The sequence below is a fragment of the Zea mays genome, chromosome 4 (genome assembly GCF_902167145.1).
Source record: "Zea mays cultivar B73 chromosome 4, Zm-B73-REFERENCE-NAM-5.0, whole genome shotgun sequence".
Classification (NCBI taxonomy): Eukaryota; Viridiplantae; Streptophyta; class Magnoliopsida; order Poales; family Poaceae; genus Zea; species Zea mays.
The window spans coordinates 240,572,184-240,644,051 of NC_050099.1; the positions used below are offsets into that span (position 1 = coordinate 240,572,184).

The 71,868-nt window shown below is 46.9% G+C and overlaps 2 protein-coding genes across 2 annotated transcripts; both read right to left on the bottom strand.

Annotated features, from left to right (window-relative positions):
* Positions 1-25,747: 25,747 nt before the first annotated feature.
* On the bottom strand, positions 25,748-30,427 carry LOC100273218 (uncharacterized). The gene is made up of 10 exons (NM_001147660.1): positions 30,098-30,427; positions 28,921-28,962; positions 28,680-28,824; positions 28,273-28,502; positions 28,055-28,112; positions 27,814-27,891; positions 27,627-27,715; positions 26,625-26,706; positions 26,365-26,538; positions 25,748-26,149 (listed from the first exon to the last, which is right to left on the bottom strand). The coding sequence occupies exons 1-10, from the start codon at positions 30,268-30,270 to the stop codon at positions 26,012-26,014; spliced, it is 1,209 nt and encodes a 402-aa protein (NP_001141132.1). The 5' UTR covers positions 30,271-30,427; the 3' UTR covers positions 25,748-26,011.
* Positions 30,428-35,718: 5,291 nt separating this feature from the next.
* LOC100193863 (uncharacterized) lies at positions 35,719-53,807 on the bottom strand. Its single transcript, NM_001359307.1, has 9 exons — positions 53,332-53,807; positions 52,731-52,792; positions 52,323-52,374; positions 50,983-51,097; positions 50,658-50,752; positions 37,836-37,942; positions 37,639-37,753; positions 36,117-36,161; positions 35,719-36,034 (listed from the first exon to the last, which is right to left on the bottom strand). The coding sequence occupies exons 1-9, from the start codon at positions 53,545-53,547 to the stop codon at positions 35,966-35,968; spliced, it is 876 nt and encodes a 291-aa protein (NP_001346236.1). The 5' UTR covers positions 53,548-53,807; the 3' UTR covers positions 35,719-35,965.
* Positions 53,808-71,868: the final 18,061 nt, after the last annotated feature.

Below are 71,868 nucleotides of genomic sequence, written 5' to 3' on the forward strand. Positions count from 1 at the left end.
CAAGAGGATTTGTTGTATGAAGAACATGATAAATTTGTAGAAGCTCAGAAATCTCTTGCTCTAGAAATTAAGAGGAATGAAATGCTCTCTAGTGAATTATCTTCTTGTCATGAAACCATTGCTACTTTAAAGAGTGTTAATGATGACTTAAATGCTAAACTAGAAGTAGCTAGTAAATCTAATTCTTGTGTAGAACATGTTGAGATTTGCACTAGGTGTAAAGATTTCGATGTTGATGCTTGTAGTGATCATTTAGTTTCAATCTTCAAATTAACTGAGGAATTGGCTAGTCTTAATGCCCAACTTAAGACTAGCAAGAATGAATTTGATAAACTAAAATTTGCAAGGGATGCCTACACGATCGGTAGACACCCCTCAATTAAGGATGGACTTGGCTACAAGAGGGAAGCCAAGAACTTGACAAGCCATAAGGCTCCTATCTCCGCCAAGGAGAAAGGGAAGGCTCCTATGGTTAGTAGTGCTAAAAAGAACCATGCCTTTTTGTATCATGATAGGAGACAAACTAGAAATGCTTATAGGAGTTATAATGCTTACGATGATTTTTCTCATGCTATGTTTGCTTCTAGTTCTTCATATGTGCATGATAGAAATGTTGGTAGAAGGAATGTTGTTCATAATATGCCTAGAAGAGATGTTGTTAATATTCCTAGGAAAGTTAATGAGCCTTCTACAATATATCATGCTTTGAATGCTTCCTTTGCAATTTGTAGAAAGAATAGAAAGGTAATTGCTAGAAAGTTAGGGGCAAAATGCAAGGGTGATAAAACTTGCATTTGGGTCCCTAAGGAAATTGTGACTAACCTTGTAGGACCCAACAAGAGTTGGGTACCTAAGTCCCAAGCCTAAATTTGCCTTGCAGGTTTATGCATCCGGGGGTTCAAGCTGGATTATTGATAGCGGATGCACAAACCATATGACGGGGGAGAAGAAGATGTTCACCTCCTACGTCAAGAATAAGGATTCCCAAGATTCAATTATATTCGGTGATGGGAATCAAGGCAAGGTAAAAGGGTTAGGTAAAATTGCAATTTCTAATGAGCACTCCATATCTAATGTGTTTTTAGTAGAGTCTCTTGGATATAATTTGCTATCTGTTAGTCAATTATGCAACATGGGGTATAACTGTCTATTTACAAATGTAGATGTGTCTGTCTTTAGAAGAAGTGATGGTTCACTAGCTTTTAAGGGTGTATTAGACGGCAAACTTTATTTAGTTGATTTTGCAAAAGAAGAGGCCGGTCTAGATGCATGCTTAATAGCTAAGACTAGCATGGGCTGGCTGTGGCATCGCCGCTTAGCACATGTGGGGATGAAGAACCTTCACAAGCTTCTAAAGGGAGAACACGTGATAGGTTTGACTAACGTGCAATTCGAAAAAGATAGACCTTGTGCAGCTTGTCAAGCAGGTAAACAAGTGGGAGGAGCGCATCACAGCAAGAATGTGATGACCACTTCAAGACCCCTGGAGCTGCTGCATATGGACCTCTTCGGACCTGTCGCCTATCTGAGCATAGGAGGGAGTAAGTATGGTCTAGTTATTGTTGATGACTTTTCCCGCTTCACTTGGGTGTTCTTTTTGCAGGATAAGTCTGAAACCCAAGGGACCCTCAAGCGCTTCCTCAGGAGAGCTCAAAATGAGTTTGAGCTCAAGGTGAAGAAGATAAGGAGTGACAACGGGTCCGAGTTCAAGAACCTTCAAGTGGAGGAGTTCCTTGAGGAGGAAGGGATCAAGCACGAGTTCTCCGCTCCCTACACACCACAGCAAAATGGTGTGGTAGAGAGGAAGAACAGGACGCTAATCGATATGGCGAGGACGATGCTTGGAGAATTCAAGATCCCCGAGTGTTTCTGGTCGGAAGCCGTGAACACGGCTTGCCACGCCATCAACAGGGTCTACCTTCATCGCCTCCTCAAGAAGACTTCGTATGAGCTACTAACCGGTAACAAACCCAATGTATCTTACTTTCGTGTATTTGGAAGCAAGTGCTACATTCTAGTAAAGAAGGGTAGAAATTCTAAGTTTGCTCCCAAAGCTGTAGAAGGGTTTTTGTTAGGTTATGACTCAAATACAAAGGCGTATAGAGTCTTCAACAAATCATCGGGTTTGGTTGAAGTCTCTAGCGACGTTGTATTTGATGAGACTAATGGCTCTCCAAGAGAGCAAGTTGTTGATCTTGATGATGTAGATGAAGAAGACGTTCCAACGGCCGCTATGCGCACCATGGCGACTGGTGATGTGCGACCACAGGAACAATTGGAGCAAGATCAACCTTCTTCCTCAACAATGATGCATCCCCCAACTCAAAACGATGAACAGGTTCATCAAGAGGAGTGTGATCAAGGGGGAGCACAAGATGATCATGTGATGGAGGAAGAAGCACAACCGGCACCTCCAACCCAAGTTCGAGCGATGATTCAAAGGGATCATCCCGTCGACCAAATTCTGGGTGATATTAGCAAGGGAGTAACTACTCGATCTCGATTAGTTAATTTTTGTGAGCATTACTCCTTTGTCTCTTCTATTGAGCCTTTCAGGGTAGAAGAGGCCTTGCTAGATCCAGACTGGGTGTTAGCCATGCAGGAGGAACTCAACAACTTCAAGCGAAATGAAGTTTGGACACTGGTGCCTCGTCCCAAGCAAAACGTTGTGGGAACCAAGTGGGTATTCCGCAACAAACAGGACGAGCATGGGGTGGTGACGAGGAACAAGGCTCGACTTGTGGCAAAAGGTTATGCCCAAGTCGCAGGTTTGGACTTTGAGGAGACGTTTGCTCCTGTGGCTAGGCTAGAATCAATTCGTATCTTGCTAGCATATGCCGCTCACCATTCTTTCAGGTTGTTCCAAATGGATGTGAAGAGCGCTTTCCTCAACGGGCCAATCAAGGAGGAGGTGTACGTGGAGCAACCCCCTGGCTTCGAGGATGAACGGTACCCCGACCACGTGTGTAAGCTCTCTAAGGCGCTCTATGGACTTAAGCAAGCCCCAAGAGCATGGTATGAATGCCTTAGAGACTTTCTAATTGTTAATGCTTTCAAGGTTGGGAAAGCCGACCCAACTCTTTTTACTAAGACATGTGATGGTGATTTGTTTGTGTGCCAAATTTATGTCGATGACATAATATTTGGTTCTACTAACCAAAAGTCTTGTGAAGAGTTTAGCAGGGTGATGACGCAGAAATTCGAGATGTCGATGATGGGCGAGTTGAACTACTTCCTTGGGTTCCAAGTGAAGCAACTCAAAGACGGCACCTTCATCTCCCAAACGAAGTACACGCAAGATCTGCTAAAGCGGTTTGGGATGAAGGACGCCAAGCCCGCAAAGACTCCGATGGGGACCGACGGACACACCGACCTCAACAAAGGAGGTAAGTCCGTTGATCAAAAAGCATACCGGTCAATGATAGGGTCTCTACTTTATTTATGTGCTAGTAGACCGGATATTATGCTTAGCGTATGCATGTGTGCTAGATTTCAATCCGATCCTAAGGAGTGTCACTTAGTGGCGGTGAAGCGAATTCTTAGATATTTGGTTGCTACGCCTTGCTTCGGGCTCTGGTATCCAAAGGGGTCTACCTTTGACTTGGTTGGATACTCAGATTCCGACTATGCTGGATGTAAGGTTGATAGGAAGAGTACATCAGGGACGTGCCAATTCTTAGGAAGGTCCCTGGTGTCGTGGAACTCTAAGAAACAAACCTCCGTTGCCCTATCCACCGCTGAGGCCGAGTATGTTGCCGCAGGACAGTGTTGCGCGCAGCTACTTTGGATGAGGCAAACCCTTCGGGACTTTGGCTACAATCTGAGCAAAGTCCCACTCCTATGTGACAATGAGAGTGCTATCCGCATGGCGGAAAATCCTGTTGAACACAGCCGCACAAAGCACATTGACATCCGGCATCACTTTTTGAGAGACCACCAGCAAAAGGGGGATATCGAAGTGTTTCATGTTAGCACCGAGAACCAGCTAGCCGATATCTTTACCAAGCCTCTAGATGAGAAGACCTTTTGCAGGCTGCGTAGTGAGCTCAATATCTTAGATTCACGGAACCTGGATTGATTTATAGCATACATGTGTTTATGCTTTTGATCATGTTCATTCTGCATTTTGTTGCTTATTGTGGTGCTCAAGTTGTACAAACACTCCCTGGACCTCACAAGTCCTGTTTGCAAATGATGCACATATTTAGGGGGAGCTGTGCTACAACTTGACCCTTTGAGACTAACCATGTACTTGAGTTTGGTTGTTTTAGTCTCCAAGGAGAATTGAAAGGGAAAAAGGTGGACTTGGACCATGCAAGACTTCCACTGCACTCCGATGAAAAGAGTAACTTTTCCAAGTTCATCTTTAAACTCTTATTGCCTATTTGCTCTTAATTGAAGATTTTGGTGAGGCAATGGGGTTAAAGGGCCAAGATTGATCCCGTTTTGGTGCTTGATGCCAAAGGGGGAGAAAATAAAGGCCAAAGCGATAAATGGATCAGCTACCACCTGAGAGATTTTGAAAATAGTAGAATAGAGCTTTTTGTTTTGACAAAACTCTCTTATTGGCTCTCTTGTCAAAAGTTGGCTTCTTGTGGGGAGAAGTGTTGATTATGGGAAAAAGGGGGAGTTTTTGGAATATTGAATCAATTTTCTTTGGAAAACCTCTCTTTATGTCTCTACAAGTGGATTTGACTTAGAGATAGGATTTTGAGTTTGATTTGCAAAAACAAACCAAGTGGTGGCAAAGGATGATCCATATATGCCAAATTGAATCAAAATAAATTTGAGTTTTTATTTGAAGTGATATTGCACTTGTTCTAGTTGCTTTATGTTGTGTTGGCATAAATCACCAAAAAGGGGGAGATTGAAAGGGAAATGTGCCCTTGGGCCATTTCTAAGTATTTTGGTGATTGGGTGCCAACACAAGTGCTTAAATGTGAATCTATGCCCATGGATGAACAAAGTGCAAATCAAGAGTAAAGGTATGTTTCTAAGCCTTAGTACATTGGTTTTGTATACTAATATACTTGTCTAAGTGTTAGAAACAGAAAGAAGAAGAAAAGAAAAGAGGTGAAAAAGGCTTGGCTGTGTACAGCCAAGACTCAGCTCTGACTGGCACACCGGACTGTCCGGTGGTGCACCGGACAGTGTCCGGTGCGCCAGGCTGGCTCGAGCGAACTGGCCGCTCTCGGGAATTCGCCGACGACGTACGGCTAAAATTCACCGGACTGTCCGGTGTGCACCGGACTGTCCGGTGAGCCAACGGTCGGCCGGGCCAACGGTCGGCCGCGGAATCTGTGCGCGACACGTGGCCGGGCCAACGGTCGGAAGGGGGCACCGGACTGTCCGGTGTGCACCGGACATGTCCGGTGCGCCAACGGCTCCCAGATCTGCAACGGTCGGCTGCGCCATTTTGGGAAGGAGATCGGGCACCGGACAGTGTCCGGTGTGCACCGGACTGTCCGGTGCGCCCGATGACAGAAGGCAAGATCAGCCTTCCCGAATTGCTTTCAACGGCTCCTAGCTGCCTTGGGGCTATAAAAGGGACCCCTAGGCGCATGGAGGAGACCACCAAGCAACCTTAGAGCATCCTTGATCATCCACACTCAGTCTTTGCGCATTCGTTTGTCATTCTCAGTGATTCGAGCTCCGTTCTAGTGAGAACTTTGAGATAGTCTTTTGAGCTCGATTCTTGGCCGTGTGTGTGCGCATTTTGCTGTGGATTTGTGTGTGTTGCTCCCCTCCCTTACTCCGTGCTTCTTTGTGAACTTTAAGTGTAAGGGCGAGAGACTCCAATTTGTGGAGATTCCTCGCAGGTGGGATAAAGATAAGCAAAGCAAAATACCGTGGTATTCAAGTGGGTCTGTGGACCGCTTGAGAGGGGTTGATTGCAACCCTCGTCCGTTGGGACGCCACAACGTGGAGTAGGCAAGCGTTGGTCTTGGCCGAACCACGGGATAACCACCGTGTCATCTCTGTGATTGATCTTTGTTGGTTATTGTATTTTGTTGAGGATTCCTATCTAGCCACTTAGCAATTATTGTGCTAACGATTAACCAAGTTTTGTGGCTTAAGTTTTCAAGTTTCACAGGATCACCTATTCACCCCCCCCTCTAGGTGCTCTCACAATTAAGCAAGTGTTGAGTTCAGCTCTATCAAAATCTACTAAGTATAGCTGACCCTCCAACACTCCCTTAAATGCTATTGAATCATCACTTCTTCTAAAGACAGTAACACCTATATCTGTAAAAAGACAGTTGTAGCCCATTTTACATAATTGCGAAACTGAAAGCAAGTTATAATCTAAAGAATCTACAAGAAAAACATTGGAAATGGAGTGGTCAGGAGATATAGCAATTTTACCCAATCCATTGACCAAACCTTGATTTCCATTGAAAGTCGCCTAGAGGGGGGGTGAATAGGGCGAAACTGAAATTTACAAAGTTAATCACAACTACAAGCCGGGTTAGCGTTAGAAATATAATCAAGTCCGCGAGAGAGGGTTCGAAACAAATCGCAAGCGAATAAAGGAGTGAGACACAAGGATTTGTTTTGCTGAGGTTCGGTTCTCGCAAACCTACTCCCCGTTGAGGAGGCCACAAAGGCCGGGTCTTTTTCAACCCTTTCTCTCTCTCAAACGGTCCCTCGGACCGAGTGAGCTTTCTCTTCTCAAATCAACCAGGAACAAAACTTCCCCGCAAGGACCACCACACAATTGGTGTCTCTTGCCTTGGTTACAATTGAGTATTGATCACAAGAAAAGAATGAGAAAGAAGAACGCAATCCAAGCGCAAGAGCTCAAAAGAACACAACAAATCACTCTCACTTAACACTAAAGCTTTTGTGGAATTGGGAGAGGATTTGATCACTTGGGTGTGTCTTGTATTGAATGCCTAGCTCTTGTAAGTGGTTGGAAGGTGGAAAACTTGGATAACTTGAATGTGGGGTGGTTGGGGGTATTTATAACCCCAACCACCAAACTAGCCGTTTGGTGAAGGTTGTCTGTCGCATGGTGCACCGGACAGTCTGGTGCACACCGGACAGTGTCCAGTGCGCCAGCCACGTCACCAGGCCGTTGGGTTCCGACCGTTGGAGCTCTGACTGCTGGGCCCGCCTTGATGTCCGGTGGCACACCGGACATGTACTGTAGAGTGTCCGGTGCGCCACTTCGCGCGTGCCTGACTTCTGCGCGCTCTAGCGCGCATTTAATGCTTCTGCAGGTGATCGTTGGCGCGAGGTAGTCGTTGCTTCGCTGGCTCACCGGACAGTCCGGTGCACACCGGACATGTCCAGTGAATTATAGCGGAGCGAATTCCCGAAGCTGGCGAGTTCCTGAGACGCTCTTCCTTGGAGCACCGGACAGTCCGGTGTACACCGGACAGTCCGGTGAATTATAGCGGAGCGGCTCTGAGTTTTCCCGAAGGTGAAGAGTTTGACTTGGAGTCCCCTGGTGCACCGGACACTGTCCGGTGGCACACCGGACAGTCCGGTGCGCCAGACCAGGGCACACTTCGGTTATCCCTTGCTCTCTTTGTTGAACCCAATTCTTGGTCTTTTTATTGGCTAAGTGTGAACCTTTGGCACCTGTATAACTTATACACTAGAGCAAACTAGTTAGTCCAATTATTTGTGTTGGGCAATTCAACCACCAAAATTAATTAGGAAAATAGGTGTAAGCCTAATTCCCTTTCAATCTCCCCCTTTTTGGTGATTGATGCCAACACAAACCAAAGCAAATATGGAAGTGCATAATTGAACTAGTTTGTATAATGTAAGTGCAAAGGTTGCTTGGAATTGAGCCAATATAAATACGTATAAGATATGCATGGATTGTTTCTTCATTTTTAACATTTTGGACCACGCTTGCACCATATGTTTTGTTTTTGCAAATTCTTTTGTAAATCCTTTTCAAAGTTCTTTTGCAAATAGTCAAAGGTAAATGAATAAGATTTTGCGAAGCATTTTCAAGATTTGAAATTTTCTCCCCTGTTTCAAATGCTTTTCCTTTGACTTAAACAAAACTCCCCCTTGATAAATTCCTCCTTTTAGTGTTCAAGAGGGTTTTAAGATATTGATTTTGAAAATACTACTCTCCTCCTCTTTTGAACACAAAGAGATTCCAATTTGAAAAACATACCAATTGAAAAACTCTTTCTAAAATTAGTACCAATTGAAAACCAAAATTTTGAAATTGGTGGTGGTGGTGGTGCGGTCCTTTTGCTTTGGGCTCATGCTCTCTCCCCCTTTGGCATAAATCGCCAAAAACGGAATCATTAGAGCCTTTTTTTAAAAAAACATTCTCTCTCCTTTGGCAAATAAAACATATGAGTGAAGATTATACCAAAGACGGAGTCCTTTTGCTTTGTACTTAGGCTCTCTCCCCCAAAGATGGAGAGTTGCCCGGAGCGACGGCGATGGATGAGTTACGGAGTGGAAGCCTTTGTCTTCGCCGAAGACTCCAATTTCCTTTCAATACACCTATGACTTGGTTTGAAATAGTCTTGAAAACACATTAGTCATAGCATATGAAAGAGACATGATCAAAGGTATATGAATGAGCTATGTGTGCAAATTAACAAAAGAAGTTCCTAGAATCAAGAATATTTAGCTCATGCCTAAGTTTGTTAAAAGTTTGTTCATCAAGTGGCTTGGTAAAGATATCGGCTAATTGATCTTTAGTGTTAATATATGAAATCTCGATATCTCCCTTTTGTTGGTGATCCCTTAAGAAATGATACCGAATGGCTATGTGTTTAGTGCGGCTGTGCTCAACGGGATTATCCGCCATACGGATTGCACTCTCATTATCACATAGAAGAGGAACTTTGGTTAATTTGTAACCGTAGTCCCTAAGGGTTTGCCTCATCCAAAGTAGTTGCGCGCAACAATGGCCTGCGGCAATGTACTCGGCTTCGGCGGTAGAAAGAGCTACGGAATTCTGCTTCTTTGAAGCCTAAGACACCAAGGATCTTTCCAAGAACTGGCAAGTCCCCGATGTGCTCTTTCTATTAATCTTACACCCCGCCCAATCGGCATCCGAATAACCAATCAAATCAAATGTGGATCCCCTAGGATACCAAAGCCCAAACTTAGGAGTATAAACTAAATATCTCAAGATTCGTTTTACGGCCGTAAGGTGAGCTTCCTTAGGGTCGGCTTGGAATCTTGCACACATGCATACGGAAAGCATAATATCCGGTCGAGATGCACATAAATATAGCAAAGAGCCTATCATCGACCGGTATACCTTTTGATCCACGGACTTACCTTCCGTGTCGAGGTCGAGATGCCCATTGGTTCCCATGGGTGTCTTGATGGGTTTGGCATCCTTCATCCCAAACTTGCTTAGAATGTCTTGAGTATACTTCGTTTGGCTAAGGAAGGTGCCCTCTTGGAGTTGCTTCACTTGAAATCCCAGGAAATACTTCAACTCCCCCATCATAGACATCTCGAACTTTTGTGTCATGATCCTATATCTTCAAAGCCGGGAGGTTGCTCAACATAGACCTCTTCCTTGATTGGTCCATTGAGGAAGGCACTCTTCACGTCCATTTGATAAAGCTTGAAGCCATGGTAAGTAGCATAGGCTAATAATATACGAATTGATTCAAGCCTAGCTATGGGTGCATAGGTTTCACCGAAATCCAAACCTTCAACTTGAGAGTATCCTTTGGCCACAAGTCGAGCTTTGTTCCTTGTCACCACACCATGCTCATCTTGCTTGTTGCGGAACACCCATTTGGTTCCTACAACATTTTTATTAGGACGTGGAACCAAATGTCATACCTCATTTCTAGTGAAGTTGTTGAGTTCCTCTTGCATCGCCACCACCTAATCCGAATCTTGAAGTGCTTCCTCTACCCTGTGTGGCTCAATAGAGGAAACAAAAGAGTAATGTTCACAAAAATGAGCAACACGAGATCTAGTGGTTACCCCCTTATGAATGTCGCCGAGGATGGTGACGACGGGGTGATCTCGTTGGATTGCTTGGTGGACTCTTGGGTGTGGCGGCCTTGGTTCTTCATCCTCCTTGTCTTGATCATTTGCATCTCCCCCTTGATCATTGCCGTCATCTTGAGGTGGCTCATTTGCTTGATCTTCTCCTTCATCAACTTGAGCCTCATCCTCATTTTGAGTTGGTGGAGATGCTTGCGTGGAGGAGGATGGTTGATCTTATGCATTTGGAGGCTCTTCGAATTCCTTAGGACACACATCCCCAATGGACATGTTCCTTAGCGCGATGCATGGAGCCTCTTCAACACCTATCTCATCAAGATCAACTTGCTCTACTTGAGAGCCGTTAGTCTCATCAAACACAACGTCACAAGAAACTTCAACTTGTCCAGAGGACTTGTTAAAGACTCTATATGCCCTTGTGTTTGAATCATATCCTAGTAAAAAGCCTTCTACAGTCTTAGGAGCAAATTTAGATTTTCTACCTCTTTTAACAAGTATAAAGCATTTGCTACCAAAGACTCTAAAATATGAAATATTGGGCTTTTTACCGGTAAGGAGTTCGTATGATGTCTTCTTGAGGATTCGGTGTAGATATAATCGGTTGATGGCGTAGCAGGCGGTGTTGACCGCCTCGGCCCAAAACCGATCCGGTGTCTTGTACTCATCAAGCATGGTTCTTGCCATGTCCAATAGAGTTCTATTCTTCCTTTCCACTACACCATTTTGTTGTGGTGTGTAGGGAGAGGAGAACTCATGCTTGATGCCCTCCTCCTCAAGGAAACCTTCAATTTGTGAGTTCTTGAACTCCGTCCCGTTGTCGCTTCTAATTTTCTTGATCCTTAAGCCGAACTCATTTTGAGCCTGTCTCAAGAATCCTTTTAAGGTACCTTGGGTGTGAGATTTTCCTGCAAAAAGAACACCCAAGTGAAGCAAGAATAATCATCCACAATAACTAGACAGTACTTACTCCCGCCGATGCTTATGTAAGCGATCGGACCGAATAGATCCATGTGTAGGAGCTCCAGAGGCATGTCAGTCGTCATGATGTTCTTGTGTGGATGATGGGCACCAACTTGCTTCCCTGCTTGGCATGCGCTACAGATCCTGTCTTTCTCAAAATGAACATTTGTTAATCCTAAAATGTGCTCTCCCTTTAGAAGCTTATGAAGATTCTTCATCCCAACATGGGCAAGTCGACGATGCCAGAGCCAACCCATGTTAGTCTTAGCAATTAAGCATGTGTCGAGTTCAGCTCTATCAAAATCTACCAAGTATAGCTGACCCTCTAACACACCTTTAAATGCTATTGAATCATCACTTCTTCTAAAGACAGTGACACCTACATCAGTAAAAAGACAGTTGTAGCCCATTTGACATAATTGAGATACGGAAAGCAAATTGTAATCTAAAGAATCTACAAGAAAAACATTGGAAATGGAATGGTCAGGTGATATAGCAATTTTACCCAATCCTTTGACCAAACCTTGATTTCCATCCCCGAATGTGATCGCTCTTTGGGGATTTTGGTTTTTCTCGTAAGAGGAGAACATCTTCTTCTCCCCTGTCATGTGGTTTGTGCACCCGCTGTCGATGATCCAACTTGAGCCCCCGGATGCATAAACCTACAAAACATGTTTAGTTCTTGACTTTAGGTACCCAAATGGTTTTGGGTCCTTTGGCATTAGATACAAGAACTTTGGGTACCCAAACACAAGTTTTTGATCCCTTGTGCTTGCCCCCAACATATTTGGCAACTACCTTGCCGGATTTGTTAGTTAACACATATGATGCATCAAAAGTTTTAAATGAAATGTCATGATCATTTGATGCACTAGGAGTTTTCTTCTTAGGCAACTTAGCATGGGTTGGTTGCCTAGAACTAGATGTCTCACCCTTATACATAAAAGCATGATTAGGGCCAGAGTGAGACTTCCTAGAATGAATTCTCCTAATTTTGCTCTCAGGATAACCGACAGGGTACAAAATGTAACCCTCATTATCTTGAGGCATGGGAGCCTTCCCCTTAACAAAATTAGACAATTTCTTAGGAGGGGCATTAAGTTTGACATTGCCTCCCTGTTGGAAGCCAATGCCATCCTTAATGCCAGGGCGTCTCCCACTATAAAGCATACTACGAGCAAATTTAAAATTTTCATTTTCAATTTCATGCTCGGCAATTTTTGCATCTAGTTTAGCTATATGATCATTTTGTTGTTTAATTAAAGCCATGTGATCATGTATAGCATTAATATCTACATCTCTACATCTAGTGCAAATAGAAGTATGTTCAACGGTAGATGTAGAGGGTTTGCAAGATTTTAATTCTACAACCTTAGCATGCAATATATCATTTTTACTTCTAAGGTCGGAAATGGAAGCATTGCATACATCTAAATCTTTAGCCTTAGCAAGCAATTTTTCATTTTCATTCCTAAGACTAGCAAGAGATATGTTCAATTCTTCAATCTTAGCAAGCAAATCATCATTATCATTTCTAAGATTGGGAATTGAAACATTACAAGCAATAGAATCAACCTTAGCTAACAAATTAGCATTCTCATTTCTAAGGTTGTCTATAGTCTCATGGCAAGTACTTAGCTCACTAGATAATTTTTCACATTTTTCAACTTCTAGAGCATAAGCATTTTTAACTTTAACATGCTTTTTGTTTTCCTTGATTAGGAAGTCATCTTGGGAATCCAAGAGATCATCCTTCTCATGGATGGCACTAATTAATTCATTTAGTTTCTCTTTTTGTTGCATGTTTAAGTTGGCAAAAAGAGTATGCAAATTATCTTCATCACTAGCATTATCATCGCTAGAAGACTCATATCTAGTGGAGGATTTGGATTTAACCTTCTTCTTTTTGCTGTCCTTTGCCATGAGGCATTTGTGGCCGACGTTGGGGAAGAGGAGTCCCTTGGTGACGGCGATGTTGGCGGCGTCCTCGTCGGAGGAGGAGTCGCTAGAGCTTTCGTCGGAGTCCCACTCGCGACAAACATGGGCATCGCCGCCCTTCTTCTTGTAGTACCTCTTCTTCTCCTTTCTTCTTCCCTTCTTGTCGTCGCCCCTGTCACTGTCACTAAAAATAGGACATTTTGCTATAAAGTGACCGGGCTTACCACACTTGTAGCAAACCTTCTTGGAGCGGGGCTTGTAATCTTTCCCCCTCCTTTGCTTGAGGATTTGGCGGAAGCTTTTGATGACAAGTGTCATTTCCTCGTTGTCGAGCTTGGAGGCGTCGATGGGTGTTCTACTTGGTGTAGACTCCTCCTTCTTCTCTTCTGTCGCCTTGAATGCGACCGGTTGTGCTTCGGACGTGGAGGGACCGTCAAGCTCGTTGATCTTCCGTGAGCCCTTGATCATAAACTCAAAGCTCACAAAATTCCCGATTACTTCCTCGGGAGTCATTAGTGTATATCTAGTATTACCACAAATTAATTGTACTTGAGTAGGGTTAAGGAAAATAAGTGATCTTAGAATAACCTTAACCACCTCGTGGTCATCCCATTTCTTGCTCCCGAGGTTGCGCACTTGATTTACCAAGGTTTTGAGCCGGTTGTACATGTCTTGTGGCTCCTCCCCTTGGCGAAGACGGAAGCGACCGAGCTCCCCCTCGATCGTTTCCCGCTTGGTGATCTTGGTTAGTTCATCACCCTCGTGTGCGGTCTTGAGCACGTCCCAAACTTCCTTGGCGCTCTTTAATCCTTGCACCTTGTTGTACTCCTCCTTACTTAGAGAGGCGAGGAGTATGGTTGTGGCTTGGGAGTTGAAGTGCTCGATTTGGGCCACCTCATCCTCATCGTAATCCTCATCATAATCCTCATCCCCTATGGATGGTACCTCTGCTCCAAACTCAACAACATTCCATATACTTTTGTGGAGTGAGGTTAGATGAAATTTCATTAAATCACTCCACCTAGCATAATCTTCACCATCAAAGGTTGGCGGTTTGCCTAATGGAACGGAAAGTAATGGAATATGTCTAGAAGTACGAGGATAGTGTAAGGGGATCTTACTAAACTTCTTGCGCTCATGGCGCTTACAAGTTACGGAGGGCGCGTCGGAGCCGGAGGTAGATGGCGATGAGGTGTCAGTTTCGTAGTAGACCACCTTCCTCATCTTCTTTTTCTTGTCCCCACTCCGATGCGACTTGTGGGAAGAGTGTTTCTTCTCCTTCCCCTTTCCTTTGTTGCGGGACTCTCCCAATGAAGCTTTCCCGTGGCTTGTAGCGGACTTGTCGTCGGTCTCCATCTCCTTCTTGGCATGTTCTCCCGACATCACTTCGAGCGGTTAGGCTCTAATGAAGCACCGGGCTCTGATACCAATTGAAAGTTGCCTAGAGGGGGGGTGAATAGGGCGAAACTGAAATTTACAAAGTTAATCACAACTACAAGCCGGGTTAGCGTTAGAAATATAATCAAGTCCGCGAGAGAGGGTTCGAAACAAATCGCAAGCGAATAAAGGAGTGAGACACAAGGATTTGTTTTGCCGAGGTTCGGTTCTCGCAAACCTACTCCCCGTTGAGGAGGCCACAAAGGCCGGGTCTTTTTCAACCCTTTCCCTCTCTCAAACGGTCCCTCGGACCGAGTAAGCTTTCTCTTCTCAAATCAACCGGGAACAAAACTTCCCCACAAGGACCACCACACAATTGGTGTCTCTTGCCTTGGTTACAATTGAGTATTGATCACAAGAAAAGAATGAGAAAGAAGAAAGCAATCCAAGCGCAAGAGCTCAAAAGAACACAACAAATCACTCTCACTTAACACTAAAGCTTTTGTGGAATTGGGAGAGGATTTGATCACTTGGGTGTGTCTTGTATTGAATGCCTAGCTCTTGTAAGTGGTTGGAAGGTGGAAAACTTGGATAACTTGAATGTGGGGTGGTTGGGGGTATTTATAACCCCAACCACCAAACAAGTCGTTTGGTGAAGGTTGTCTGTCGCATGGGGCACCGGACAGTCCGGTGCACACCGGACAGTGTCCGGTGCGCCAGCCACGTCACCAGGCCGTTGGGTTCCGACCGTTGGAGCTCTGACTGCTGGGCCCGCCATGATGTCCGGTGGCACAACGGACATGTACTGTAGAGTGTCCGGTGCGCCACTTCGTGCGTGCCTGACTTCTGTGCGCTCTGGCGCGCATTTAATGCTTCTGCAGGTGACCGTTGGCGCGAGGTAGTCGTTGCTCCGCTGGCTCACCGGACAGTCCGGTGCACACCGGACATGTCCGGTGAATTATAGCGGAGCGAATTCCCGAAGCTGGCGAGTTCCTGAGACGCTCTTCCTTGGAGCACCAGACACTGTCCGGTGTACACCGGACAGTCCGGTGAATTATAGCGGAGCGGCTCTGAGTTTTCCCGAAGGTGAAGAGTTTGACTTGGAGTCCCCTGGTGCACCGGACACTGTCCGGTGGCACACCGGATAGTCCGGTGCGCCAGACCAGGGCACACTTCGGTTATCCCTTGCTCTCTTTGTTGAACCCAATTCTTGGTCTTTTATTGGCTAAGTGTGAACCTTTGGCACCTGTATAACTTATACACTAGAGCAAACTAGTTAGTCCAATTATTTGTGTTGGGCAATTCAACCACCAAAATTAATTAGGAAAATAGGTGTAAGCCTAATTCCCTTTCATCCATCCCCGAATGTGATAGCTCGTTGGGGATCTTGGTTTTTCTCGTAGGAGGAGAACATCCTCTTCTCCCCTGTCATATGGTTTGTGCACCCGCTATCGATGATCCAACTTGAGCCCCCGGATGCATAAACCTACAAAACAAGTTTAGTTCTTGATTTTAGGTACCCAAACGATTTTGGGTCCTTTGGCATTAGATATAAGAACTTTGGGTACCCAAACACAAGTCTTGGTGCCCTTGTGTTTGTCCCCAACATACTTGGTAACTACCTTGCCTGATTTGTTGGTTAGCACATAAGATGCATCAAAAGTTTTAAATGAAATGTTATGATCATTTGATGCAGCAGGAGTTTTCTTCTTAGGCAATCTAGCATGGGTTGATTGCCTAGAACTAGATGTCTCACCCTTATACATAAAAGCATGATTAGGGCCAGAGTGAGACTTCCTAGAATGAATTCTCCTAATTTTGCTCTCGGGATAACCGGCAGGGTACAAAATGTAACCCTCGTTATCCTGAGGCATGTGAGCCTTGCCCTTAACAAAGTTAGACAATCTTTCAGGAGGGGCATTAAGTTTGACATTGTCCCCCTTTTGGAAGTCAATGCCATCCTTGATGCCAGGGCGTCTCCCACTATAGAGCATGCTTCTAGCAAATTTAAATTTTTCATTTTCTAAGTCATGCTCATTAATCTTAGCATTAAGTTGAGCTATGTGATCATTTTGTTTCTTAATTAATGCTAGGTGATCATGAATAGCATCAACATTAATATCTCTACATCTAGTACAAATGGAAACATGCTCAGCAGTAGATGTAGAGGGTTTGCAAGATTTTAGTTCAACAATCTTAGCATGTAAAATGTCATTTTCACTTCTAAGATTGGAAATTGTAACATTGCAAACATCTAAATCTTTAGCCTTAGCAATTAATTTTTCATTATCATTTCTAAGGCTAGCAAGAGAGACATTCAATTCTTCAATCTTAGCAAGTAAGCTAACATTATTATCTCTAAGATCGGGAATTGAAACATCACTAACATTGGAATCAACCTTAGCAATTAATTTAGCATTTTAATTTCTAAGGTTGGCAATAATATCATGACAAGTGCTTAGCTCACTAGATAATTTTTCACATTTTTCTACTTCTAGAGCATAAGCATTTTTAACCTTAACATGCTTCTTATTTTCCTTAATTAGGAAGTCCTCTTGGGAGTCCAAGAGTTTATCCTTCTCATGAATAGCACTAATTAGTTCATTTAATTTTTCTTTTTGTTGCATGTTTAGGTTGGCAAAAAGGATGCGCAAATTATCCTCCTCATCACTAGCATTATCTTCATCACTAGAGGATGCATATTTAGTGGAGGATTTTGATTTTACCTTCTTCTTTTTGTCGTCCTTTGCCATGAGGCACTTGTGGCCGACGTTGGGGAAGAGGAGTCCCTTGGTGACGGCGATGTTGGTAGCGTCCTTGTCGGAGGAGGAGTCGGAGGGGCTCTCGTCGGAGTCCCACTCGCGACACACATGGGCATCGCCGCCCCTCTTCTTGTAGTATCTCTTCTTTTCTCTCCTCTTTCCCTTCTTGTCGTCGCCCCTGTCACTATCACAAGATAATGGACATTTAGCAATGAAATGACCGGGCTTACCACACTTGTAGCACACTTTCTTGGAGCGGGATTTGTAGTCCTTCCCCCTCCTTTGCTTGAGGATTTGGCGGAAGCTTTTGATGATGAGCGCCATATCCTCATTGTCGAGCTTAGAGGCGTCGATGGGTTGTCTACTTGATGTAGACTCCTCCTTTTTCTCCTCCGTTGCCTTGAATGCGATCGGTTGTGCTTCGGTCGTGGAGGGGCCATCTAGCTCGATGATTTTCTTTGAGCCTTTGATCATCAACTCAAAGCTCACAAAGTTTCCTATTACTTCCTCGGGAGACATTAGTGTATATCTAGGATTACCACGGATTAATTGAACTTGCGTAGGATTAAGAAAAACGAGGGATCTTAGAATAACCTTGACCATCTCATGGTCATCCCATTTGGTGCTCCCAAGGTTGCGCACTTTGTTCACCAAGGTTTTCAAGCGGTTGTACATGTCTTGTGGCTCCTCCCCTTGGCGAAGCCGAAAGCGACCGAGCTCCCCCTCGATCGTCTCCCGCTTGGTGATTTTGGTCACCTCATCTCCTTCGTGCGCGGTCTTGAGCACGTCCCAAATCTCCTTGGTGCTTTTTAACCATTGCACCTTGTTATACTCCTCTCGACTTAGAGAGGCAAGGAGTATAGTGGTGGCTTGGGAGTTGAAGTGCCGGATTTGGGCGACCTCGTCCGAATCATAGTCTTCATCCCCGGGTGATAGTACCTGTACTCCAATCTCAACAACATCCCAAATGCTAGTGTGGAGTGAGGTTAGATGATGTCTCATTTTATCACTCCACATATTATAATCTTCACCATCAAACATAGGTGGTTTGCCTAATGGGACGGAAAATAATGGAGTACGTTTGGAAATGCGAGGGTAGCGTAGGGGAATCTTACTAAACTTCTTGTGCTCATGGCGCTTAGAAGTTACGGACGGCGTGTCGGAGCCCGAGGTGGATGGTGACGAAGAATCGGTCTCGTAGTAGACCACCTTCCTCATCTTCTTCTTCTTGTCACCGCTCCGACACGACTTGTCGTGTGAAGGGGATCCCTTCACCTTGTTGGCGGACTCCCCGGATGGAGCCTTCCCATGGCTTGTGGCGGGCTTCTCGCCGGTCCCGAACTCCCTCTTGGCGGATGCTCCTGACATCACTTCGAGCAGTTAAGCTCTAATGAAGCACCGGGCTCTGATACCAATTGAAAGTCGCCTAAAGGGGGGTGAATAGGGCGAATCTGAAATTTATAAACTTAAGCACAACTACAAGCCAGGTTAGCTTTAGAAATATAAACAAGTCCGAGAGAGAGGGCGCAAAACAAATCGTGAGCAAATAAAGAGCGAGACACGATGATTTGTTTTACCGAGGTTCGGTTCTTGCAAACCTACTCCCCGTTGAGGTGGTCACAAAGACCGGGTCTCTTTCAATCCTTTCCCTCTCTCAAACGATCACTTAGACCGAGTGAGCTTCTCTTCTCAATCAAACGGAACACAAAGTTCCAGCAAGGACCACCACACAATTGGTGTCTCTTGCCTTGGTTACAATTGAGTTTGATCACAAGAAGAATGAGAAAGAAAAGAAGCAATCCAAGCGCAAGAGCTCAAATGAACACAAATGTCGCTCTCTCTAGTCACTATTTGATTTGGAGTGATTCCGGACTTGGGAGAGGATTTGATCTCTTTGGTTGTGTCTAGAATTGAATGCAATAGCTCTTGTAATGTGTTGAAGGTGGAAAACTTGGATGCCATTGAATGTGGGGTGGTTGGGGTATTTATAGCCCCAACCACCAAAATGTGGTCGTTGGAAGGCTGCTGTCGCATGGCGCACTGGACAGTCCGGTGCGCCACCGGACACTGTCCGGTGCGCCAGCCACGTCAGCCGGCCATTGGGTTCTGACCGTTGGAGCTCTGACTGGTGGGGCCTCTGGGCTGTCCGGTGGCGCACCGGACAGGTCATGTAGACTGTCCGGTGCGCCAACTGCGCGTGCTCTGACTCTGGCGCGCACTGTAGCGCATTGAATGCGGTTGCAGTCGACCGTTGGCACGAAGTAGCCGTTGCTCCGCTGGCACACCGGACAGTCCTGTGTGACACCGGACACTGTCCGGTGCTTCACCGGACAGTCCGGTGAATTATAGCGGAGTGGCCTCCCATTTTCCCGAAGGTAGCGAGTTCAGCATCAAGTTCCCTGGTGCACCGGACACTGTCCGGTGCGCCAGACCAGGGTGCCTTTGGGTTGTCTTTTGCTCTCTTTGTTTGAACCCTTTCTTGGTCTTTTTATTGGCTTATTGTGAACCTTTGGCACCTGTAAAACTTATAGACTAGAGCAAACTAGTTAGTCCAATTATTTGTGTTGAGCAGTTCAACCACCAAAATTAATTTAGGAAAAGGTGTAAGCCTATTTCCCTTTCACAACTCCCTACTCCGGCGACTCCTTTCCCCCTCTCCCTCTCTCCTACTGGGCAGCCCTCACCGCGCCCGGCTCTGTGCGCGCCCCTGCCCCTCTCCTTGTCACCGCTACCGCGCCGCCCCCTCCTCCGGCCGCTGCGGTCGTGCCCCAACAGGATCCGGCCAAGCCGGCCTCTCCCCCCGCGTCGGCACCAACCTCATCCACCTCCCGGTAGGCCCCTACCCGGTGGCCACAGCCCTCTACCCCGGCTTCCCTTCCAGCACCCTATCCCTGCCTGACGCGGCCCTCTTTTGTTCTCAGCTGCTGGCACCGGGTTTTCCCCATGTCCGGCTCGACATGTCTGTTGCCCCCCCCCCCCCCCCCCCGTGCATGACCGTCCACCACCGCTGACTATCTACAGCCAGCCCTCGGCCATCACATCATCCCTGTGTGCTTCTTCGGATGACATCGTCGCCCTCCTCGTCACCACCCGGGTCGCCGTTACGGCGGCTCGCCAGCGTGCCCAGGATGCCGCCCGTGCTCTTGAGCAGGAGCAGGCGGTTGTTGACGCCATCGAGCGCTAGTACGCCGAGACCTACCGCCGTCTCGCCGGCAAGGGCGTTTCGGATGGCTCTCCCACATCCGCTCAACACTACGCCGACACCTTCAAGCTCGCGCCCACCCTGACCTCGACTCTTTGCGCCTCTCTTCATGCTCAGGCGGCGGCCCTCACCAGCATCCGGGCCACCGTCACCGACGTTCTCGTGCCGGACTCCACTTAGTACCCTCGGTGGAGTGACCAGGTCCTGCAGACCCTGCGCCGCTACGCCCTCGCCGACCACGTCCGCTCTCCAGTCTCTAACCTGGTGGAGGACTGGCTCCTGATGCATGAGGTGGTCCTTTCTTCGATCCATGGCATCCTCACCACCGAACTCTAAGACATCGTTCGTGTGCCGGACGATACGGCTCATCGGATCTGGGGTGCCCTTAAGGCTCAGTTCCTCAGCAACTGCTAGACTCGGATTCTATACCTCGAGTCCACCTTCCGCCAGCTTGCTCAGGGCGATCTCTCTGTGGACGAGTACTGTCGTTAGATGAAGACCATGGCGGACACTCTTTGCACCCTTAGAGCCCCCATCACTGATGGGAGCCTCATCCTCAACCTCCTACGCGGCTTGAGCCCTTGCTTCGATCGTGTGACTCCCATCCTCACCCGTATGAAGTCGTTTCCCACCTTTGCGGAGGTCAAGAACGACCTGCTTCTCGAGGAGCTTTGCCTCTCTGCCACTTCGACCTCCACTCCCGCCACGGCGCTCTACAGCGCCCCTCGGACTGCCCCCTCTCACTTCGGGGGGGTTCCTTTTCATCGCACCTCGGCACCACTACCCCTGGAGATTTTCGACAGCCTCCTGGCTCTAGGGGGGTCGCGGTCGTGGCCGCGGTTGCAAGGGTGGTCGCGGTGGCACGTTAGGTGGCCGAGGCAGCACTCCGGGTGGCTCTCAGTGGCCATCCCTCTACAACCTGTGCACTGGCACCATCCACATGTGGCCTGGGCCATCCGTGGGTGCCTCGACTCCTCGCCCCACCACCCCTCTGTTGGTCTTCTTTGCCGCTCCACTGCCTGCTGCGCCTTCGGCCCCTCCCCCGCCTCAGCAGGGGCTCCTTCCCCTCTCGGGGCCTTCGGCCCAGCCCGTGTGGGGGTCCTAGACTAGTGGGTGGGACACCCAGTCTCTCGCTAGCTCCTTCTTCATGATGACGTTGGCCCCACCCACCATGGTGTCTGACTGGGTGGCTGACTCGGGCGCCTCCTGTCACATCACCCCGGACGCAGGTATACTGTCTTCCACCTCTCCCCCCACCCCTCTCTTCCTTCTTCCATCATTGTGGGAAACGGCTCTTCCCTACCCGTCACCTACATAGGTGTCGCGGTTCTTCCTAGTCTCTTTCATTTAACCAACGTCCTTGTTGCCCCCAATATCATTCAAAATCTTCTTTCCGTTCGTTAGTTCACTACTGACAATTCTTGGTCTATGGAATTTGACCTGTTTGGTCTGTCTGTGAAGGATCTTGCCACCAGGACCCTTCTCGCTCGGTGTGACAGCCACGGGTCCCTCTACACGCTCCGCCTGTCTGCTTCCCCTACATCGACTTATGCCCCGCCTGTCCTTGCAACGGTCGCCTCCTCTGTGACCTGCCATCGTCGTCTCGGTCACCCCGGGCGTGATGTGATGTCCAAGCTCTCCAATAGTACCTCTGTTTCTGGTTGTAGGGGATCTTTTGAGCACCTCTATCATGCTTGTCAGTTACGTCACCATGTTAGGCTCCTATTCCCCACCTCCTCCTCTAGGTCTGTAAGCACTTTTGATTTGATACATTGTGATGTATGGACATCCCCTGTAATCAGCATTTCTGGCTATAAGTATTATTTACTCGTTCTCGATGACTTCTCGCACTATTTGTGGACTTTTCCCTTATGTCAGAAGTCGGACACCTTTCCCACCCTGTCTCACTTCTTCGATTGGGTCTCCACTCGGTTCGGTCACACCATCCGGAGTATCCAGTGTGACAACGGGCGGGAGTTTTATAACAATACATCCCGTGACTTTTTTTCTCTCTCACGGTGTCCACCTCCGTGTGTCGTGTCCCTACATGTCTCCTCAGAACGGTAGGGTTGAGCGCATGATTCACATAGCGAACGATGTCATGCGCTCTCTGCTCTTTCAGGCCTCCCTTCCTGCTCACTATTGGGCTGAGGCCCTCACCACTGCCACCTACCTCTTCAATCGTCTGCCCACCAAGCCGGTTGCTCACCCCCACTCCTTACTTCGCTCTCTTCGGCACCCACCCCTCCTACGATCATCTCCATGTCTTCGGGTGTGCTTGCTATCCTAATCTTTCCTCCACCACTCCTCATAAGTTAGCGCCTCGTTCCACTCATTGTGTCTTCCTCGGGTACTCCTCCGACCATAAGGGGTACCGGTGCCTCGACCTCACCTCACATAGAGTCCTCATCTCTCGTCATGTCGTCTTCGACAAGCTGAATTTCCCCTTTCCTCTTCCTCTTCCACTGCCTCTCTCACCGAGCTCGGCGTGTTCCTCGATCCTGCCCCTGTGTCCCCCACTGTCGACCCCTCCCTGCAGGTTCGTTCACCGCGCCTCCCCGCGCGGCCTCAGCGTCCCCTGTGTCGCCTTGCGCGACCCCACAGGTGCCACCCTCCCCCGCACAGCCATGTGCAGCCTCATCGGCGTCTCCTCCGTCGCCATGTGTGGCCACGACGTCCCCTGCGTCGCCTCGCTCGACCCCACCGGTGCCACCCCTCGGCATAGCCACGTGCAGCCTCAGCGTCTCCCGCACGCCTCGACCGGCCCTGTCATCTCACTACACCAACCCCATCTAGACATACCAGCGTCGTGGATGTCGTGGTGCACCGGCTCGCCCTCACGCCGACCCCTCCGGCCTATCACCTCGTCATCGCCCACCAGGATCCTCGCCACATCCACCCGATGGTCACCCGGCGCGCGGCAGGTGTCCTCTAGGCCCCTGATCGTGTGACTCTCATCGCGACCTCCTCTCCGACCCTATCGCCGATTCCTATGACTGTCTGTGGTGTGCTTGCCGATCCGCAGTCGCTGTGTGCCATGGAAGAGGAATTCGATGCCCTTTAGGCCAACCACACCTGGGACCTAGTGCCGCGTTCCCATGGCGCCAACGTGGTCACCGGGAAATGGATCTTCAAGCTGAAGCTGCATGCCAACGGGTCCCTGGAGCGGTACAAGGCCTGCTATGTGCTCTGGGGCTTTACCCAGCGCCCCAATGTTGACTATGACGAGACCTTCAGTCCGGTGGTCAAGCCTGCCACCGTCCGGACTGTCCTAACTCTCGCTCTGTCCCGGGACTGGCTGGTCCACCAGCTCTACGTGAAGAATGCTTTTCTCCATGGCACCCTGATGGAGACAGTCTACTGCACTCATCCTGTTGGGTTCGTTGACCCTGCTCACCCTGACATGGTACAGTCGCTCTACGGCCTCAAGCAGACCCCCCTCGGGCTTGGTACAGTCGCTTCACCACTTTCTTGTGTTCGCGGGGCTTCGTCGAAGCCAAGTCGGACACGTCCTTGTTCCTCCTCCGTCGCGGCCCGGACACTATGTACCTCCTCCTCTACGTCGACGATATTATGCTCACCGCCTCCTCCACTGGGCTCCTGCGTTGCATCATCTCCTGCCTTCAGCAGGAGCTTGTGATGAAGGACCTGGGGGTGCTCCATCACTTCCTGGGGATCACCATCGAGCATCGTCCCTAGGGCATGTTCCTTCACCAGCGACAGTACATTGTCGACCTCCTCGAGCACGCTGGCATGGCTGAGTGCAAGCCCTGCGCGACCCCGGTGGACACGTAGGGCAAGGTCTCCGCCGCCGGCCCACCGGTCGCTGATCTGATCGGCTACCGGAGCATCGTCAGGGCACTTCAGTACCTCGTCTTTACCCGGCCCGACATCGCCTACGCCGTCCAACAGATATGCCTCCACATGCATGATCCTCGGGAGCCACACCTCACCGCGATGAAGCGGATCTTATGGCTCCTCCGCCGGTTCTCGACCACGGAGCTTCACGTCTACACCGATGCCGACTGGGCAGGCTGTCCCGACACACGCCGGTCCACCTCGGGCTATGTCGTGTTCCTCGGGGACAACCTCGTCTCCTGGTCGTCCAAGCGCCAGCCGGTCGTCTCCCGATCCAGCGCCGAGGCCGAGTACCGCGTCGTGGTCAACGATGTGGCTGAGGCGGCCTGGCTACGCCAGCTTCTTCAAGAGCTCCACAGTTCGCTGGCCACGAGCACTCTGGTTTTCTGCGACAACGTCAGCGCCGTCTACCTCTCCACCAAGCATGTCCAGCACCAGTGCACGAAGCATGTTGAGATCGACCTTCACTTCGTCCGCGAACGAGTTGCCTATGGAGTTGTTCGCGTCCTTCACGTCCCGACCACCTCCCAATTCGTCGACGTCTTCACCAAAAGGCTTCCGTCCGTGGTGTTTGCGGAGTTTTGGTCCAGTCTCAACATCTGCAGTGGCTAGAGTTTCCACTGCGGGGGAGTGTTACAGTGATAGGTATATGGACCTGGCCCCATTAGGGTTGGGTGTGCACTGTAGCGCACTGTAGCCATATGTGTGTGCACTGTTGCTAGGTTTTGGGACAGCAGACACTCTCTCAACATTGATGATTGTAGTCATGTTTCTCAGGGCAACTATTGTTGTGCAAACAAACCTTAGGTGTTGAGTTTAAGTGCTAAACATGCAACTCCGATTGGATCACGAATGCTTGCTCGCACAACGGCCAACACATTTCAAAATAGTTATTGATAGGGACACTACAAATTTGAAGGACCTCACGTAGGATATAGCAATTAAACTTGTTTATGGGCTGAATCAAGACATGTATTTGTAAGGACACCCTTGTTCGGTTATTGATATTACATGTGTATTGGAGTGTATTGGGTGAGATTAGGATGTATTTTAACTTGTTATGAATTTAAACCGGCTCAATCCCACCCAATACATGTGGATTATCACCAAAACGAACAAGCCCAATATAGATCTAGTACGTGTATTAATTATACTGCTATATAAGCATTTTGATGATGGGGCAAGTCGTTTATTGAAGAGATAGAAAATCATAGAAACGGTTTACGGTATGTATAGCGCTGACACCGTGGTGCGGTTTTTTTAATTAAAAGACAGTTAAGACATACATAAGGTGTAGTTATAATGGGGAGTACCTAAATTTATATCTTATTCAATAAAATTTATAGGGGTTTCTAAGACATGATCTTGCTAGATTATATTGATATGTATTAGAATCTAAGGAGGCTTCTTCACAAGTCTTAAACGAATATAAAACCTGACCCAATATTGCTGTATGTTATTGACATGTGTTAGGATCTAAGGCTTCTTTTGGTTGTGAGCATATATAACACAGTTGCAGTGGCCTATATTCCTTAGATTATTGACGTGATATTTGACATGTTCACCTTTATTTTTGTTTACAGAACGTATATGAACTAATGTGCATGCAAATAGGTCTTCCTGCTAGAAAACCTCATCATGCAACAAGCTACCAGAAAGTTATATATCAAAAGTTGCACGGAGACAAGATACTCAAATGGCTATCAAGATAACCAAACTTCCATATGCACAAGTCTTTCCCAAAAGATCATGTTAAATAAATAAAACGATAACACAGTAATCCCTAAAGAACTACATACAGCATTTTCTAAAGAACTCTAATCATCGTTAATGAATTTAAAAACCAAGAGAAAAAATCTAAAAGACCTCCCAAACATATTATCTCTTTTCTCTCTCTCGCACGCGGACCAGAGATGGATAGCGTAAGAGACTACGAACCACACTTTTTTGGTGCCTACATTGATAACCAGGTTGAAAGTGCCAACAGTATACCCATAGCTCCCAGACCATACATCACAACAGTATCAGTATTCTTTCCCTCCAGCTGTTCAGCCAGAACTTCAGTCCATCCATGCGGTGTTAATTGTGCCTCCTGCATGTTGCAATTTGTAAAGCATTAGCATCTCAAAACTTTCTTATTTCGAGACAAAGCTTGACACAGTCATCAGAATTATAGAGAGGAGAACAGTAACAGCATAAGAGAATGAGAACAAGACCATCTAGGATACTCAATGATTCAACCAAGTAGGCCTTGACGCTAGCACCACTGTTTTAGCTATCTCAAAGCTTACTCAAACTAACATTCACCTTTTCTATGGTTGATCTTCGTGCGATAGCCCTGCCCTTTAACATGAAATGATCATCAAGGTTATCTCCCGTGGACATTGGAGTTTCATTGTCATGCGCAGCCAAGAAACCTGTGTAGGCTGAATCAGTGTGGAGAGTCTTCATGACTGATCCAAAAAAATTTGTCACAGGCACCTGATCAATGACAGAAAATAAAGATAAAAATATTATGTGTGAACAAGTGCGGTTAGTTAGAATCCAGAAATATGCTGTCTCATTACCTCATTTAAGGGACGTTCATAAAGATCCATTCGATAATATGCAGTAGACAACAGCATGGAAGGATTGTATGAGGTGAAAAGGCTGCAGCGTATGAAATGAGAAGAGTATCAAAATACAATATGAACAAAGTGTGTTACTATGTAGACTTTTTCGGCTACATTGTTTCTAAGAACATAGTTGAATGCCCCCCTCCCCCAAAAAAAAATACCAGCAGAATTTCACAATAGATTCCCAAAGTAAGTAAAATCAACATAAATAACATTCGAACATGCAATAAGAATAATTGGTGGTCTCGTCTTTACTATTACTACAGAGTACACGATTCATTGACAAAATAACTGTAATTTGTTTGACAGTTTATGGTGGCTTCTTTCAGCAGTTACTCTAAAGAGTTGCATACTCTCTATGACCTCTAGTGCCAATTTACATCTTTGCCGTGCTTGATGTAAAAAACTAGATGTTATGCTTATGTCCCACAATACAGGCTCCAATGTAACCACAGAATAACAGAAAATTTGTCAGTTGCCAAGTTGCAGTAAAAGGAGACTTGAAAGAATGAAATTTACCCAAAGATTTAGCCTTAAATAGGAAATGCATGGAAAATAGCTATCCATGTGTCCGAACCTTGAGTTCTTGACTTCTGGGTTTTGTTGGGTTTTAACTCTAGCCTACCCTACCTTGTTTAGGACTAAAAGGCTTTGTTGTTGTTGTATGTGGTACCAAAGATAGTGTGCTGATATATACGTTCTACTAACATCATATCACATGCAAATCTTCAAATGGCAAAGTAGACTCAACATCTTAATGCAAAATGAGCCAAGCGTTTGGATTCAATGCACATCCCGATAAGACCTAAAAGAGACACAACACATTACTCATAGAAAAGTTTTAGCTTACAAAAAATAACAGAACATTAAGTTTGGAATACAGCAGTTAAAAAACTTATGTATAAATATGCATAAGATCAGCAACACTGTTTAAAGTTAGTTTTACACTTGTACCTGTTCAGTGAGGCATTGCTATACATGTTCAGTTTCTCAAAGAAAGCAAGTGTATAATAGGTAAACCTATCCACAACAGAAACACCTACCTGCCACAAAAATAGATCAGCTTGATGAAAAGTAATTAAGCCAAAATGCAGTTACAAATAATATCTACCAAAACTGTAAATGGAAAGAATGTTCTCACATCTGAATCAAGATGGTGAGAATAAGAGTTTTCACCCTTCATGCTACTACCAATCGCCAAAACACCAGGTGACTGAAGCTGCAGATATCAAATATGTCAGGTATGGCTACATGAGAATAGCATTTACATACAGAAAATGTGTATCTCTGCCACATCTTGTCTAAGCCTAGTAGCCTACAATAATGTGATATAAATTTTCATGGTCCATATATCAATATGCATTTCTACTAGTGAAACGAACCTGTGAAAAGAGAGTAGCAGCTTGGCAGGTATCTACCATTATCAGCAGCTCTTTAAATCTGAATGACAGATAAAAGAGAATAGGTCAGAATCGACTATTGCAAACTGAAGACAGTGAGGAAGAATTTAATTCTTGAAAATTCGTTGCTTTTACCAACGGGGATCTTGTATATTAAAATGTGAACAAAAAATAGAATAAACTGACAGAGAATAAACCACCTATGCTTCTCCTTCATTTGCTTCACAGCATCTGCTAAGTCATGGCTCTGAAGCTCTTCAGAATCTTGGAACTTCAAAAATTCATCACCACCATGTCCAGTCATGTACAAAAGTATATGACTTCCTTCATCACTAAGAAGACGCTTCGATCTTGGTACAGCACTTTCATGTCGGCCAGTCAAAACTCTCAAGAAATTTTCAACTGTCACCTCATACCCTCGATAATCGACCTGTCATAGAAAGTAAAAAAAGGAGAAAAAATTAAAGTATTATGATTGCTAATGTTTTCTAACACTAAGGAACTATGTACACTTAAGTGAACATTGTGAGGTGCGCTGTGTAGTGTTCTTAGGCACAAAATACATGTTATGGTTCAGCAACAATAGTTAGAGAATGCAGAGGTTCACCTCAACATTGTCACCATAGAGATTTAGCTGGTGGTTCTCATTATTGAAAACTTGGGCAGGATAGCTGTTCCTTGGGTTACAGGCCATATCGTCCGCCAACATAAGTATGATTCGCTCATCAGGTATTCCTAATCTCTTAACAGTCCTGAAAGGAAACAAAAGGCAACAAAATGGAATAAGCTGTAGACACAAAATAGAGAATGAATCAATAATTACACATGAAACTAAATTAATACTATACCTGTATAGGGACAATGTATTCGCCATGTGTCGATAATTAAACCTGCGAACATTAACAATAATCATGAGTAAGAGTCGTGCGCAAATAATGTAAAGCATTATCCACCTAGGCCCTAGCTGAACGCTACTGTCTGATTAGACTATGGGAACATGACATGCATCTGAAATGGAGACATCTCTAACATAATTAAGTCACTTACAACTGAACAGACATGTAAAACTGTGCCAATCTAGATGAATACTCTGTTTAAGGACTTTTGACCTTGTTAGGTTGGTTAGTGATAGTCACAACTGAACTCACATAGTTACTCAAAGCACTTGACTTTTGAAGCATGATTATTCTTAACCTGCGACAAAATGACAAATCTGTTGCTGGATTATCTTCATTGAGAAGAGAACTCAACTGCCAAATCATTCTAGAATTTTGTAATAAACCTCAGGTATTGCAGCAAAAATAGTAACCAATACTATTACGACCCGTTTGGATCCCCTGAATTGGAATGCTTTTTCCAGTATCTTTGAGCAGCCAAGCAGGCATGCTCGATAGTGCTCCTTTAATGTTGTTGTGAACCCATGGTTGTCTAACAGTTACAAGGAACAGGTCAGATGCTTCCAATGACAGGGGCAGCAGCCAGCAGGCGAGTAAATAGTAGAATAAAATGGAATTGAACTTTCCACGTATCAAGCCATGAATTTTATCTTGCTCTGGTGGGCTTCACTGAATTGATTGGAATTGTCGTTTTAGTTCTGAACAGAGCCAAACAGACTGGCCAAACAATACGATTCTGTTTCAACCAAATTCCAGAGATGGAAGTTTGAGAAGCTCAGTTTCTCACTCCCTGTTGTGTGTTTTCTTACTGTCAATTCCACCTCAACTTCCAGTGATCATCCATGCAAGCAATTACCGGTACATGCAAGTGCGAACTTCGATTCATTATCAATGGGATAGAGATCCAAAAACCATACACTACTTAATACAGTCATTTGTGTGATCCGCCGCCACCAATTAGATGTCACATGAGCGCGCAACAAGCTCTATGGACAGCGCAGTGAATTCAATACAAGTACAACTTCACTAGACTGCGCCCTATTTAGTATTCTACTAGTTCCTCACACGAAACCCGCTGAAGTTATGCCTATCCAGGCATGGGCAGACGAGGAGGATGAAGAGGGCTCACCAGAAGCGGGAGGTACACACGAGCACGGCCCAGTTGTTGTTGTGCATCGCGTCGGTGGGCGATAGAGCCGCCGCCGCGGCGGCGAAGTAGAGGGAGGCGAGGAGTAGCGCCGTGACGATGGTGAGCGCGGGAGGGTGCCGCGAGGATCCGGGGCTCCGTCGGCCGAACGCCATGACAGCACCGGCGAAGGGCACGTCCGGGGCTGGGGAGTGGGCAGTGGGGAAGCTGCTGGTCGGAGATCAAGGAGGCGGGGCTCGCCAGGACCGGCGACGAGAGGCGAAACTGGAACCGCGCGGCGGACCGGCCGGGAGGTGGGCAGGCCCAACTCCAAGAGGACCGGAGCAGGCTGGTAGAAGGAGAGCGAGCGGCCCGTGTTGATAAGGAAGCGCGGAGCATCTCGTCCTCGGCGAGCAGGCCTGGGCCGGCTCGGACGACCACACGGAATGCGACGGGGAAAAAGACTACATAAACTTTTGACCATATATAATTCACCAGTTTAAACTTTACAAAATTCATCTAATCAAATCACTCTCACACACATAACCTCCATTAAATCAATAAAACAAACTGTAATCGGACTTAACACACTATCAAAATCAACGGTTTAGATCGGTGGATAACTCTCTCTCCCTTAAATTAAATGGACAATATTATTTAGATTATCAATTATCCTTCCCCCTCTCCTGTGTCCCCGCTGCCCCAGCCTTCCATCCCCCCTCCCCTGTCCCTGCCGCACCCTTCCCCTCACTCGCATCGTCGCTGCCACTGTTAACCCCTCCCCTCGCGCTGTCGTCATCGACCCCTCCCCTGGGATCGTAGTGTTAGCACAGGTTATATGCTAGTCCTTAAAACAGATGTTCAACTATTATCCTTACAATAGCATACACCCAACACTTTCTAGTGGTTTAATAGACCTATTCTGGTGACGTGGAGCACGACATGGAGTGGTTTTATCCGGCTGTAAGTGTGGCACCTTGGCCCACGCTTTCCACATCCTACAACACGCAATTATACGATAGACAGGAGATGAAGTGGTTCGTCTTCTCAACTTCTCATTTCCTCCTCTTTTGTCCTTGTTCCTCTATAGCCTTCGATGAAGCAAATTGGGAGTGGATGATCAGCGATGAGGTTGCTTGAGCAGAGTGCAACATGGCGTGGAGGTTGTAAGGAAAATGGACCCCGAGCCATTTGGTTCAATAGGTTTTGTTGTTTGATAATCAACATAACATGTGGACTAATGTGTTTGTTTTTGTAGTTCACATGATGTTAAAGTTACTTGGACTAAGGCATTGAGGAAAGCAACACCTTAAAAGAAGACATTATGAAGATCAAGTGAAGTCTAAGAAACAAAGGAAGTGTTGCCACGATGGACTATCTGGTCTGGCACACCGGACTGTCCGGTGCATCAGGGAACTGTAGCCCAACGACTAGTTCCTAGTGGCACTGGTGAAGAGAAGCCATCGGACTGTCCGGTGTGAACCCCGGACTGTCCTGTGTGAAAAGCCTACGCGCCAACGGTCACCTGCGGTGTCAGATCCAATGGCTAGGTGCACCGGACAGAGGCACCGGACTGTCCAGTGTGCCGCAAAGATTAGCAGCTTTTCTCCAACGACTATTTTGATGTTGGGGGCTATAAATACACCCCCAACCGGCCATTTCAAGGTGTATGAACCCAAGCAACATTCCAAGTCATAGTATAGACATTTCCAAGTGCTCATACATCGAAGTGCTTAATAGAATCACTCGGTGATTAGCGTAGGTGATTTGCGAAGTGCTTAGATTAATTAGACCGCTCTAGCGCTTGCTCTAGGTGAATCCTAGTTAGTTGAGTGAGTTTAGAAAAACCACACAACCCCTCGGCTCTTACGTGTGCCGTTGTAATTGTACCGAGTGGGGCAAGAGTCTTGCGAGATCGTGACAACCGAGTTTGTGTCACGGCCGCCACCGTGTACCGGAGGAAACGAGGCCCGTGGCGTTTTCGGCTGGAAGCTCGACAGTGGAGACGACGGGGAGCGTCCGAGAGGAGATGGAAGCGGAGCACCACTTGTGCATGGAGAAGGCATGCGGCTCTCTACGGAGTTAGTCGAACGTGGTGATTGGCCCTCGCGTGGGCTTCCCTTTGCGTTGGGCAACAACGAGGATTAGTCGGAACCTTGCGTGGTTTCGGATACCTCGATAAAAATACTAGTGTCATCCACGAGAGTTTACATCTCTACCTTGCTCTTTAGCTTTCGCATTTTTACATTAAGTATTTAAGTTTCAATCTTGTCTTTCTAGTTAGATTGTTTAGATTGAAACTTAGCTTTTGCGGTAGAGATAGCAACACTTAGACAAAACCTAGTTTACACATTCTAGTTTGCTTATTTGCATAGGTTTTTCTCTAGGGAATTATTAGTGGCCTAGTTTAGAGAAAGTTTTAGAAGTCCTAATTCACCCCCTCTGTGTCACACGTTTCCTTCAGAGGTGAGTCCCCACCGACTGGATGTGTAGTTTTTCCCCAAACATGTTGCGATTAAGAAGGTTAGAGAACATAGGGGTTTGGTGGGGTTTATTTGAATCAATACATGTACGACATTTGTTTTTCAGTAGAGATGTATTTGTTTGCTATAGGTTGCAAATTCAATGATTTTATGCATCAGTGTTGTAATTGAAGTAGTTAGGAATTGAACAGGACTAGGTTTTCCCATGTTTATGTAAGAAAGGTGGGTGTTCATTCTAGTCAAATCAAATATCTTATTTCAGTTGAGATTGTGCCTAAAGTACCCATATGATGAGAACAATGTTGGAGAATCAGAGATGTGGAAAACATTAGAGTAGATATGATAGTAAATTTGAGGTTCCAACCTTTGCTCTTGGTATGGCCTTTAGATGTAGTAGATATTTCAATAAGGCCCTTTTGAAGTATGGACTTAAGACCCACAAGCAACTTATCTTTGTAAGGGATGAGAAGAAAATAGTTAGAGCACCTTGTTCTTGGCCAAGGTTGAAGTGGTTGATTTGTGGTTCCAAGACTAGTTGGTCTGAATGGTTCAAGGTAGTCACATTTTTCTATGAGCATTGTTGCCCGCCTAGGAGAGACAACAAAGTGGTAACCTCTCAAAGAATTGCCAAGTTTTATTTCAATGAAATTGAGACAATCCCACATGGAAGGTAGCACTGATCAAGAAGGCAGTATTTTGGAAAAAAAATCCATATGTGCCATCGGAATTTATATTTATTCCTTGTGTACCATTGAGTGGCACATAGGGATTTTTTATGTGTATGACATGTGGGGCCAGTGACACACATGGGATAAGTATAATTTTCGATGAAAAGATATGCTAGCAGATGTGTATATGTCAAAATGCAAGAGAGCTAAGTCTTTGGTTCTAAACGCGACACTTGACTCCATGAGGGTTGATTTGGTGAATAATAAGGGGATTCCTCCCCCATGAATCCTCTCGGGATTCCTGATCACCAAATCAGCCCTGAAGGGAGAATATACGAGGGTTTATGACTACCAGCTGGAGCTATTGAGAAGTAACCCTAGAAGCACATTTGTTGTCAGCTTGAATCCAAAATTTGAGAACAAAGTATTTGAGAGATTTTACGTCTGCTATGATGCTTGCAAGAAGGGCTTTATTACTAGTTGTAGAAGGGTCATAGGTTTAGATGGTTAATAATTCAAGGGTGGGAACAATGGTAATTTATTGTGCATTATAGGTAGATATGCCAATAATCAAATGTACCTAGTAGCCCGGGTGGCAGTAGCTACTGAAACATTTGTCAACTAGTACTAGTTTATTGGCTTGCTACAAAAAGATTTGAATATCAGCAATGAGGTGAAAGTTTGGTTGTCATCAAAAGGTACAAAACAATTGAAATTGGATTTCATAATGTATTTGTGCTTATTATCAAACTTGGATTTTCATATTTCATCTATTAACATCAGGGATTACTAAAAGTTGTTGGGGAGCTAGTTCCAAATGCAAAACTAGAGATGTCAATGAGGACCCAATACCTGTTAATCCATGGGAAATTCCTCTATTAGGGTTTAAGGTATAGGTAGAATTTTAATTCCCATGGTACAGATTGGAGGAAATTATGTATCCATTGGTTATGGTGGGTATGAGTAAGAAAAAACAGAATCCAAACCTGATTACTCTTGCATAATATTCACCCATCAAAATTAATTGTACAACCTAATAGGAAATAAGTTCAATAAGGTAGTGTTTGGTTCCGGAGTTTATTTGGATGGAGCGGCTCTATTTCAGATCCTAAGGATAGAACGACTTTGTTCTGTGTTTGGTAGTCAGAATAGAGTCACCCTGTTTTTTGTTTGGTTCTAAGGTGAAGTAAAACAGAACGACTCCATCTTATGTTTGGTTTTAGAGTTCAACAAAACTGAACTTTCTATTTTAAGAGTTGTGTGAATTTCTATGAAATTTCAAACATCCAGCTCATTTCTGAAAAAAAGAAAAAGATTAAAGTGCATTATTTATCACTGTTCATCAGAGCCTTGTCTCTTGCCCTTATGCCTTTCGTCGTTGTTGCCGCACACCGAGCAGGGAACAACCTTTCTTCATTGTGGCACACCGAGCAAGGAACATCCAGCGCTCGGCCCAGACTCAGCCAGCGTGGCGCTCCACCCGGAGAGGGAGGGCACCGGAAGCTGATCTGCTCCACACGGCAGAGGCGCTGATTGGGCGCTGCAGCATTCGGAGTGGCTACAACGGGGCAACGGGAGCTCTGATTCAGGTATCTATGGCGCACAATGAGCAGTGCGAGGGAGAGGTCACCGACTTAGGTGGGCAAGGGAGGGAGAAGAGAACCTGTGAGAAACGAGCCGCTCGGGAGTCGTTAGGTTCGATTGATTTTGCGGAGCCATCAGATGCAGTATCTTCAAGGAATATTCTTAAATTCGAGTGACTCTATTCTACTTAGAATCGAACCAAACAAGCTCAATACTGGAATAGAATGGTTGTCCTGGTATACTTTTGAACCAAACACTACCTAACTAACTCTACCTCTCTCAACCCTTTAAGCACACATTCACTCAATCTAGCTGGTCATCCACCCCACAAGTCCATCGCCATCCACCCACCCCCTACAATTTAGTCGGCTCCTTGCCCTCACGGATCGCCACTCGACTCATCCAATGGTCCGCAACTTCACTTGATGCCTCGACCGCTCGGCCTTCATCCCTTCACCCATAACGTCGAATGGGGATGGAGATCAATTGAAAACCTGATATCCGAATGGGGATGAGTATGGTTGAATCTTATAACCATAATAGGTATAGGGATGGGTATAGCTTCATATGAATATGGATAGAGATGTGGTGTCCAAATTTGATGGGAAATTCTCCACTGACACCTCTATACAAAACATAGGATGTGTGCAACGCACATCTATGCAAACTGGAGGAAACACAAATAACAAGCTGCAAAAGTGGTGGAGATGTACCAAAAGTCCTTGCAAAGTTCTTTTCAACTTCCCGTTTAGCAAGGTTCATCGAATGCTTCCGTTCATCAAGTATTCAAGGTCATAGCACTTCCTTCAAGCTGATCCAGATTCCAGATTGAAAAATGAAAACGGTCCAGATGTTCGTTCGCTGGACCATACACAAAATTTGCAGCATGTGAAAAGTAGACTTGAATTATATATGATCTGCTTCCAAACAATGCATCGTTCCCTATGTGATCTTTTCTTGTGAGGTCCAACAAATGAAAGACGCAGCTAATGTGGAAAATAATGGAATAGCGTGGCACACAGATGCAGCCATACAGGTACGGAGGGACCTAAATCTAGACTTTCAGTTTTGACGAAACTTTTGAAGAGCTCTACTACAACAACTACAGTATTACTGGTGGATACGAGACAAGCGGCTCATCGCCGTTTGTACAAGCACGGTTTCAGCTGTGGCCAATCGATGCTCTTCGCCACCTTACTTTTTTCCTGCAGGGGCATGGTAAGCCGGATTCAGCATGAAGGTCAAGTGATCCAGGTAGCTTCAAGGTAGCAAAAAAGTGAAACTAACCTTTTTCCTGAAGTAGAACAGAATGAACATTCTGTTTTTCACATCCTGCAGAAACGATACCGATAGCCAATTAGAAAGTACCATCAGAATAATCTATTATCAAGCAAATGAAGTGCAATATTTCATTAGTAAAAAAATGCACTGTATATAAAAAATCATGAAGGTGCCAAAATGTAAGGGACCGAGCAAACGTCTAGTCCATTACGGATGTTCACATGTAAAAACATGGCAATCGCAAATCGAAGCAAATGTTTCACAAACCGGCATTGCATACCAACTCCACAAATAGTTAACGAACTGATTAGCTCTCAGGTATTGCAAGGATGCAGCGAGCAAAGCTCTCAGACTCATAATTTAATACTCCCTCAGTCCCAAAATATAGTTCTTTCTAGCTCACTTTTTTTCCGTCCACATTCACTCAAATGATAATGAATATAGATATACATGGAAACTACGTTCATATGTTACTTAATGAATATATGATTAATCTAAAACGAATTATATTTTGGGACGGAGGGAGTAGTACTCAATACTTAGGAGCCACATAGTGCCACCATATATTTAGGTAACCCAGCTATTTTCATTCTACAGGACATAACGTCCTGGATGATACAATATATGTGGTGTTTGGTTCCCTATAGATTTTGACAAGTTGGATACTACACAAAATCCAATGTAAATGTTATTATCAACTTATGTTGAGATTGTGAGATTCTAGCACAAAATCCAGTACCAAAGCTAGGAGTTGTTTGGCTAATAATGGGATTCTAGAATGAGATTCTAAAAATGAGCTAGGAACCAAACAGGACCATAGTTGTGCCTGTCCCATGGTATTTACGGCACCGCACGCTAGCTCGTGTTAGACACCACACAAACCATAACCAAAATTAAACCAGGAGAAAACAACGAATGGAATGGATCATGCAAGCAAGATATATCAATTTTCATTCAATAATTGCAACTCTGCAAGTGAACCAAAATATCAAATTGAAGAAATTCACAGGCAAGCATTTGAGGTGCTCCTTTATCAGGCCGTGAACGATTCTTGTATAGGTAGTAAATGGAAACGTCGCAGCACGACGCGGAGCATGTTTGTCCTCTCAAGGAGGCTCTGGAGAATCATGTCAAATAAATTAACTCTTGCTTGATTTTCTTCCATTAGGCCATTAAAACATAATCAAGCTTGCAACCAATCTCAATTAGGACCTAGTAAACCGAGGCTAACTAATCTCCTAACGATTAGCTAACTTAACTTCCAATTCGACTGCATCTCTGAAACCATGCCTAATGCTTGCCCATATGCTTCTTGCATCGCCGATAGTGTGGGCCTAGGAAGGCATCCATAATAGGGCCATATGGTCGACCTTACATATGCAATTCTGGAGATTGGAAAGTAGATTGATTGGGTCCATAGAGAACCAATGCTAGTTAGCACCACATGTTTCAGTACTTACAGGCGCTTATTGTGTACAACTACATAATAACAATTCAAATCTAGAACTCAGTTGGAAAACATACAAACCTTTGAAACAAGCGAAAAGCCAAGCTGGATAATGGCTTTAGAAAACTTTTCAGGATCAGCACCTCCGTTGCTCGGGTCTAGCCTACTTCGCACTTCAGCAATAACAAGCCAACCACTGCATAAACAAATATACAAGTAAAGAAAGCAAGAAGTAGCCCTTTGCAATAAGAGTTGCAGCAGCTAAAGGTTAAGCAAACCTTGGTTTGAGAACCCTATTTGCTTCCTCTAAATAACTTGGATAGTTGATTCCCATCAAAGAAAGACAAAATATTGCAACATCTATAGAGGATGGCTCCAATGGAGTCTGCAGATAAGCCAAAAAAAGATGGAAGCAGTTTAGTTCAATTAATTATTTACACACTAGCCAAAGATTCAGTGCCCACTTTATTCAGTTTGACACTACTATGTTCATCCTAGAAAAAAGGCAGAATATATAATGGAAGAACACGAAATCTCTTTGGACAGTCTTTTATAATAGAGAAGTCATGTCTTAAAATTAATTCAACACTAGGACCATGATGAAATATTGGATGTCGTTAGGAATTGATCTTTTTCTAACAAGGGGGGTGACGAACCATAGGAGCTCATTTGACAAAGTGAAGGCTAAAACCTACAGATATTCATCAACAAACAATGAACAATAAGTGATTTATCGTTCTAACTCTGTCATGTACGGTCGCACGTACAAGCGCGCCCGTGATACGCGCCGGGCAGCTGAACGCGTTGGGCGCGCGCGCGAGCTGGACGCGGCCAGCAGCTAAAGAAGGAAACAGCAGCGCAGAGGGAAAGCAGTCATAGAATAAAGTGATTGACAGCGGCTAAATAGGAAAGTAGCCAAGGGCTAAGAAGGGAAGTAGGATATCCCTTTCCTAGAATAAAGAGGTTTCCTTCTGCAGTAGGGATAAGAAGGAAAGTAGGATTGCTATTACCATAATCAGGGAGTAGTTTCCCTCCTAGTGGTCGTCCATTTGGCTATAAAAGTCTGTGCCAGCCGACTGGAGAAGGACAGCAGGAATTTATGTGAGTAGAGGGACTCTAACTCTCATCCAGAGGATGACACTACGAGCTGGGGCAATTTTCGTTTATTTCTCACACACTACTCAAATGTCATACCCTTAGAAGGGTTGGGGACACATATTTATAGCCCTAGGGGCTGCACTACACTGCACTACAGACTACACTACACACTGCAGCACACAGGTGCTGTCCTTTAGATACTAAAGTGCAGTCAAAAACTGTTGTGCTGCTACTGTTGTCCTGCGCAGTCAAAAAACTGCTGCTGCATGATGTCCTGCAGCAGTCAAAAGACTGCTGTGCTGCAACTGCTGCTGTCCTGCAGCAGTCAAAAGGTTGTTGTTGCTGCTGTCCTGTAGCAGTCAAGACTGCAACTGCTGCTGACCGCATGACTTATTCCATCATTCTCCCCCTAAGTCTTGTGTGTCGTCTTGTGAGAAAGTTGAGTCATCCCAGACCTGGAACAAAGCTCAAGGAACTTGATCCACCCAAGGGGCTTGGTGAGCAAGTCGGCAAGCTGATCCTTGATGTTGATGTAGCGCGCATGGATGCTCCCTTCTGCCAAACAGTCACGGATGAAGTGGTATCTCACCCGGATGTGCTTGCTCCGTTCATGGAACACGGGGTTCTTGGCTAATGTCGAGACGGACTGGCTGTCCACCCGAAGTTCCACTGCTCCAACGTCTCTCCCGAGATCACTGAGCAGGCGAGCAAGCCAGAGCGCCTGAGTTGAAGCGGTGGAGGCCGCTATGTACTCGACCTCGCAGCTGGACATGGCCACCACCTGCTGCTTGACCGACTGCCAGCCGATGAGACATTTGCCGAGGAAGAAGAGGATCCCGCTTGTGCTCTTGCTGGTGTCGATGTCGTCGGCGTGGTCGCTATCGTTGTACCCGATAAGGTGTGCCTCCCTAGGGGCACCTCGGGTAGTAGAGACCGTGATCAAGAGTTCCCGCAACATAGCGAACGATCCTCTTCACAGCCTGCTCGTGCTCCGTCGTCGGTCGCTGCAGAAACCGACTAACGTAGTCGACAAAGTATGCTAGATTCGGTCGTGTGTGGACGAGGTAGCGAAGGCTCCCCACAAGACGTCGGTACTTTGTAGCGTCCACCTCCTCCGTCGTGTTGTCGCGACTCAGCTTCAGCCTCTCCATCGGAGTGAGAGCTGGGTTGCAGTCGGCGAGCCCAGCCAGCTCAACAATGCGCTTGGCGTAGGCGGTCTGGCGAGGTGTGATCCCGGAGTCTCCCTGGTGCACCTCAATTCCCAGGTAGAAGGAGAGATGCCCCAGATCACTCATTTGGAAGGTGGCATTCATCTCTTCCTTGAACGCTGCCACCTCTGCATCCTTGGCGCCGGTGATCACCAAGTCGTCGACGTAGACACCCACCAGCAGGGCATTTTCTCCATTGCCCCGCCGATAGATGGTCGCCTCGTGCGGGCTTGGCATGAAGCCCATCCTCTTGAGCGTGGAATCCAGCTTGGCATTCCACGCCCTCAATGCCTGTCGCAAGCCGTAGAGGGCCTTGCGCAGGCGCAACACCTTGCCTTACTTGCCAGGGATCGCAAAACCTGGCGGCTGGTGTACGTAGACTTCCTCCTTTAAGTCGTTGTTAAGAAACGCCGACTTGACGTCCATGTGATGAACGTGCCAGCCCTCCTGGGCTGACAGCGCAAGGAGGAGTCGCACGGATTCCATCCGTGCCACGGGGGCGAAAGCATCGTCGAAGTCGATCCCCTCCTGCTGTAAGAAACCGCGTGCCACCAAGCGAGCCTTGTGCTTAACGATGGCGCCGGCTTCATCCCTCTTCAGTTTGAACACCCATTTAAGGGTGATCGCGCGATGACCATGAGGGAGATCAGCGAGCTCCCAGGTGCGGTTCGTCTCAACCACGTCCATCTCCGACTGCATCACGGCACGCCAAGCCGCGTGTTTCTCGGCCTCCGCGAAAGACCGAGGCTCACCATCGTCGCATGCAAGATGCAACTCTTCTGCCAAAATGCGAGACGCCGGGCCCGACACTGACGGGTCGATGAGAAGGCCCTCCACCTTTCGATACCGCAACGGCTCGCCGTCTTAGCACGCGTCGACGCGCTCCTCGTCGTGGGAGAGCGGGGTCACGAGCTCCACTGGGTCATGTTCGACACGAGCTGGCGTCAGAGAGGATGTTCCCGGGGAGGGTACCGTCGGTGCTGGAGTACGTGGTGATGGAGAGCTCGCTGGAGCCGGAGTCGTGGCTGGATGGCGTGGTGGCGAAGAGCTCGTTGTAGCCGGAGCTAGAGAGCGTGGTGTTGTAGTCGGTGGAGACTTGGGGGCTGGAGTAGGCCTACTCGAAGAAGGGTCGCCTACTCCCCCCGGCTCCCTCAAAGTGGACGTACTCGATGGTGATGTCGTCGTACGTCGGAGTCGTGTCGTCGTCCACCGCCTTGTCCCAGGCCCATCCTCGCCCTTCGTCGAACACTACGTCATGCGTCGTGCGCACACGCAGTGTTCCTGGGTCAAGGATGCGGTAGACCTTCGAGCCCTCCGCGTAGCCAATGAACACCCCCGGGGTGCTCCTGTCGTCGAGCTTGCCGATGTGGCCAAGCTCCTTGGTGAACGCGAGGCAGCCGAAGACCCGTAGGTGAGAGACCATCGGCTTGCACCCATGCCAAGCCTCGTACGGTGTCATCCCGTTGAGTGCCTTGGTGGGCGAGCAGTTGAGGATGTAGACCGTTGTCACCACCGCCTCTCCCCAGAAGACAGTCGGCATTCCCCTCTGTTTGAGGAGAGCCCGAGCCATCCCCACAACCGTCTAGTTGCGCCGCTCGACGACGCCGTTCTGTTGCGGGTTGTATGGCGCGGAGTAGTGGCGCTGAACGCCCTCATCCGCGCAGTACAACGCGAACTCAGCCGCCGTGAATTCGCCGCTGTTGTCGGTGCGCGCAGCTTGCGGCCGCACTCCGCCTCCGCAGCGACCTGCACACGCCCGATGGCGTTCGCAGCCTCTCCCTTGCTACCAAGGATCATCACCCACATGTAGCGGGAGAGATCGTCGACGAGCAGCAAGAAGTAGTGTCGTCCTCCTGGTGTGGCTGGTGTCACCGGGCCACACAAGTCCCCATGCACGAGCTCGAGCCTCTCCTTGGCTCGGATGCTCGACTGATGGGGAAAGGGGAGTCGTCTCAGCTTTGTCAACACGCAGACATCGCAGAATTGCTCCACATGGTCAAGGCACGGCAGGCCTCGTACCATCTCCTTGGCACTGAGCCGCTTCAGGGCCTCGAAGTTAAGGTGCCCGAAGCGCTCGTGCCACTGCCATGCCCCGTCGTCTCGACGAGCAGCAAGGCAGCAAGGTTGTGCCACCTTCACATTGAGGATGTATAGCCGATTTGAACTCCTGCGTACCTTGGCAAGAAGACGACGAGAGGGATCCCAGATCCTCATGACTCCGTGCTCGATCTCCACGCGCCAACCGTTCTCATCCAGCTGTCCCAAACTGATGATAGAGTTCCTGAACGCGTGGATGTAGTAGACTCTGGTGAGCAGCCTGTGCTCACCAGACGCGGCGGTGAAGACGACTGAGCCGGCGCCCTTGATCTCTACGCCGGAGGCGTCCCCAAACTTGACGGAGCCTCGGACGCTAGAGTCAAGCTTGGTGAAGAACTCTCGTCGGTCGATCATGTGATGAGTGGCGCCGGTGTCGAGGCACCATCCTTCGATCATGTCTTTGTTGGAGACATCGCCGAGGAAAGCGCGTGCTTTCGACTCATCAAGGTGGAAGAGTGCCGCTGCGGCCGGTGCCGCTGGAGATAGCTCGATGCTTGCATGTGCTAGGAGCAGAGCCTCCTCCGCCTCCGCCTGTGCGACGTTGGCCTGGCCACGTCGTGGCTGTCGACAGTCCCTGTCCCATTGGCCAAGCTTGCCGCAGTTGTGACAGATGTCGTCTCGTGCCGGCTTCTTGTTGCCGACGGCGCCGCCTTGGGCACCTCCACAAGCACCACCCTCAGCATGTCCTCGCGCCCCAGGCTGGGCGCCTCCACGCGCCTTGCCGCGTTTGCGGCCTCGTGTCAAGGACTCCCCCTTCTTCTTGTCACCCTGGCAGGCCTCCCACTGCTCCTGAGTGAGATGTAGCTTCCCGCCGATAGTGATAGGCCCAGAGGGAGCCTGTGGTTCGTCGCCGTCGACCACCTTGAGACGACCTACCGCCTCTTCGATTGTCATCATGGAGAGGTCCAGCAGAGACTCGATAGAACGAGCAATCTGCTTGTACTTCTCGGGGATGTAACGGAAGAGCTTCTCAACAGCTCTCTCCTCATCGTAGGTGTCGTGCCCGAACTGCACCATCTTCTGCAGCAGAGTGTTGAGGCGGAGAGCAAAGTCATCAACATCCTCACCTAGCTTGAAGGCCAGGTTCTCCCACTCCTTGCGAAGTACCTGCAGTGTGGTCTTGCGGTCAAGGTCGCAGCCGATGCGGGTCGCAGCGATGGCGTCCCAGACCTCCTTGGCAGTCCGCTTCTGGGAAAGCGAAAACTGCATCTCGGGTGGGACTGCAGCAATGAGGGCATCCAGCGCCCGTCGATCCTCGTGGTAGTCGACGTCGCCATACCGAACTGCTTCCCACATGTGGCGAACCTAGAGTCGTACCCTCATCACCGCGGCCCACTCGACGTAGTTGGTCTTGGTGAGGGTAGGCCACCCACCGCCGGGACCGATGTCCCTGACAATGGCTTGGGCCATGCGGCGACTATGGTACCGATCCGGGGAGGGAGAGTCGCGCCGCCTGTAGAGGCCGCAATCTCCGTCGACTCGGTCGCCGCCGCCGAGAGCACCGCCGGCGTGTCTACGCCCATCTGGGCTGCCGCCGCGTGCGCCCTCGCCCGGAGCGTCGTCGGCGCGTCGGCGCCAATCTGGGCTGCCGCGACGCGCACCCCCATGAGGATGTGCGGCTGCCCACTGTGCCGCCTGCTCTCGCGCTGCTTCCCTCGCCAGCCTGAGCTCTTCGTCGATGTTGTCGTCGACAGAAGCAGAGCTGCCGGCTCTACTGCCGCGCAGAGCCTCGAGCTCTGCTGCCGCCGCACGTGCAGCATTCGCCGCCTCCGCTGCTTCTACTTCCGCTCTCGCAGCTGCCAGTCCCGCGGCCGCCAGCCGTGTTGCCCTCGCCGCTGCTGTTGCTCGCTCGCGTTCTTGTGTCGCGACGACCTCGGCCTCCTGCTGGCGCCGCGCACTCGAAGTGACCGAGTGTAGGGACATGGTGGGCTAGTGAGGGGTCGTTGCGTGTGGAAGAGGCTATCTCAGACGAAAGGATGCTCGTCTGAGCAGGAGAGGAAGGAACAGTTGTCAGTTGGAGCTCTTGCTGCCGACTGAGTGTGGGAAGAGGCGCGGGAAGGAGATGAGCAAGAGATGTTTAGGCTGCAGGATAGTTTGGCTCTGATACCAATTGTGAGTAGAGGAACTCTAACTCTCATCCAGAGGATGACACTACGAGCTGGGGCAATTTTCGTTTATTTCTCACACACTACTCAAATGTCATACCCTTAGGAGGGTTGGGGACACATATTTATAGCCCTAGGGGCTCACTACACTGCACTACACACTACACTACACACTGCAGCACACAGGTGTTGTCCTTTAGATACTAAAGTGCAGTAAAAAAACTACTGTCCTGCGCAGTCAAAAGACTATTGTGCTGCAACTGCTGTTGTCCTGCAGCAGTCAAAAGGTTGTTGTTGCTGCTGTCCTGTAGCAGTCAAGACTGCAACTCCTGCTGACCACATGACTTATTCCATCAATTTACCCATAGTCTTCTCCCTACCGATCTCAAGCCACCAGCATAAGGGTATAACTTCGTGGTGAGGTCTGGAGCGCGACTACGAGCTACGTAGTAGCGGTCCGGCGACTCTGGGAGCCGAGACACTTGACAACCTGGTATCACGATCCCGACGATCCTCTCCTCCACGTTCCACTTATCCGCCACCAGCCGACCCACTCCCAGCTGCTGCGCCACCATCACCCACATCTTCGTCCGCTGCTTCCTGTGCTGCGTCCATGGCCGACAGCAGCGACCTCAGGGTCACCATTGCGCAGCTCGCCGAAAGCGTCAAGGCCCTTCAGGCGACCGCGGAGGCCAACGCCAGGGCCATCCTCGAGCTATCCGGCTTCAAGCAAGTCGCGGGCGGACACAACACCGACCGGCCAGCTCCATGTTTCCAGAAGCTCGATTTCCCCAAATAAGATGGCAAGTACGACCCCCTCCTTTTCATTAATCGGTGTGAGTCGTACTTCCACCAACAGCGAATCATGGAAGAGGAGAAGGTCTGGATGGCGGGGTACAATCTGGAGGACGGCGCCCAAATGTGGTGGATCCAAGTCCAGCAGGACGAGGGCATGCCATCCTGGCGTCGTTTCACCGAACTCATCAACCTCCGGTATGGACCACCACTTCGATCCGCGCTGCTCTTCGAGCTCGCCGACTGCCAGCGCACGGGGTCGTTCACGGAGTACCAAGACCGATTTCAGGCGCTGCTTCCCCGCGTCGGGCGCCTGGAAGAAGCACAAAGGGTCCAGCTCTTCACGGGCGGCCTGCTACCCCCGCTCAGCCACGACGTCCGCATCCACAACCCGCACACACTAGCGGCTGTGATGAGCTTGGCGCGACAACTAGAGTTGATCGCGCACTCGACGCCGGTATCACCACCGCCTCGGGCCGTGTCGTGCGCACCATTGCAAGGCCCTCAGCCGCGCCTCGCCCTGCCAGCACCGGAACAGGCCCCGGCGCCGCCTCCAATTAAGCGCCTCTCCCAGGCGGAACGACAGCGCCTCGGTCTCTGCTACAACTGCGACGAGAAGTTCACACGTGGCCACAACCGCACATGTCGTCGTCTCTTCTTCATCGACGAGGTGGAGCTCTCCGACGCCTACGACGCTGCAGGAGCCATAGACCAGGACGCCGAGGCGCCCGTCTTCTCCCTCTAGGCCTTGGCCGGGTCCCCGTCGCCAACACGATGCAGGTCGCGGTCGCACTTGGGCCCACGTCGCTGGTAGCTCTGCTGGACTCCGACAGCACACACAACTTCATCTCGGAGACGGCGGCCCAACGCTCCGGCCTACCGTTGCACCAGCGACCCCGCCTAACGGCCATGGTCGCCAACGGCGAACGCGTTACATGCGCGAGCGTGATCAAGGCAACACAACTTTTCATCGACGGCGCACCATTCCCGGCCGACCTCTTCGTGATGCCGTTAGCAGGCTACGACGTGGTGCTGGGCACAAGGTGGTTGGGCGCACTGGGACCCATCATCTGGGATTTGGCCAACCGCAGGATGACATTCCAGCACCAAGGGCGCACTGTTTGCTGGTCCGGCGTCCCGACACCAGCCCGCCGACTCTTAGTGCTACCACAGCCAGCGAGCCCCTCCTGGATGGGCTCTTGGCCACCTTCGAGGACATCTTCGTCGAGCCCACAGGACTACCTCCCAAGTGCGCGCACGACCACCGCATCATCCTCAAGCTGGACGCCCAGCCGGTGGTCGTCCGCCCCTACAGGTACCTGGCGGCTCACAAGGACGAGCTCGAGCGCCAGTGTGCCGTCATGATCAAGCAAGGCATCGTCCGCCGCAACAACTCTCTGTTCTCGTCGCCGGTCCTCCTCGTCAAGAAGCCAGACGACTCCTGGCGCTTCTGTGTCGACTACCGTGCCTTGAATGCACTCACCATCAAGGACGTGTTCCCCATTCCAGTGGTCGGTGAGCTCCATGGCGCGCAGTTCTTCTCCAAGCTGGACCTTCGGTCCGGGTACCATCAGGTGTGCATGCGGCCGGAAGATGTGCACAAGACGGCATTTCGCACGACGGCCTCTACGAGTTCCGGGTGATGGCATTTGGGCTCCGCAATGCCCCTCTACGAGTTCCGGGTGATGGCATTTGGGCTCTGCAATGCCCCGGCTACGTTCCAGGCCCTCATGAATGATGTACTCCGGCCTTTCCTGCGCCGTTTCGTCCTCGTCTTTTTTGACGACATTTTGGTCTATAGCAAGACATGGGCGGATCATCTTCGTCACCTTCGGGTCGTCCTCAACGAGCTACGCCATCACCATCTCTTCGTCAAGCGAGCCAAGTGCTCCTTTGGTGCCTCTTCAATCGCCTACCTCGGCCATGTGATATCCGTGGATGGAGTCGCCATGGATACAACTAAGGTGAAGGCCATCCTCGACTGGCCGACTCCTCGTTCGTCCCGAGCCGTCCGTGGCTTCCTCGGCTTAGCAGGCTACTACCGCAAGTTCGTCCACAACTACGGCATTGTTGCAGCGCCTAGAGATGGCAATGGGTACCCAAAACCCGAATACCCGACGGGTTTTACCCGATATGAAGGCGGGTACGGGATGATTTCTCTACCCGCGGGTATGTTAATGGGTAAAAACCTCTACCCGTTGGGTAGACGGGTACGGGTGCGGGTTGGAACTACCCATACCCGTCTACCCATGGGTAAAATATACCCGCATCAATACAACTATAACCATCTAATAGAGCCCATCATAGCTAAAATAAAACCCTTCTCTAGCTATCATTTGTCTAGATACCAAGTTATGTAATCATATGATTTGTTATATGTGAAGTTAAAGTTGTTTTTATATGTTTATTTAATATTTTGAGTGATTGGTATATTGGAATTTAAGACTTTCCTAGCGGGTACGGGTTACCCGACGGGTAAAAATACCCGGGCGGGTACAGGTATGGGTAAGATTTTATACCCGCGAGTATATATGGGTAACCCGATGGGTAGAATTTTTTTGATGGGTACGGATATAGAATGGTACTACCCGACGAATACGTACCCGTTGCCATCCCTAGCAGCGCCCCTCACTGCCCTCCTCAAGAAGGAAGGTTACTCTTGGGACAACGAAGCAGTTGTGGCGTTCGTGGCCCTCAAGACCGCGGTCACCACAGCCCCGGTTCTGGCCATGCCAAACTTCGCCATGCTCTTCATCGTCGAATGTGATGCGTCGTCCCACGGGTTCGGCGCCGTCCGGGTACAGGATCAGCATCCAGACGCCTTCTTCAGCCGACCCGTCGCCCCACGACACCGCGCCCTCGCCGCTTATGAGCGGGAGCTCATCGACCTTGTCCAGGCAGTGCGGCATTGGCGACCGTACTTATGGGGGCGGCACTTCACTGTCAAGACGGACCACTATAGCCTCAAGTACCTCCCCGACCAGCGTCTGGCGACGATTCCGCAACACCACTGGGTCGGGAAGCTCTTGGGCTTCGACTTTTCGGTGGAGTACAGGTCGGGTGCAACAAACACCGTCGCCGGCGCCCTCTCCCGCCGCGATACGGAGGAAGGCACCATGCTAGCCATCTCCGCGCCCCGATTCGACTTCATTGATCGACTACGCCACGCACAGGCCATGGATCCTGAGCTGACCGCCATACATGCCGAGCTCCGCGCAGGCAAAAGAACGGCGTTGTGGGCCATGGTGGATGGCATGATAGCGTTCGATGGGCGCCTCTATATCCCACCTGCCTCATCGCTCCTGCAGGAGATCCTGGCCACGGTCCATGACAACGGCCATGAGGGCATCCATCGTACTCTCCACCGACTCCGCCGCGACTTTCATTTCCCCAACATGCGCAATTGGGTGCAAGACTTTGTGCGGGCATGTGCAAACCTGCCAGAAGTACAAGTCCGAACACCTCCACCCGGCGGGATTACTGCAGCCTCTACCGGTGCCATCCATCGTCTGGGCGGACATAGGTATCGACTTCGTGGAGGCACTACCCCGCGTGCACGGCAAGACGGTCATTCTTTCCGTCGTGGACCGCTTCAGCAAATACTGCCACTTTGTTCCCCTGGCGCATCCATACACCGCCGAGTCCATGGCGCAGGCATTCTTCACCGACACAGTGCGCCTCCACGGGATCCCACAATCCATCGTATCCGACCGGGACCCAGTATTCACCTCGGTGTTCTGGCGTGAGCTCCTGCACCTCATGGGCACAAAACTACACATGTCGCCGGCATTCCACCCCCAGACGGACGGCCAGACAGAGGCAGCAAATCATGTCATTATCATGTACCTACGGTGCTTCACTGGGTATCGACCCCGACAATGGCTGTGTTGGCTGCCGTGGGCTGAGTACATCTACAACACCGCTTACCAGTCCTCACTCCACGAGACACCATTCCGGGTGGTCTACGGACGCAACCCGCCCTCCATCCGCTCCTACGAGCCCGGTGAGACTCGTGTGGCGGCTATCGCCCAGGAGATGGAAGATCATGCGGCCTTCCTCGACGATGTCAGGTACCGACTCGAACAGGCACAAGCAGTACAAAAGAAACACTACGACAAGCATCACCGCCAGGTGTCCTACCAGGAGGGCGACTGGGCTCTTCTTCGGCTCCGTCAGTGCCCAGCCGCATCCCCGCCGCATGCGCCCAAGGGAAAACCCAAGCCTCATTACGTCGGACCATACCGCATCACGGAAGTCATCAACGACGTAACTGTGCGTCTGCAGCTTCCGCTGGGAGCCCATCTTCACGATGTGTTCCATGTCGGCGTGCTCAAGAAGTTCGTAGGCACCCCACCAGCCACTACTCCACCGATGCCCCCTACAGTCCATGGTGCGGTTGTGCCAGAGCCCGCAAGTGTCACGCAAGCTCGCCTGGCACGCTGCATTCGCCAGGTGCTTGTCCAGTGGAAAGACGAGCCTGATACATCAGCAACATGGGAAGACCTCGACGATTTTCGCGCCAGGTACCCAGACTTTCAGCTCGAGGACGAGCTGGACTTCGACGGAGGGAGAGATGTCATGTACGGTCGCACGTACAAACTCGCCCGTGATACGCGTCGGGCAGCTGAACACGTTGGGCGCGCGAGAGCTGGACGCGGCCAGCAGCTAAAGGAGGAAACAGCAGCGCAGAAGGAAAGGCAACAGCGCAGAGGGAAAGCAGTCCTAGAATAAAGTGATTGACAGCGGCTAAATAGGAAAGTAGCCAAGGTCTAAGAAGGGAAGTAGGATATCCCTTTCCTAGAATAAAGAGGTTTTCTTCTGCAGTAGGAATAAGAAGGAAAGTAGGATTGCTATTACTATAATCAGGGAGTAGTTTCCCTCCTAGTGGTCGGCCATTTGGCTATAAAAGCATGTGCCAGCCGACTGGAGAAGGACAGCAGGAATTTACCCATAGTCTTCTTCTCCCTACCGATCTCAAGCCACCAGCAGAAGGGTATAACTTCGTGGTGAGGTCTGGAGCGCGACTACGAGCTACGTAGTCCCGGTCCGGCGACTCTAGGAGCCGAGACACTTGACAAACTCGATCATTTGACACTTCAATTTCCACTGCTGCAATTATGGCATGCTTCCTCCGTCCCATAATATAAGGTGTTTAACCAATTTTTATTCTAGTCCCTTAATATAAGACGTGCTCTCTCTAGACATACGTACATCGATGTAGTACCACTAGTGTTGATAAAGAATTAAATATATTTCTTGGTCTTTGAACCAGAGATGGTTACACCTTATAAACTAGGACGGAAGCAGTACTAAAGAATACATAAGACAGTTTTTGCTTAATTGATGCATCTCACCTCAAAGAAACTACATTATCTTAGCTATGTTACCGTGATACCTTCAACTCACCCATCAAACCTAAATATTCAATTAAGCTAGCTTTTACCAAAAAAATAAAAAACAGAATATTAACATCAAGGAAATATAGTTCTAGAAATTCTTTATTCATGTAAAAAGTAATACAATGATAGATAAACTTCTCAACTGCAACTATGCAGGTTCGTAGAAAATAAGTAGAGCCAAAATGGTCTTGTACAAAAACATCGTCAAAATATGGACTATTCTTGCTCAAGCACAAGCACAAACGCCCGCGATGTTGTTCTCAACCATTACCAAAAATCATGCGAAAACCACAAGGATGGCAAATAACCACCAGGGAAACATTTAGCAAGCTAACATAAAGGACAGATAGATAACAGTGCAAAGCATAAGGTATTATGTGCTTGTAGCGAGTGCTTACATGAGCCATATCACAAGCAATCACTGAAGGTTCATCTGAAACGAGATCAATGGAGAAAACCTTGTTCTTCAGATTTTTTGCAACTGCTGCATTGCCTGGAAAATATGAATAGTATTCTCATAACTGAGCCAAGAAAATAAAAAGATATAACAGGAAGAAACTTGCAAAAAGAACCAGCTACAAGACCGTAAGAATTTTTTTGCAACTGCTGCATTGCCTGGGAAATATAAATAGTATTTTCATAACTGAGCCAGGAAAATAAAAATATGTAACAGGAAGAAACTTGCAACAAGCACCAGCTACAGGATCATAAGATCAGTCTTACCACAGCCAAAATCAGCAACAGTCCATGACGCATTCTGACTCTTCAACCAATTGATTATTACATTCACTGGCTGTTCAGGCCAGTGTGACATCTGCTCTTGATATCCTGTATGATACTAAAAGAGAGAAACGTGAATTCAAGCATGTATGACAGACCCAATGCTGAAGGGGGTAAACAGACGCATGCCTTCCCCCAGCAAATGCGGCGACGCTACTTCAAACCCACAAACCAGTGACTCAATGAGACAGCTATCACAATTTCATTAGGCCTGCCCTTCAAATTTAGAAGAAGATAGGCAATACACTTACACACTTCAACACCCCCACTCACATCACATGCAGCCAAAGAGGAAGGCGCAAACATGAAAATAAAGGGACAGAGACACAAATAAAGCATCTGCCAAGGTTCAAACTCGAGACCTGGTACCATGTTAGAATGGACGCATTAACCAGTTCAACCCAAAATATTAAGTTGTTAGGAGAAGATGGACAATCCACTTATACACTTCAACAGAAACAATGCTTCAGCCAAACACACCGAATGACCACAGCAAGTGCTTTACAAACTCTGGCCAATGCTCAGCAAAGTCGGCTTATAACGCTCTCTTTATTGGGGTGGTTTCTTTTGAGCCATGGGAACTTATTTAGAAGATTTGGGCCCATAGGAGGTGTCAATTCTTCATTTGGTCAGTTGTGCATAGGTGCTGAACAACTGATAGGCTGGCCCATCGGGTTTTGCCTCCCCCCGACCGTTATCCTCTGTGTGAGCAAGAGCCTGAGGCTATTCACCATATCCTATCAGGTTCTCTTCTCCAGATACATGTGCTCACTCCTATTATGTTGTTATGGTTGGCTGAATTTTCCACCTTTCCCTGTAGACAAGGAGTCCTATGGCTGGTGGTTGAGGATTGTTGCCTCGGTGCCAAGGGACATAAAAGGAGGTCTCAACACTTTGCTAACCTTGGGGGTATGACTTAGTGGAAACACCACAACGACTGTGTGTTCAATGGCACTATCCCTAGCAGTCAGCTTATTCTTCAACAGATTTTGGAGGCACGCCTCTCAAGCGCTAGAAGATAGCCCATTTGGAGGCTGGTGCCAGATAATTGGCTGGCCCATTTAGTGTTTGCCTGGGTCGTTTGTTTTTCTTTCGAAGACACATATTGTATTGTTTCCCTACCTGAGGGGGAGGGAGGGGGTTGTATACTCTTTTTCTTTTTAATGCAATGATACACAACTCTCATGTATATTCGAGAAAAAGTGTGATGGCAAGATGAAATCTTTCTTTTAGTATTAGTGGATATTAGTATTAAAGCAAGAAAGAATAAAACAATAACGTACCACATCAAAAAGATTAGGGTCGTTTTTGAAGTAGTCAAATGCATCCTCTCCACTGAGAAAGGTAAAGAACATATATGTGAAAATGTGAATGAAACGTGAAAGACAGAAGTATGGATTCCAAGGTCTAACAGACAGTATACTTTACACATGATAAGGCAACCAGCAAATAAAGTTGTATGGGAAAATTGTTAGCATTAGCAAACCATAGAAAATCGGGAAGGTAATGAGACACAATATCAGTATCATGAATTATCATTATTTGTAGACAATATAAAGCTAACGACTAATGAGACAACCATGTGTGTATTGTCTAACGATTGTCATATGCAATCACAGAAAGTATAGCATTCAAGCCATTCAAGACATAAAAAATCAACCAAAAACAAGTGTGATGTGTAGAATGTGAACCTGCAAGTGTATAGCTTCTCGTTTAACATTCTAAAATGGCCACCAGATAACCTTGCACGCATCTAAGATGTCACCAAACAACAAACAGATTAACATATTAGTTAGGTCACAGAAAACAATAAAAGTATGAAACAGGGATAAACTCTATAATGAAGCCATATAGATGCAAATCAGGTTTAAGTGTTTAACAACTCCTGCCATCAAGAATTCACAGTTTACTAAATTTATCAAGTAGAACCAAATGAACACCAACTGTGATTTTTTTTGTGCAAATTTGAGCAATGCACTAAGATACAGCAGTGCACAGAACATGGGGCTCTCCTTCATTTAGCTATGTTTTTCCTGCAGCGTGTCATAATCAGAGATGCAAAACAACTACCAGCACAATATCACAGAACTGGCCGTCATAATAAAACACTAATACATTAATCGTCACATAAAAGCACACCTAAGCAAATTTGCCAACACTGGCGTCGCACATACATAGATTTTTGTTGCCCCCAATAAGCAGTCGAGGGATTCGATATAGTTTGCAACTCAAGCCACCTACTGCACCACTGAACACTCCCTCCAATCCGGTCATCCGGGTAAGATAGATTACCTTGTCCAGTAGACTCGAGGTGTTGCCTCTCTTCGGCATAGCAGCGGCCTGTCCAGCGATGTCCTTGCGCCGCCGCTTGACAGGTGGGGACGCCGGCGTTGGGGGCGCAGTCGCTGGAGGGAGCCCCTTCTGCGAGGAAAGCCTTTTGCGGTTCCGGACGCCTCCTCGCCGGCGCCGCTTGCGGCCGGCGGCGGCCAACTCTTGCGGTGGATCCATGGGAACGACCGAGCGGGAGAGGGCGGCACGAGCCGCGAGGGTTGTCGGAGTTCCGGGTTGTGTGGCTGAAGTTGTGGCCCGCTGACAGCCTAAACTAGCTTGATACGGGGCGATGAAGCTCACAGCAGGGACGCACGCCGCCGCCCCGCTGCAGTTGCCAACACGACTGCGCGCAGAGCCGCGGAGGAGATAGCGCCGCGACGCTCCGGTCTGTGTTAGGGCACAGTTAGACAACTGTGACAATGCATCATCCTCCTCTGGTCTCAGCCTGCAGCAGCAGGCTAGCTTAGCCCATAATCGCTTTTCTATTTTAAAAAAGTTAAGGGCCCGTTTCGTTCGTTTGGTGCTTTAGGAGAGTCATAGGCCCATGTGTCAGTAAAATCGGGTGGTGTTTTTATACCAAAAGTTAAATCATATATTCTAATTGTTTATGTACAAACAACAAACAACACACGTCAAACATAAATTATCACTAGTCGGTTGCCCGTGTGTTGCGACGGCTTACAACAATACCCACGTAAATTATCCATCAAAAAAATTTAAGATTTTTTATTTATTGTCTCCACTCTCTGTATAATATATTTTTTGATTTGGCTAACTGATATTATTGTTTACTCCATACAAATATATCTTGGTACAACACGACCAATGAAGTGAGCGATTAGAAGAGAGTTCACAACGATTGACTGAATGAACAGAGATTATAAAATGACATAATTTTATCATACATAGACCAAATAAGATAAAGTTTGTGAGATCAAGTTTATAAAATAAGTCCTATGAAGTCAAACTTATAAAAAAGATAGATCAAAATATGGAGTGATTGCTAAAGTCAGGCATCAATAAAAACTGGATGCGCTCCATATAAATTACGTTACTTCGTAGCAATTACTAACGTTTAAAACCAACAAATAATCTTTCATTTTGCTGTTAGTGTGACAAATCATTGCTCCTCAAACACCATGTAGTCCATTGTGTCAATGTGGTCTCAGAAACGACCTAATGCTTGCACGAGCAAAGAACGTCGTGCCGTGCTTGGGCTGTAGCCTCGGCCCGTAGTGCTGGCCGACCCGACGCGATTATTTTTATTTTACAAAAAACGTATATACCTATATACAGTTTATATTCAATATTAAAAACATCTTAGTGTGATGTTCTACTACTTAGACAGTTTCACCCAGTGTCTCCCGCCCTTCTTCCATCAGGGCATGAGTTCGAACCCCACCTCCTGCACTACTTTTTGACATTTTACGTTGATTTAATTAAATAAATCGACGGGCTAACGGGCTGGCCCGACATAGTTAGCAGGCCAGCATGACGTGCATGTGCCATAGTTGTGGCCCGCGTGTATCTAACCCGTGTCGGGCGTCGTTACGCTGATTTAATTAAATGGATCGACGGGCTAACGGGCTGGCCCGACACAGTTAGCAGGCCGGCATGACGTGTCTGTGCCATAGTTGTGGCCCGCGTGTATCTAGCCCGTGTCGGGCGTCGTTACGCTGATTTAATTAAATGGATCGACGGGCTAACGAGCTGGCCCGACACAGTTAGTAGGTCGGCATGACGTGCATGTGCCATAATTGTGGCCCGCATGCATTTAGCCCGTGTCAGGCGTCGTTTGGCTGCAGCGGATTAATTTGAAATAGCTGTGAGGGGTTATTTGTAAAAAAAATGACACATGACGACCGTTGAAACTGGTGCTTTAAGTATAGTATAGATATAGACTAGTCGGTTGCCCGTGCGTTGCGACGGCTTACAACAATACCCATGTAAACTATCCACAAAAAAATTCAAGATTTTTTATTAATTATCTTCGCTCTCCATATAATATTCTTTTTGATTTGACTAAGTGATGTTATTGTTTACTCCATCCAATATATCTTGGTACAACACGGTCAATAAAAGTGTGTGATTAGAAGAGAGTTCACAACGACTGACTGAACGAATAGAGATTATAAAATAACATAATTCCACCATAGAGAGACCAAATAAAAGAAAGTTTGTGAGCTCAAGTTTCTAAAATAAGTTACATTAACTCAAACTTATAAAAATGATAGATCAAAATATATAGTGATTGCTAAAGTCAGGCACCAATAAAAATTGGATGCGTTCCATATAAATTATGCTACTTCGTAGCAATTACTAACGTTTAAAACCAACAAATAACGTTTCATTTTACTGTTAGTGTGACAAATCATTGTTGCTTCATCCAATTCAGCAACCTAAAACATCATTGAGTCCATTGTGCCAATGTGGTCTCAGAAACGATCTAATGCTTGCAAAAGCCAAAAACGACGTGCTGTGCTTGGGCTGTAATCTCGGCCCGTAGTGCTGGCCCGGCTCGACACGATTATATTTTTTATTTTACAAAAAAATGTATATACATAGATACAGTTTATATTTAATATTAAAAACATCTGAGCATGATGTTCTATTGGTTAGACAGCTTCATCTAATGTCTACCGCCCTTCTTTCATCAGGGCATGGGTTCAAACCCCACCTCCTGCTCAACAGGTCGGCATGACATGCCTGGGCTAGAGTTGTGGCCCGCGGGTGTCTGGCTCGTGCCGGACCGCCGTTTGGCCATCTATAGACATGCATCGGGTTAATTTGAAATAGCTGCGAGGGGTTATTTGTAAAAAATGACGTGGGACGACCGTTGAAACTGGTGCTTTAAGTATAGTATACAATACAAATTACCATTGCATTATATTATTTTCAGCATGAACCACGGACATGATCCTAGTAAACTCATAATGAGTAATCGGTTCTCTAATTAAGTCTAAATAAATGTATCTCTATAGACTTATACTTTAACTTATCATATGATGAATTGAAAAAATGCATTAAATGACTCGTAATAAGACCAAAATACTCCTTAGCATTCTCCAGCCATTAGTGCAACTGAAATAAAAGAAGGAAAAGGTAGAATTAATATGGTTTGGTCTCTTTTAGTCATCTCTTGAAAGACTAGAGACTAAAACAGTTTATCAATTTAGAGACTAAATGGGACTAAGGGTCTTGTTGGTCACTTGTTCTCAAATACTATGAGTTAAGAACAAGGCAACACAAATGTTAATGGTTAAAGACCTTCGTCCTCCGAAACATTATCTCCCTTAGGATATAATGATCTTCAGACGAAGGTTACGAAGGACAAACCCTCATAATCTCAATATATAATAATAAAAAGCAGGAATATAAGAGATATATAGAGAACATGATCATATCAAATCATTAGATTATTTATATTCTCATTATATGATCAAATACAAACATTAGTGATATTGAATTACATTTGTACCTTCGACTTGACAGAAGGTAAGAATCTAGGAGTGACGTGCGAGTGAATGCAAGACAGCGTGAACAGTAAGGTGTTACTGTTCATTTATTTATAGGCACAGGACACAGCCTGTGTAAAATTACATCCATGTCCTTGACATTTACTATTCACTAAGGAATAATCTGTCGAGAACTAGACAACATTTTCCCCTTTAGGTCGGTTTCATTTTCCACCGCTAAGCCGAAGCTTCTCCATCCATAGCTTCGGAATTGATTCATTCTTCTTCGAGGGTGCGCCTTTCATACCGTGCGCACCTTCATCTCAAAGCCGAAGGTACCTGTGATAGTATATTATACTTGGAAAACATGTTAGTCGTGTTTTTGAGAACCTTCGGAAGACGAAGGCCCCCAACAGGTCTCGTTGGTTCCTTTAGTCTAGAGACTAAAATTTAGTTGGAGGACTAAAGATTAGTCTCTACCCTATTTGGTTCTATAGACTAAAAGTATTAAAACATATTAAATGACTCATAAGAAGACCAAAATGCCCCTCGACATTCTCTATCTATTAGTGTAACTGACATAAATAAGAGGCAAAAGGTGGAATTAATAAGGTTTAGTCCATTTTAGTCACCATTTGAGGGACTAGGGACTAAAGCAATTTAGTCCATGTTTTAGTCCCACAATTTGGTACGGTCCTCTTGATGAGAGCCTTCAGGTAACTGTAGCGGGGGCTGAGGCCACGCAGAAGGTTTAGCGTCAAGGTACATTCGACGACAGGCTCGCCGAGGTCGTGGAGAGAGTGACATACCTTCATCTGGTGGTAGTACTGAAAGGGAATTAGGCTTACACCTATTTCCTAATTGATTTTGGTGGTTAAATTGCCCAACACAAATAATTGGACTAACTAGTTTGCTCTAGTCTATAAGTTCTACAGGTGCCAAAGGTTCACAATAAGCCAATAAAAAGACCAAGAAAAGGGTTCAAACAAGAGAGCAAGGGATAACTGAAGTGTGCCCTGGTCTGGCGCACCGGACTGTCCGGTGTGCCACCGGACAGTGTCCGGTGCACCAGGGAACTCGACGTCCAACTCTTCACCTTCGGGAATTTTCAGAGGAGCTCCGCTATAATTCACCGGACTGTCCCGTGCACCACCGGACAGTATCCGGTGCCCCAAGGAAAAGCAACTCTGAACTCGTCAGCTTCGGGAATCCGCTCCGCTATAATTCACCGGACTGTCCGGTGAGTCACCGGACTGTCACCGGACAGTGTTCGGTGCACACCGAACTGTCCGGTGTGACAGCGGAGCAACGGCTACTTCGCGCGCAACGGTCGACTGCAACGCATTAAATGCGCGCCTGCGCGCGCAGAAGAGCAGAGCACGTGCGGGTCGCACACCGGACAGTCTACAGGGCCTGTCCGGTGCACCACCGGACAGCCAGGCGGGCCCACAAGTCAGAGCTCCAACGATCGGAACCCAACGGCCAGGTGACGTGGCTGGCGCACCGGACAATGTCCGGTGCGCCCGTCGACTGCAGCCTCCACCAACGGTCAAGTTTGGTGGTTGGGGCTATAAATACCCCAACCACCCCCACATTCAAGTCATCCAAGTTTTCCACTCTTCTACACATTACAAGAGCTAGCATTCAATACAAGACACACCAAAGAGATCAAATCCTCTCCCAACTCCACACAAAGCTTTAGTGATTAGAGAGAGTGATTTGCCGTGTTCATTTGAGCTCTTGCGCTTGGATTGCTTCTTTCTCTCATTCTTTCTTGCGAACAACTCAATTGTAACTAAGGCAAGAGACACCAATTGTGTGGTGGTCCTTGGGGGGAAGTTTGTTCCCGTTTGATTTTGAAGAGAAGCTCACTCGGTCCGAGGGACCGTTTGAGAGAGGGAAAGGGTTGAAAGAGACCCGGTCTTTGTGACCACCTCAATGGGGAGTAGGTTTGCAAGAACCGAACCTCGGTAAAACAAATCATCGTGTCTCGCTCTTTATTTGCTCACGATTTGTTTTGTGCCCTCTCTCTCGAACTCGTTTATATTTCTAACGCTAACCCGGCTTGTAGTTGTGATTAAGTTTGTAAATTTCAGATTCGCCCTATTCACCCCCCTCTAGGCGACTTTCAATTGGTATCAGAGCCGGTGCTTCATTAGAGCCTAACCGCTCGAAGTGATGTCGGGATATCACGCCAAGAAAGAGATGGTGACCGACGAGAAGCCCGCTACAAGCCACGGGAAAGCTCCATCGGGAGAGTCCCGCAACAAGGGGAAGGAAAAGGAATCCCCTTCACACAAGTCACGTCGGAGCGGTGATAAGAAGAAGAAGATGAGGAAGGTGGTCTACTACGAGACTGACTCCTCGTCGACATCCACCTCCGGCTCCGACACGCCGTCCATAACTTCTAAGCGCCATGAGCGCAAGAAGTTTAGTAAGATCCCCCTACGCTATCCTCGCATTTCTAAACATACGCCATTACTTTCCGTCCCATTAGACAAACCACCAACATTTGATGGTGAAGATTATGCTAGGTGGAGTGATTTGATGCGATATCACCTAACCTCACTCCACAAAAGTATATGGGATGTTATTGAGTTTGGTGTACATGTACCATCCGTAGAGGATGAAGATTATGATGAGGACGAAGTGGCCCAAATCCAACACTTCAACTCCCAAGCCACAACTATACTCCTCGCCTCTCTAAGTCGAGAGGAGTATAACAAGGTGTAAGGATTGAAAAGTGCTAAGGAGATTTGGGACACGCTAAAGACCGCGCACGAAGGAGACGAAGTGACCAAGATCACCAAGCGGGAGACGATCAAGGGGGAGCTCGGTCGCTTCCGACTTTGCCAAGGGGAGGAGCCACAAGACATGTACAACCGGCTCAAAACCTTGGTGAACCAAGTGCGCAACCTTGGGAGCAAAAAATGGGATGACCACGAAATGGTTAAGGTTATTCTAAGATCACTTGTTTTCCTTAACCCTACTCAAGTTCAATTAATTCGTGGGAATCGTAGATATACACTAATGACTCCCGAGGAAGTAATCGGGAATTTTGTGAGCTTTGAATTGATGATCAAAGGCTCAAAGAAGATCAACGAGCTTGATGGCCCCTCCACGTCCGAAGCACAACCGGTCGCATTCAAAGCGACAGAGGAAAAGAAGGAGGAGTCTACATCAAGTAGACAACCAATCGACGCCTCAAAGCTCGACAATGAGGAGATGGCGCTCATCATCAAGAGCTTCCGCCAAATCCTCAAACAAAGGAGGGGAAAAGATTACAAGCCCCGCTCCAAGAAAGTTTGCTACAAATGTGGTAAGCCCGGTCATTTCATTGCTAAATGTCCATTATCTAGTGATAGTGACAGGGGCGACGACAAGAAGGGGAGAAGAAAGGAGAAGAAGAGGTACTACAAGAAAAAGGACGGTGATGCCCATGTTTGCCGGGAGTGGGACTCCGACGAGAGCTCCACCGACTCCTCCTCCGACGAGGACGCCGCCAACATCGCCGTCACCAAGGGACTCCTCTTCCCCAACGTCGGCCACAAGTGCCTCATGGCAAAAGACGACAAAAGGAAGAAGGTAAAATCAAAGTCCTCCACTAAATATGAAACCTCTAGTGATGAGGATAATGCTAGTGATGAGGAGGATAATTTGCGCACACTTTTTGCCAACCTTAACATGCAACAAAAAGAAAAGTTGAATTAATTAATTAGTGCTATTCATGAGAAGGATGATCTCTTGGACTCTCAAGAGGACTTCTTAATTAAAGAAAATAAGAAGCATGTTAAGGTGAAAAATGCTTATGCTCTAGAAGTAGAAAAATGTGAAAAATTGTCTAGTGAGCTAAGCACTTGCCATGATACTATTGTCAACCTTAGAAATGAAAATGCTAATTTAATTGCTAAGGTTGATTAAAATGCTTGTGATGTTTCAATTCCCAATCTTAGAGATGATAACATTGATTTGCTTGCTAAGATTGAAGAATTAAACATTTATCTTGCTAGCCTTAGGAAGGATAATGAAAAATTGATTGCTAAGGCTAAAGATCTTGATGTTTGCAATGTTACTATTTCTAACCTTAGAAGTGAAAATGATATATTACATGCTAAGGTTGTTGAATTAAAATCTTGCAAATCCTCTACATCTACCGTTGAGCATACTTCCATTTGTACCAGATGTAGAGACATTAATGTTGATGCTATCCATGATCACCTAGCTTTAATTAAAGAACAAAAATGATCACATAGCTCAACTTAATGCTAAGATCAATGAGCATGACTTAAAAAATGAAAAAATTAAATTTGCTAGAAGCATGCTCAATAGTGGGAGACGCCCCGGCATCAAGGATGGCATTGGCTACCAAAAGGGAGACAATGTCAAACTTAGTGCCCCTCCTAAAAGATTGTCCAACTTTGTTAAGGGCAAGGCTCCCATACCTCAGGATAACGAGGGTTACATTTTGTACCCTGCCGGTTACCCTGAGAGTAAAATTAGGAGAATTCATTCTAGAAAGTCTCACTCTAGCTCTAATCATGCTTTTATGTATAAGGGTGAGACATCTAGCTCTAGGCAATCAACCCGTGCTAAATTGCCTAAGAAGAAAACTCCTAATGCATCAAATGATCATAACATTTCATTTAAAACTTTTGATGCATCTTATGTGTTAACTAACAAATCCGGCAAGGTAGTTGCCAAGTTTGTTGGGGGCAAACACAAGGAATCAAAAACTTGTGTTTGGGTACCCAAAGTTCTTGTATCTAATGCCAAAGGACCCAAAACAGTTTGGGTACCTAAAACAAAGAACTAAACTTGTTTTGTAGGTTTATGCATCCGGGGGCTCAAGTTGGATAATCGACAGCGGGTGCACAAACCATATGACAGGGGAGAAGAAGATGTTCTCCTCCTATGAGAAAAACCAAGATCCCCAACGAGCTATCACATTAGGGGATGGAAACCAGGGTTTGGTCAAAGGTTTGGGTAAAATCGCTATTTCACCTGACCATTCCATTTCCAATGTTTTTCTTGTAGATTCTTTAGACTACAATTTGCTTTCCGTTTCGCAATTATGTCAAATGGGCTACAACTGTCTCTTTACTGATTTAGGTGTCATTGTCTTTAGAAGAAGTGATGATTCAATAGCATTTAAGGGAGTGTTAGAGGGTCAGCTATACTTAGTAGATTTTGATAGAGCTGAAATCGACACTTGCTTAATTGCTAAGACTAACATGGGCTGACTCTGGCACCGCCGACTAGCACATGTTGGAATGAAGAATCTTCATAAGCTTCTAAAGGGAGAACACATTTTAGGATTAACAAATGTTCATTTTGAGAAAGACAGGATTTGTAGCGCGTGTCAGGCAGGGAAGCAAGTTAGTGTTCATCATCCACACAAGAACATCAGGACGACTGACAGGCCACTGGAGCTCCTACACATGGTCCTATTCAGCCCGATTGCTTACATAAGTATCGGCGGGAGTAAGTACTGTCTAGTTATTGTGGATGATTATTCTCGCTTCACTTGGGTATTCTTTTTGCAGGAAAAATCTCATACCCAAGAGATCTTAAAGGGATTCTTGAGATGGGCTCAAAATGAGTTCGGCTTAAGGATCAAGAAAATTAGAAGCGACAACGGGACGGAGTTCAAGAACTCTCAAATTGAAGGCTTTCTTGAGGAGAAGGGCATCAGGCATGAGTTCTCTTCTCCCTACACCCCACAACAAAATGGTGTAGTGGAGAGGAAGAATCGAACTCTATTGGACATGGCAAGGACCATGCTTGATGAGTACAAGACTTCGGATCGGTTTTGGGCCGAGGCGGTCAACACCGCCTGCTACGCCATCAACCGATTGTATCTGCACCGAATCCTCAAGAAGACATCATACGAGCTCCTAACCGGTAAAAAGCCCAATATTTCATATTTTAGAGTCTTTGGTAGCAAATGCTTTATTCTTGTTAAAAGAGGTAGAAAATCTAAATTTGCTCCTAAGACTGTAGAAGGCTTTTTATTAGGATATGATTCAAACACAAGGGCATATAGAGTCTTTAACAAGTCCTCAGGACTAGTTGAAGTTTCTTGTGACGTTGTGTTTGATGAGTCTAACGGCTCTCAAGTAGAGCAAGTTGATCTTGATGAGATAGGTGATGAAGAGGCTCCGTGCATCGCGCTAAGGAACATGTCCATTGGGGATGTGTGTCCTAAGGAATCCGAAGAGCCTCCAAATGCACAAGATCAACCGTCCTCCTCCACACAAGCATCTCCACCAACTCAAAATGAGGATGAGGCTCAAGTTGATGAAGGAGAAGGTCAAAAAGATGAGTCACCTCATGATGACGGCAATGATCAAGGGGGAGATGCAAATGATCAAGACAAGGAGGATGAAGAACCAAGGCCGCCACACCCAAGAGTCCACCAAGCAATCCAACGAGATCACCCCGTCGACACCATCCTCGGCGACATTCATAAGGGGGTAACCACTAGATCTCGTGTTGCACATTTTTGTGAGCATTACTCTTTTGTTTCCTCTATTGAGCCACACAGGGTAGAGGAAGCACTACAAGATTCGGATTGGGTGGTGGCGATGCAAGAGGAGCTCAACAACTTCACTAGAAACGAGGTATGTCATTTAGTTCCACGTCCTAACCAAAATGTTGTAGGAACCAAGTGGGTCTTCCGCAACAAGCAAGACGAGCATGGTGTGGTGACAAGGAACAAAGCTCGACTTGTGGCCAAGGGATACTCCCAAGTCGAAGGTTTGGATTTCGGTGAAACTTATGCACCCGTAGCTAGGCTTGAATCAATTCGCATATTACTTGCCTATGCTACTTACAATGGCTTTAAGCTTTACCAAATGGACGTGAAAAGTGCCTTCCTCAATGGACCAATCAAAGAAGAGGTTTATGTTGAGCAACCTCCCGCTTTGAAGATAGTGAGTATCCTAACCATGTTTACAAACTCTCTAAGGTGCTTTATGGGCTCAAGCAAGCCCCAAAAGCATGGTATGAATGCCTAAGAGATTTTCTTATCACTAATGGCTTCAAAGTCGGAATGGTCGGTCCTACTTTATTCACTAAAACTCTTGACAATGATTTGTTTGTATACCAAATTTATGTTGATGACATTATATTTGGGTCTACTAACGAATCTACATGTGAGGAATTTAGTAGGATCTTGACAAAGAAATTCGAGATGTCGATGATGGGGGAGTTGAAGTACTTCTTAGGATTTCAAGTGAAGCAACTCCAAGAGGGCACCTTCATTATCCAAACGAAGTATATTCAAGACATTCTAAACAAGTTTGGGATGAAGGATGCCAAGCCCATCAAGACACCCATGGGAACCAATGGGCATCTCGACCTCGACACGGGAGGTAAATCCGTAGATCAAAAGGTATACCGGTCGATGATAGGTTCTTTACTCTATTTATGTGCTTCACGACCGGATATAATGCTTTCCGTATGCATGTGTGCAAGATTCCAAGCCGACCCTAAGGAAGCTCACCTTACGGCCGTAAAACGAATCTTGAGATATTTGGCTTATACTCCTAAGTTTGGGCTTTGGTACCCTCGGGGATCCACATTTGACTTAATTGGTTATTCCGATGCCGATTGGGCGGGTTGTAAGATTAATAGAAAGAGCACATCGGGGACTTGCCAGTTCTTGGGAAGATCCTTGGTGTCTTGGGCTTCAAAGAAGCAAAATTCTGTAGCTCTTTCTACTGCCGAAGTCGAGTATATTGCCGCAGGCCATTGTTGCGCTCAATTACTTTGGATGAGGCAAACCCTTAGGGACTACGGTTACAAATTAACCAAAGTTCCTCTTCTATGTGATAATGAGAGTGCAATCCGCATGGCGGATAATCCCGTTGAGCACAGCCGCACTAAACACATAGCCATTCGGTATCATTTCTTAAGGGATCACCAACAAAAGGGAGATATCGATATTGCATATATTAACACTAAGGAACAATTAACCGATATCTTTACCAAGCCACTAGATGAACAAACCTTTAACAAACTTAGGCATGAGCTAAATATTCTTGATTCTAGGAACTTTTTTTGATGTTTTGCACACATAGCTCATTCATATACCTTTGATCATATCTCTTTCATGTGCTATGACTAATGTGTTTTCAAGTGAATTTCAAAACAAGTCATAGGTGTATTGAAAGGGAATTGGAGTCTTCGGCGAAGACAAAGGCTTCCACTCCACTCCATGACTCATCCTTCGCCGTCGCTCCGAGCAACTCTCCGACTTTGGTATAATATTCACTCATATGTCTTTTACCAAAGGAGGAGAAAGTAGTTCAAAGGGCTCTAATGATTCCGTTTTTGGCGATTTATGCCAAAGGGGGAGAGAGCATGAGCCCAAAGCAAAAGGACCGCACCACCACCAATTTCAAAATTTTAGTTTTCCAATTTGGTATTAAAGAAGTATTTTCAAATTGGTATCTTATTTGTGATATAATTTCAAATTGGTATACCCTCCTCAAAATTAACATCAAAACCCGCTTGAACACTAAGAGGAGGATTTCATTAAGGGGGAGTTTTGTTTTAGTCAAAGGAAAAGCATTTCAAACAGGGGGAGAAAATTTCAAATCTTGAAAATGCTTCTCAAAATCTTATTCATTTACCTTTGACTATTTGCAAAAGAACTTTGAAAAGAATTTACAAAAGGATTTGCAAAACAAAACATGTGGCGCAAGCGTGGTCCAAAATGATAAAAATAAAGAAACAATCCATGCGTATCTTATGAGTATTTATATTGGCTCAATTCTAAGTAACCTTTGCACTTACATTAAGCAAACTAGTTCAATTATGCACGTCTATACTTGCTTTGGTTTGTGTTGGCATCTGAAAGGGAATTAGGCTTACACCTAGTTCCTAAATAATTTTGGTGGTTGAATTGCCCAACACAAATCTTTGGACTAACTAGTTTGCTCTAGTGTATAAGTTATACAGGTGTCAAAGGTTCACACTTAGCCAATAAAAAGACCAAGTGTTGGGTTCAACAAAAATGCAAAGGAGCAACCGAAGGCTCCTCTGGTCTGGCGCACCGGACTGTCCGGTGTGCCACCGGACATGTCCGGTGCACCAGAGGACTCAGGTTTCAAACTCGTCACCTTTGGGAATTTCCAGAGGCCACTCCGCTATAATTCACCGGACTGTCCGGTGTGCACCGGACATGTCCGGTGCTCTAAGGAAGGGCGGCCCCAGGAACTCGCCAGCCTCGGGTTTTCATTCCAGCCGCTCCGCTATAATTCACCGAACTGTCCGGTGTGCACCGGACTGTCCGGTGCGTCTGGGGAGCAACGGCTACTTCAGGCGCCAACGGCTACCTGCAGCGCATTTATTGCGCGCCAGCGCGCGCAGAGGTCAGGCACGCCCATGCTGGCGCACCGGACACTCTACAGTACATGTCCGGTGCGCCACCGGACATCAAGGCGGGCCCAGAAATCAGAACTCCAACGGTCGATTTCCAACGGCACTGGTGACGTGGTGGGGGCACCGGACATGTCCGGTGTGCACCGGACTGTCCGGTGCGCCATCGAACAGACAGCCCAGCCAACAGTCAAGTTTGGTGGTTGGGGCTATAAATACCCCAACCACCCCACCATTCATGGCATCCAAGTTCTCTACTTCCCAACTACTACAAGAGCTCTAGCATTCAATTCTAGACACACCAAAGAGATCAAATCCTCTCTATATTCCACACAACGCCCTAGTGACTAGAGAGAGAGATTTGCTTGTGTTCTTTCGAGCTCTTGCGCTTGGATTGCTTCCTTCTTTCTTGATTCTTTTTTGTGATCAAACACTCACTTGTAATTGAGGCAAGATGCACCAATTGTGTGGTGGGCCCTTGTGGGAAGTTTGATTCCCAAGTAATTTGAGAAGAGAAGCTCACTCGGTCCGAGGGACCGATTGAGAGAGGGAAGGGTTGAAAGAGACCCGGCCTTTGTGGCCTCCTCAACGGGGAGTAGGTTTGCAAGAACCGAACCTCGGTAAAACAAATCCGCATGTCACACTCTTCATTTGCTTGCGATTTGTTTTGCTCCCTCTCTCGCGGACTCGTTTATATTTCTAACGCTAACCCGGCTTGTAGTTGTGATTATTTTTGAGAATTTCAGTTTCGCCCTATTCACCCCCCCTCTAGGCGACTTTCAATTGGTATCAGAGGCCGGTGCTTCATTAGAGTCTAACCGCTCGAAGTGATGTCGGGAGATCACGCCAAGAAGGAGATGGAGACCGGCGAAAAGCCCACTACAAGCCACGGGAGCACTTCATCGGAAGAGTCCCGCACCAAGAGGAAGGAGAAGAAGAAGAGCTCCTCCAACAAAGGGAAGGAGAAGAAATCTTCTTCGCACCACAAAGAGAAGAAGGAGAGATCTTCCTTCCACAAGCCACATCGGAGAGGGGACAAGCACAAAAGGATGAGGAAAGTGGTCTACTACGAGACCGACACTTCATCAACATCGACCTCCGGCTCCGATGCACCCTCCGTAACTTCTAAACGCCAAGAGCGTAAGAAGTTTAGTAAGATCCCCCTACATTACCCTCGCATTTCTAAAAATGCACCTTTACTTTCCGTCCCATTAGGCAAACCACCAACTTTTGATGGTGAAGATTATGCTAGGTGGAGTGATTTAATGCGATTTCATCTAACCTCACTCGACAAAAGTATATGGGATGTTGTTGAGTTTGGTGCACAGGTACCGTCCATAGGGGATGAAGACTATGATGAGGATGAGGTGGCCCAAATCGTGCACTTCAACTCTCAAGCGACAACAATACTCCTCGCCTCTTTAAGTAGAGAGGAGTATAACAAAGTTCAAGGGTTGAAGAGCGCCAAGGAAGTTTGGGATGTGCTCAAAACCGCGCACGAAGGAGATGAGCTCACCAAAATCACCAAGCGGGAAACGATCGAGGGGGAGCTCGGTCGATTCCGACTTCGCAAAGGGGAGGAGCCACAACACATGTACAACCGGCTCAAGACTTTGGTGAACCAAGTGCGCAACCTCGGGAGCACGAAGTGGGACGACCACGAAATGGTTAAGGTTATTCTAAGATCTCTCATTTTCCTTAACCCCACTCAAGTTCAATTAATTCGTGGTAATCCTAGATATACTAAAATGACCCCCGAGGAAGTTATCGGGAATTTTGTAAGTTTTGAGTGCATGATCGAAGGCTCGAGGAAGATCAACGAGCTTGATGATCCATCCACATCCGAAGCTCAACCCGTCGCATTCAAGGCGACAGAGGAGAAGAAGGAGGAGGCTACACCAAGTCGACAACCTATAGACGCCTCCAAGCTCGACAATGAGGAAATGGCGCTCGTCATCAAGAGCTTCCGCCAAATCCTCAAGCAAAGGAGAGGGAAAGACTACAAGTCCCGCTCCAAGAAGGTTTGCTACAAGTGTGGTAAGCCCGGTCACTTTATTGCTAAATGTCCATTATCAAGTGATAGTGACAGGGGCGACGACAAGAAGGGGAGAAGAAAGGAGAAGAAGAGGTACTACAAGAAGAAGGGCGGCGATGCCCATGTTTGTCGGGAGTGGGACTCCGACGAAAGCTCTAGCGACTCCTCCGACGACGAGGACGCCGCCAACATCGCCGTCACCAAGGGACTCCTCTTCCCCAACGTCGGCCACAAGTGCCTCATGGCAAAGGACGGCAAAAGGAAGAAGGTTAAATCCAACTCCTCCACTAAATATGAATCGTCTAGTGATGATAATGCTAGTGGTGAGGAAGACAATTTGCGTATCCTTTTTGCCAACCTTAACATGGAACAAAAAGAAAAATTAAATGAGCTAATTAGTGCCATCCATGAAAAGGATGATCTCTTGGACTCCCAAGAGGACTTCCTAATCAAGGAAAATAAGAAACATGTTAAGGTTAAAAATGCTTATGCTCTAGAGGTAGAAAAATGTGAAAAATTGTCTAGTGAGCTAAGCACTTGCCATGAGACCATCAACAACCTTAGAAATGAAAATGCTAGATTAATTGCTAAGGTTGATTCACATGTTTGTAATATTTCAATTCCCAATCCTAGAGATAATAATGATGATTTGTTTGCTAGGATTGAAGAATTAAACACTTCTCTTGCTAGCCTTAGAGTAGAAAATGATAATTTGATTGCTAAGGCTAAAGATTTTGATGTTTGCAATGTCACTATTTCCGATCTTAGAGATAAAAATGATATATTACGTGCTAAGATTGTTGAACTTAATTCTTGCAAACCCTCTACATCTACTATTGAGCATGTGTCTATTTGTGATAGATGTAGAGATATTGATGTTAATGCTATTCATGATCACATGTCTTTAATTAAACAACAAAATGATCATATAGCAAAACTAGATGCTAAAATTGCCGAGCACAACTTAGAAAATGAGAAATTTAAATTTGCTCGTAGCATGCTTTATAATGGGAGACGCCCTGGCATTAAGGATGGCATTGGCTTCCAAAGGGGAGACAATGACAAACTTAATGCCCCTCCTAAGAACTTGTCTAAATTTGTTAAGGGCAAGGCTCCCATGCCTCAAGATAACGAGGGCTACATTTTGTACCCTGCCGGCTATCCTGAGAGCAAAATTAGGAAAATTCATTCTAGGAAGTCTCACTCTGGCCCTAATCATGCTTTTATGTATAAGGGTGAGACATCTAGATCTAGGCAACCAACCCATGCCAAGTTGCCTAGAAAGAAAACTCCTAATGCATCAAATGATCATGCCATTTCATTTAAAACTTTTGATGCTTCTTATGTGCTTACTAACAAATCCGGCAAGGTAGTTGCCAAGATTGTTGGGGGCAAACACAAGGGTTCCAAGACTTGTGTTTGGGTACCCAAAGTTCTTGTGTCTAATGCCAAAGGACCCAAAACCGTTTGGGTACCTAAAGTCAAGAACTAAAATTGTTTTGTAGGTTTATGCATCCGGGGGCTCAAGTTGGATACTCGACAGCGGATGCACAAACCACATGACAGGGGAGAAAAAGATGTTCTCCTCATATGAGAAAAACCAAGATCCCCAACGAGCTATCACATTCGGGGATGGAAATCAAGGTTTGGTCAAAGGATTGGGTAAAATAGCTATATCTCCTGACCATTCTATTTCCAATGTTTTTCTTGTAGATCCTTTAGATTACAATTTGCTTTCCGTTTCCCAATTATGTCAAATGGGCTACAACTGTCTATTCACTGATGTAGGTGTCACTGTCTTTAGAAGAAGTGATGATTCAATAGCATTTAAGGGAGTGTTAGAGGGTCAGCTATACTTGGTAGATTTTGATAGAGCTGAACTCGACACTTGCTTAATTGCTAAGACTAACATGGGTTGGCTCTGGCACCGCCGACTAGCCCATGTTGGAATGAAGAATCTTCATAAGCTTCTAAAGGGAGAACACATTTTAGGATTAACAAATGTTCATTTTGAGAAAGACAGGATTTGTAGCGCATGCCAGGCAGGGAAGCAAGTTGGAGCTCATCATCCACAAAGGAACATCATGACGACCGACAGGCCACTGGAGCTCCTACACATGGATCTATTCGGCCCGATTGCTTACATAAGCATCGGCGGGAGTAAGTATTGTCTAGTTATTGTGGATGATTATTCTCGCTTCACTTGGGTATTCTTTTTACAGGAAAAATCTCAAACCCAAGAGACCTTAAAGGGATTCTTGAGACGGGCTCAAAATGAGTTCGGCTTAAGGATCAAGAAAATAAGAAGCGACAACGGGACGAAGTTCAAGAACTCTCAAATTGAAGGCTTTCTTGAGGAGGAGGGCATCAAGCATGAGTTCTCTTCTCCCTACACCCCTCAACAAAATGGTGTAGTGGAGAGGAAGAATCGAACTCTATTGGACATGGCAAGGACCATGCTTGATGAGTACAAGACTTCGGATCGGTTTTGGGCCGAGGCGGTCAACACCGCTTGCTACGCCATCAACCGGTTATATCTTCACCGAATCCTCAAGAAGACATCATATGAACTCCTAACCGGTAAAAAGCCCAATATTTTTTATTTTAGAGTCTTTGGTAGCAAATGTTTTATTCTTGTTAAAATAGGTAGAAAATCTAAATTTGCTCCTAAGACTGTAGAAGGCTTTTTACTTGGTTATGACTCAAACACAAGGGCATATAGAGTCTTTAACAAGTCCACTGGACTAGTTGAAGTCTCATGTGACGTTGTGTTTGATGAGACTAACGACTCTCAAGTAGAGCAAGTTGATCTTGATGAGATAGGTGATGAAGAGGCTCCGTGCATCGCGCTAAGGAACATGTCCATCGGGGATGTGTGTCCTAAGGAATCCGAAGAGCCTCCAAAGACACAAGATCAACCGTCCTCCTCCACGCAAGCATCTCCACCAACTCAAAATGAGAATGAGGCTCAAGTTGATGAAGGGCAAGATCAAAAATATGAGCCACCTCAAGATGACGGAAATGATCAAGGGGGAGATGCAAATGATCAAGACGAGGAGGATGAACAACCAAGGCCACCACACCCAAGAGTCCACCAAGCAATACAACGAGATCACCCCGTCGACACTATCCTCGGCGACATTCATAAGGGGGTAACTACTAGATCTCGTGTTGCACATTTTTGTGAGCATTACTCGTTTGTTTCCTCTATTGAGCCACACAGGGTAGAGGAAGCACTACAAGATTCGGATTGGGTGGTAGCGATGCAAGAGGAGCTCAACAATTTCACAAGGAACGAGGTATGGCGCTTAGTTCCACGTCCTAACCAAAATGTTGTAGGAACCAAATGGGTCTTCCGCAACAAGCAAGATGAGCATGGTGTGGTGACAAGGAACAAAGCTCGACTTGTGGCCAAAGGATACTCCCAAGTCGAAGGTTTGGATTTCGGTGAAACCTATGCACCCGTAGCTAGGCTTGAGTCAATTCGCATATTATTAGCCTATGCTACTTACCATGGCTTTAAGCTTTATCAAATGGACGTGAAAAGTGCTTTCCTCAATGGACCAATCAAGGAAGAGGTCTATGTTGAGCAACCTCCCGGCTTTGAAGATAGTAAGTACCCTA

What these genes read in the sequence shown, in the direction of transcription:
- LOC100273218 (NM_001147660.1), bottom strand. Translation starts at nt 30,270, where the DNA reads ATGGCGTTCGGCCGACGGAGCCCCGGATCCTCGCGGCACCCTCCCGCG. An exon ending in TCTATGGTGACAATGTTGAG is followed by an intron (nt 28,503 to 28,679) that starts GTGAACCTCTGC and finishes TTTCTATGACAG; the next exon opens with GTCGATTATCGAGGGTATGA. An exon ending in CAAATGAAGGAGAAGCATAG is followed by an intron (nt 28,113 to 28,272) that starts GTGGTTTATTCT and finishes TCTGTCATTCAG; the next exon opens with ATTTAAAGAGCTGCTGATAA.
- LOC100193863 (NM_001359307.1), bottom strand. Translation starts at nt 53,547, where the DNA reads ATGGATCCACCGCAAGAGTTGGCCGCCGCCGGCCGCAAGCGGCGCCGG. An exon ending in CCTCGAGTCTACTGGACAAG is followed by an intron (nt 52,793 to 53,331) that starts GTAATCTATCTT and finishes GTGACATCTTAG; the next exon opens with ATGCGTGCAAGGTTATCTGG. An exon ending in GCTTTTCGCTTGTTTCAAAG is followed by an intron (nt 36,162 to 37,638) that starts GTTTGTATGTTT and finishes TCGTTTCTGCAG; the next exon opens with GATGTGAAAAACAGAATGTT.